This window comes from Lagenorhynchus albirostris, chromosome 7, assembly GCF_949774975.1.
Source record: "Lagenorhynchus albirostris chromosome 7, mLagAlb1.1, whole genome shotgun sequence".
Taxonomy (NCBI): Eukaryota; Metazoa; Chordata; class Mammalia; order Artiodactyla; family Delphinidae; genus Lagenorhynchus; species Lagenorhynchus albirostris.
The window spans coordinates 76,278,694-76,350,782 of record NC_083101.1 but is presented as its reverse complement, the minus strand read 5'-3'; positions in this window follow the sequence as shown (position 1 = coordinate 76,350,782).

Here is a 72,089-nt window from a genome sequence, read left to right as displayed (position 1 = left end):
ATTGACTGAGAGCATCTTGGTAAATTAAGCTGAAAAAATATTCCTTCATTCCCCTCCATAATTAATGAGTTTGGGTTAATGACTGCAGCAGCAGTATTTAACATTTATGCCACATCAGCAATAAATTAGGATCAAGCCTGAATGCAGCTCACTGCACTCCCTGACTTGAGTTGTCACAGGACGGAGAAGATTAAGACTTACGCTGCAGCTTGTATTAATCTTTCTGGTGGGTATATTATGGATGTTTGTATGCACTTTACTCAATCTTCCACTGGGCAATTTGCTTTTTCCCACACATTTTATGTGGGTTGAGAGGAGCAGAGGGTGTTTCATGGGAGTATTGATTATATTGAATTAGGTCTCATAAGTTTGGCTTTCAAATACGTTTAGACAAATTTCCTTAAAAATTTCAGTTTAAGAATTATCATGCATATGACCCAAACTCTATTTAGTGACTTCTAAAATAATCATATAAGGCTTGTTGAAATAGGATCAACTTATGCTAAAACACATTACCTGTATTCCAGAAATACTATAATGTATTCGCCCAAATTGCAGTGGTGGAAGGAACATACAAAAAAAAAATTTATCAAAAGATTCCAACGTTCTATGTACTCTTAGAAGATAGCCTGCTTCTGGAAAGGCACAGAGGATGAAACAAAGCTAGTTCCCTGCAACAAAGGGACCAGTGTCTGTCTCCACGATAACGTCTGCTGGGTTAGTGAGCAACTTTAACTTTGTCTGGGCTTTCTTCCAATAGGAAGGTATAGGTTTCCAGCATGTACCTTCCTATTACACTGACTTGATGTCACCTTCCTCTGGAACTGCTCCTGCCTCCTCTGCTTGGCACTGAGCATGTTGAATTGTTTCTCTGTATGTCTCAACTAAGTCTGTACCCTCAGTACCCAGAATATTAGCACCTTCCAAAAGGGAGTCTGGCTTTATATTTCAACTCCTCAGGGAATGACTATAAACTCTGTCTCCAGCCCACTGATTATGATTTTATATTATTATTTTTATTCTTTTAAAAATTCCACTAAGCGTTTTGTTCCTTGGAACTTGGTGTTGGTTTCATGAGTTAAAGGAGAGTCAGCACAAGATATCTTTGTGAGGTTAAAGGAGTATTTGGTTGGAGGCCTTGTATCACCAGCACACTGTTCAGTATAAAAGGAGAAAATCTTTCCTTGCATGAGGGAATACCCTTTGAAAACAGAAATCTAGGTAACAGGAAACAATACGACACACACACATGTGTACACATGAGAAGGCACATGCATGCCTATGTATCTATATATATTTTCTTTGGGGGAGAGAAAGGGTTGGAGGAAGTTTCCAGGGATAATTTCTTGATTGTGATAAATGTATCTTTTCTCCAAGTGACACAAAGCAATCCTAGATTTTATGAAACTCAATTACTTGGTAAGTAATTACTGAGCACCTATTATTTTGCATCAGCCAGTTGTGACACAATAATTTCCAGACACTCTCATTCTGATAATGGGTCTACATATGCTTGAGTGTAAGAAATTGGTGCACAGAATCTTTTACTTGTCTCCATTGTGCCTGTTTTCATCAAGAAAATGATTGGGCTGAAGAACAACTAGTGCTACCTTCAAGGAGATTGTTGGAAGAAGTTAGCAACAAGACCCAACAGTTCAATTCTGCTGGATCCCTAATCAGGCATCAGAAGGGTATCCTTAAACTGATGTCTGTCCAGACACACTGGAATTGATTCTGAAGGCTTGTGCCTTTGCTCCTATCACAAAATTGATCATTAAGAGCTGTGTCACTTGGCCCCACGATTAAAGTCATGAAATGTCTGTTTCACCAGTTGGAGAGGGTGCCAAAAACAAAAAGCAGTAGCTGAGATTTTAGAATCACCCCCTCCAAAACCAGCTGACAACAAGTTCATTTATTTTTAAATATATATCTCCTGAGTACACACACGCACGCACATGTATATATGTATGTCAAACCCCAAAAGTAGATATCAGGTCCCCTCTCGTTTTCACGTCTCCTGATATTTTTACTTACGATACGGCACAGACCCCACAGGAACTGTAAAACCTCACGGTTGATTGTTATATCTTGTTAACTAAGCAGGGTGGGATGTTGTGTGCACCAGGAGCTGCTAAAATCCTCTGTTTATATTTGGATCCTTATCCAGTGATTCTGTGTTTCAGAGTTATTGTGTGCAGTTGCTGCATAATTTCTAGATCAATGGAGGGCTCTTTAAAAGCTTGATCACTCTGACTAGTTTGTAGATACTCCTTTCTCACAGCTCATCAACTGCCCTGTCTCCTTCTATCTCCTTCATGAAGGCCTTTCCATCTTATTAGGCCCTGTTGATCTTTCTGTCCTCTGAATTCCATTATTGTTTATTGTCATCAACATTTGACACTCATATTTTTACTGCTTTAAATGTAGTATCTTTTTGTTTGTTTGTTTTGGTTTTTTTTTTTTTTTTTTTTGCGGTACGCGGGCCTCTCACTGTTGTGGCGTCTCCCGTTGCGGAGCACAGGCTCCGGACGCGCAGGCTCAGCGGCCATGGCTCACGGGCCCAGCCGCTCCGCGGCATGTGGGATCTTCCCGGACCGGGGCACGAACCCGTGTCCCCTGCATCGGCAGGCGAACTCTCAACCACTGCGCCACCAGGAAAGCCCTAAATGTGGTATCTTTAAATGTAGTAACTAGACTGTAAATTCTTCAAGGGAAAGAGCTGCAATTATATTCCTCTGTATCATCCATATTGTCAAGCACTGTGATATGCTCACGTATGCACAAAGGTAAGTTGCTAGGTGAAACAACAAATGAATATGTAAATAGGAATACGGTGGAACTGGCAAAACATTTTCTCAGATCTTATGGAAGATGAAACTATTTACAACTGGGCTAAATTATAAACAAAGACATGACTCCTGACAAACAAGAAGTTTTGAAACATTGAAATCTCTCACCAGGACAAATTATAGTTTACATAGAATCTTAGAGATATCTAGTTCATTTGATGATTGTATTAGGGTTCTCTAGAGAAACAGAACCAATAAGATATATATATATATATATATATATATATATATATATATATATATATAGACAGAGAGAGAGAGAGAGACAGATTTATTACAAGGAATTGTTTCATACAATTATGGCAGCTAAAAGTCTCAAGAGCTGGTTTCCGCAAGCTGGGAGACCAAAGCAAACCAGTGGTGTAATTCAGTCTGGGTCTGAAGGCCTGAAAGCCAGGAGTGTCAAGGGTAGGAAAAGATCTATGTCCCATCTCAAGCAATTAGGCAGAAAGGGCTGAATTCTTTCTCCAACTTTTTTTTCTATTCAGGCCCTCAACAGATATGGTGATGTCCACTTGCATCAAAGAAGGCAAACCACTTTACTAGGTCCACCAATTCAAATGCTAATTTCAGCAGAAGTACCCTCACAGACACACCTAAAAATAATGGTTAGCCAAACATCTGGGCACCTCGTGATCTAGTCAAATTGACAGACAAAAATCACTATCACAGTACTGAAGAAACTGAAAACCATGTATGTTAGTGACTTGCCTGAGGTTACTTAGCTGGCTAAGGAGAGAGTCATGACCCAGGTCCTTTCTCTGACAAAGAGTCCAAAACTTTGGAGGTTTAGCAGACAATATAGACAACTGAGTGAGTGTTGCCTGTGGGTTGCAAACAACACACTATAGACAACATTCTCTCAGATACTACTCTGCAACACCACTAAGCTTAGAGTTGAATTTTTGATCCATTAATATTCTAACGGTTAGTTCTTTGTCTACTTTTGTGAAGTGGAAGTTTTCTTTAAGTTTAGGTCTCATCACTCTTCACAGATGAGAGAAATTTCCCAGTATTCTCTGGGCGTTCCGTTTCTGCTAGAAGCTTCAGAAAAGTCATAGGATGTTCAAGATATTTTAAAAGGAGACATTGACAAATGGAAGTGCATCCAAAAGAAAGTGACCAGACTGGTGAAATGTCTGGAAACATGTCATGTGAGGAATGTGTCTGTCATTTTATGTTCAGGAAAGTGATGATGTTGAGTCGGAAAGATGCTCCATGTCCCTGCAGGGCAATGATAACTTCCTTCAATTATTCGAAGAGCTGCCATGTGGAACTAGGATTCTATATTTTCTGAATATCTAGAGGGCAAAATTTGGACCAATGTGTGACAGATACAAGGAGGCTGGTTTCCATGGCATGTAAACATTCTTATCCAATAGTTTGAGTTGTTGTTTCAGCTCCTTTTTCATACCATTGGAGCTGCACTGGGGACCCTTGTCAACAAAAGCCAGTATCCCCATATTGAATGGGAGATAGCCTGGATGGCCCGAGTTACTTACGACTTCAAGATGGGGTGATTATTTGTCACTAAGCTGTAACCAAATGATGACAACCAAACCTCATTCAGCAATTCTCGCTCACCTGACACAGGTGAAGAGCATTTTAGGAAAGATGATGCAGTTAGAAGCCACTGCTGACACCAGAGCCCCTGATTAATTGTCAGGCTGTAGATAGAACGTAGCCTGTTATCCCGAGGTGTTCGCTTCAATTCTACCTAACTCACCAGTGTGTGAAGCTTTTCCTACAATGTGAAACAATATACCTCTTTAGGAGGCTGTCTGTATTGATCTACATGAAGGAAGTAGAATGTATTTAAAATAAATCTTTGTAGATCAACAGTAGATACTGAGTGGCTTATATAAAACAAGTGTAATTTAATGAACTACAGCTTTGAAAGTGCTAGAAAATGAATCAAACTGTAAAATGTGCCAGAGGTTTTAAAATAAGGTCATGTTTCATTGTAGCTGAAATAATGTTCGCTGTGAGGCAACATGTATGATAGGAATATTCTTTCACGTCTCACCTTCATTAGAATAGAAAGTACATATTTAACAGTTATGTTGAGGTTTGAATGTGACTCAAACTACCATTCTAGTTATAGTTTGTCTTTTATCTTTTTTTTTTAAATTTCACTAAAGCAGCAGTCAAAGCACATATTTAGGTTTAATACAGATTTCATTGACCACACAAGTTCATGTTGGAACTCATTTTATTAGACCCTGCACTCAATACAAAACATCAGTTACAGAGGGTCACGCTGCATCTTTCTAGCTGTCACACCAATATCTTGCTGAGTGCCATCTGCAATGTCTCAGGTTCTTTATTTATACTGGAACTCATTTAGTTTGATCTGAGAGCTATTTCCAAAATGCCTTCAGTACACATAAAAACACTTTATCAACAGTTAGTCCATTGCTTTGGAAATAGGAATAGCAGTAAGGTTCTCTATGGTACTGGGTATCTAGATAAATGATGATGATAGGTTTAAGGAGAAACAATATTAATTCTAAGAAAAGTTGTTTTATATTAAATGAATCTACCTGTCCTAAACTTGTGTAGCTCAAAGGAGATTTGGATACTTGGCAACTCTTAGGTTTTGAAACGCAAAGCCAATATTGAAAGCTGGTTAATTCTTCTTATATAATGTATCTGTAATTTAGGAAGCTACCACCAGATAAGAGAATTATCTTGGCAGAGCTCCATAAGCTAGGTAAAAATCTTTCTTAAACTGTGCTTAAATGATCTTTATAACCTCTGATGGGCCTGCACTCTCAGTCCACACTTCATTATCTTTTCAGGTTAAAAAAGACGTAAGTCTGTATTTAGAGAAAGGAAAATAAAGTATTCCAAAAAGTGGTTAATGATGCAGTTTGGATGACAAAGAAGTTGTTTGTGGCCGTGGACTCAAGGTAGAAGATTCAACCCTGGTTTCCACTATTTTTTAGCTTAACTAAAGACTTAGGGTAGTTACAACATCTCTGTGTTTCAGTAGTCTCACTTCACAGATTTACTTTAAGCATGAAATTACTCACAGTGATGAAGATCTTTGCAGTTTGCAATGCACATCTGCATTATGCATTTGCAGAAATGAGTCTGAAAAGGTGAATTAAAGACAATTGAAGTCTTCAGGCCCAGACTAAGGAGTTAGAAATTGGCTTCATTCTCCCGCTTTATTCTGTAGAGAAAGGGAAGCCTTAGAAATGTTTTGAAAAAGGATTGATAAGTTTCTAGCTTTGATTTAGAGAATTTAATCTGGTGAAATTGGTGAAGGACTTGGTTTAGGAAAAAGGGCCAAGACCATTGTCCAGGCAGTTCACTCAGCTAAGAATCGGGTGCAGTAATAGAGGCGAGGTAGCAATATCCTTTCTTTCTTCAGGAAAGTCCATCTACCCTCTTTCAAATTTTAGATTATAGAAGAACGTCAAGGCCTGACGTAAGAGTTTGGATATTAAAAAATAAATAAATAAAATTAAACTAATGTAAGAATACTGGATGGAAAGCATGGAAGCATTTTAGGAGCAGTGAATAGAAAAGAGGCTGAAATCTAAGAAGCCAGTTAGGAAGTGGTCAAATACCTTAGTATGAACCCAGGGGTATTAAAATTCTCAGATTCTTCCTCCTAGCAATACTTTCTCCTTCAATTTTGACCCACCCCACCCCAAGTATACACTTCTATATACAATGTATTTTTCTTCTTTGCTCCTGTCTGAAATTTATCTAAACTATTGTCATTTTTAGCCCTGTACTTGGGTCTTGCACCAGGAATTTCCTGAACAATTCCACAACTACTTTCAAAAAGAATAACTTCTGAATGATTGATTTGGGAACATAATCAGAAATGAGATGCTTTATATTACGGAGGCATTTACATGCTTCTTTACAAAGAAGTTGAAGAAAGCATTTGAAGATGCAGGCAAAGAAGATGAGAGGTTGGCTCTCAGAAGTAATGAAGAAAATGAAAACTGGCCAGTTCTTGTTAAACTTCCTTTAGAAAGGGGCCATATTAATGTATTGGACAGAAGCTATGCCTTTTCTGTGTTGTTAGAAGTTTTTGATTTGGTATTGAATCTAAGTGCAACCATTATAACCTACAATGATTACAATATCAACTCTTTGGAAATTTAAGTGAACCTCACATGAAATCATAGCAGTACATAATCTATCAAACTAGTTGAGAATAATTTATTATTAGGGTTGAAATTCTGTTTTGGAAGTGCTCCTATTAAAGTTTTCCCAAAATGCAATAGTCATAATCCCCCCAAAATTCCCTTATATGGATGTATGTGTGTGTGTGTGTGTGCCTGTGTGTGTGTAGGTATATGATTCCAATAGGTAAGACATGCTTCAGTAATGGCACTCATAATGGGAGAAATGGTGATTGTAGGTATAACCAATGGTGTCTGTTTCTTTAATGGAATTTGGAGACATGCTTATGAAATATATTGCTATTTGGAAATTAGCTAAAAAGGTCAGAAATAAGCATATCCTTATTATATGGGTGCACAACTGTTAAAAATTTATTTCTTTCAATATCTAGTTATTTTTCTTCCATCCTTTCAACAGTGATAAAACTCATGCTTTCAGAAAGGTCATCATCGGTAATAAAGTAATATTTAGCAATGAAATAATCTTTTGCTAAGTTTTGGAAATAAGGACTAGAATCAGTATTCTGTAAAGTTTATAATGACTTTTCCTGTGCTCTTGCACATAGTTCTTATTTTAACATATATTCTTTTAGTAAAGCATGTAATATAAAGGTTGAGTCCTATGTTTTCTCTTGCAGTATTATTGGCTGCCTGAAATATTTTCCATTAAGGAAGATATTTAATTGATTCTTCAAAAAATATTAATTTTCACCTTATTATAAAAATAAGGTATAACATACTTAAATTTGAATCTCAGTTTTGCCACTTTTAGGCCATATAATCTTGAATTATCTGCCTCAAAAACTCAACATATTAATAGCTTATTTTTTAATGAGGATTATATGAATTAATACATGCAAAACATTAATATAGTACATGACCATTAGTAAATACCTAAAAACTATTATTATTAACATTAATGGATAAATTTATTAATTAAATGAGATATCACATTTTTATATGAAATTACATAAACACACATACTTAGCATGGTGTTGTAGGACTTAACAAATGGTAGTTAAAATCTGTAAGGTAAAAGTCATTGGAAATATAGAAAAAAGTGAGGAAGAAAGCAAGTTACCTAAAATCCTATTAGCCAGTGACAAAAAGTCACTATTTTATTTATTTTGTTATGTATTGTTAAATTCAAGGGAGTCTACACTAGGTGACATCAAGATAAACACTTATTTTCAAAGCAAGGGAAATCTTTATTCATAATTATTGGTAAATTACAAAAAAAAATAAGAGTAGAAGTATGTAAGGTTTGCTAAATGCTTATTTAGTTTTGTTGATCTCACAGTAATGGCACTTTTTTGAAAAAGGGAAATGTAAGTTTAAAACCCTTCATTAGTTATAGTTATAATATTTTTGCACATGGAAAGCACACAGACACACGCACACAATATGAATTTTGAATCATCTGGAACTATAATCTGAATTCTTGATACCCAATATGTGGTCAGTAGATCAGCACCATCAGCATAACCTAAGCCTGTGATAAATACAGACTCGTGAGCTTCCCTGGTGGCACAGTGGGTGAGAGTCTACCTGCCAATGCAGGGGACACGGGTTCGTGCCCTGGTCCGGGAGGATCCCACATGTTGCGGAGCGGCTGGGTCCGTGAGCCATGGCCGCTGAGCCTGCGCGTCTGGAGCCTGTTCTCCGCAGCGGGAGAGGCCACAACAGTGAGAGGCCCGCGTACCACAAAAAAAAGAACAGACTCGTGAGTCTTGCCCTAGACCCACCAAATCAAAAATCTGAGGTTTGATTAATGTGCATATAGATACCGTGGAACTCATATTCACTTTAAATTTGAAAAGCAATGTTTTAAAACATAATAATAATATTGATAATGATAATAGTAATAATAATACAGAAACAAAGCTTATTGGGTTTACATATTTTAGCAGAATGATTCAGATAGAAAAATACTCTGCTAGTGAAACCAATAAAATCTTTATATGTCATCGTTTTGTGTGAATAAAACCAAAGTGTATGCCCTGTAATAATATTAGTGCCTATTGTGTACAAGCTTACTTCAGTGCTGTTTGAGAGTTACTGGTTTCTCTTTTTGGCTTGTTTTTGATCAGAGCTACAGATAGGACACAAATAATTTAGCAGTCTCTAAATATTTAACCCTGGCCTGTGCATACTTATAAAATTTATGCTCAAATCCAAAATTAATAGTATATGTAATATCAGTATTCCCCACAGAATGCCACACTGAGAGAGTTACAGTTGGGAACCTTTCAGAAAATAACTAATGGATACATTTGTGGTCTTCAGTATGATTCTTGTTAAGAAAAAATATATAAATAAATCTATTTTTCATAATAGAAATTGTTTTAATATCTAAAAAGAGCAAGCATATATACATGAATGAGTATGAGGAAAATCATTTTTTCTATGGTTTTGTATTTCCTGTTTCTTTAAATGCAAGATTTCTTCCTTTTGGGAATGAATAAATATAAGGAAGAATAATTAGTTTGAATATACTTTAACAGTATTATTCATTCATCCATACATTTATTAATCAGAAATATTTAGGAGCTACTTATTAGTAGCTAGATTCCTGTTCACATGGATCCCACATCCAGTGAAGAAGAGAGATAATAGACAAATAAATTTAAATTATGATTATAGGTTGTGATGGGAATGAAGACACTTTGTGATATCAAGTGTCACTTGATACCCCAAACCCACTTTGGGGTTTATCATCAAAACTACTTTGGGGGGGCTTCCCTGGTGGCACAGTGGGTGAGAGTCTGCCTGCCGATGCAGGGGACACGGGTTCGTGCCCCACAGTGAGAGGCCTGCGTACCGCAAAAAAAAAAAAGAAACTACTTTTGGGTTTATCAAGTGGGATAAACCTCTTTGAGAAAGTGGCTTTTGAACTTGAGGCATGAAAAGGATCCAGTTGCAGAACATTCTATGCTTGATTTCCTGAAAAGTAATGTCCTTAGGTGCTGAAGACCATGGCTTATTAGTGGAAGAGTATGTGACAGCCCAATAAAAAACGAAGGAGAACTGTGTAAGGTAATATTTGAGAGGTAGGCTGTAGTCAGTTCGTGTCAGGGCTTGTAGGTAACAATAAGAAAATTGGATTTCAATCAGTGCAATAGAAAGCCAATGAAGAATTTTAAGCAGAGTAGTAAAATGATGAATAATGCTATCAAAAGTCTACCCTGGCCAGAGTATAAACAATGGATTATAGAATGGGTCAAGAGGAGGATCAGTGAGAATAGGTAGAAAGCTTTTGCTGTCCTCTAGGTAACAGATGATGGTGGCTTCAGCTGATGAAAGAAGAGAGCTGTATGGATTTAGCTGTATTTAGGGTGCATAATTATCATGGGAAAGGAATTTATTAAGGAGGATCCCCATGTTTCTGGCTTGAGTACAAAGCAGATGTCTCAATTTCCTAAGCAGTGGGGGAAGACCTAGGAAGGTACATCAGGAAAATCAAGAGTTCCAGTTTGGATTAAGTTTGGAAGGTAGTAGATACCTTGGGAATTAACAGGATAGGTTCTGGGAAAGGTTCAAATCCTACTTTATTGGTTATTAGTAGTGGTGGTTTAATAATTTACTAAAAGTGAGCCTCGGTTTTCTCATCTTTAAAAAAGAGGGAGGTTAATAATACCTACCTTATAGGGCTATTGTAAATATTAAGTTAGATATTTCCTCTAAAATGATAAGAACAGTTCCTGATACATTGTAAGCAACAAAATAATAATCACTATTATGATATGATATGACTATTATTATTGGTCACACAAGTGGCAATGTCAAAGAGGCAATCTGGTATAAAAGTATGATGTGTGAAGGAAAGCGATTGACATTAATTATTTTAAGAAAGCATTTTACCTCATTACACCTTTTTGAGTTAATAAAAACTATCCTAGAATAGTATTTACTGTTTTTTATCAACTTATCTTTCTCTCCTTTATCCTTCTCTCTTTTTGTGGATTGCAGAGGGTTGAGTAGAGTTGGGAAGTAGCATAAGAAGATTCGTTAGGACAGTGGAAAACACATTCTAATTCTAAAAAGAGTATTTTATTTCCCTTTTTCAACTTTACAGTTACTCCAAAAGTAAATTCAAACTTTGAATTCATCGAATTTAAATTTTCCTGTATAAATAATAATTATTTTTGATAATAGATTTTCAGGTTCATCCAATAATTTTTAAATACTGAAGCTACAAGGAATAACCTGTGTCTTGCATGTTGACTTCATTGTCAATTTTAACCTTTAAATGTCAGGTTTATTGGCACGGCAAAAATATTTTCTCCTTCAGATTTATTTTCTTCTTCTCTGCAAACAGCTACATTATAACAAAATACCATTTTGCCTTCCGGAGTGGAAGATTGAAAATCTTCAAATATATGAATGTATTTGAACATGAGTTTCATTCTTTCATCTGTTTAACAACAAGAAAGAAAGAATTTAATGAGTACCTAGGTGATAGATACTTTGTCATGTTCTGAGAATTCCAAGATAAAACATGACAATATACTTGCTTTCAAGATGCAAAACCCCAGACATGTGAAGAAGTTTAATCCCTATTTTGTTTCTTTTAAAGCTTTATAAATCATGCTATGTAAATTTGAATGATTATTGTTCTGGTCATTAATATATGGAAATCCTTCTAGAAGCAAATATCATTTTTCTTTTTACATTTTTTTGGCAGCAGTCAAATAGGGTTATGAGAAGAGGTTCAGAGCAGAACACTGAAAGTGGCCACCACCAGCATGAGGATACCAACAAGTCAAACTGGTAAGTGAAAAGTTGATTCATGGGTATCTCTTTTATGCGTTATTAAATCTGTTGATGCTGTTTCTCACACAAAAAATCTTCATAGCTTATAAATAAAAATGAGAATGTTTCTAAAATGTAGCCTATAAAATGTATTCTCATTACTTAGAATACCTTAGGGAGGTGGTATTAGGTGGAAAAAGTCACCAATTCTGCTATAGACAGACAGGGATTTAAAGTAGCTATGTGACTTTGTGAAAGTTGCTTAATTCTTTCATTCATACTTTCCTAATTTAAAAATGGAGATTATGGTAGTTGCCTAGTTATATTTTCCTAAGAATTAAGTAAGAAATTGCATATGAACAACCGAACATTTCCTTAGCAAAGAAAAAGCTAAAAGCTAAATGTTATGACTAATATTTATTGAATACATTCCACGTGCCAAGTACTAAATACTTTACTGCATTATTTTATTGAATACTCACAACAACCTTTAAAGATAGAAGCTATTAATATTCTCATTTTACAGATGGAGAAACAGTGCTATTAAAAGATACGTGGCCTGCCTTAAGTCACAAATTGCTCCCTGAGACAATTGTTAGAATGCAGTTCTGTCTGATGCCAGAGTTTCTGTTCTTGTATTTACTCATAAAGCCAACAAACATTTATTGGGTATCTAATAAATGCCAAGCTTCTTTTAGCTGAGCTGCCATGCTATTTCCCAAATGATTTTTACTTAGACTATAACAACCATATACTTATATGAAGTCTTATAGCTTACAAATAATTTATGAATAAGTAATTTTGTTTAGTATTCACATAATCTCTATGAAAGACAAAGTAGGGACCATTGCTCATATCTTTACAGATGGAGAAATTGAGGTCCCAACAGGTTAACTGATCTACTGGATATAGCTCAGTGCTTCTCAGACCCTGTGGTTAAGGGTCAGTTTACTGTTAATTCATTTTAATCCATTACAGACTGAATGCTTTTATAAAATTGCTAAAAGTTAATTGCTAGAGAAATGAAACGATTAAAAGGTAGACACAAAATATACAAGTCCACATATTTATTATTGTCATTATCTTACAGATATATAATCACCCTAATAAATGTCTATAAAAGTTCCTAATGCTTATTCTCCATTTCCATACTCCTCATGGTGCAGACCAATTAGCATGTGCAGACTGACACTAGCCTGTAAACCAGACAGTAAATCATAGCGTCAGTAGAGCTAATATGAGGCAAATCAATCCTAGACCTTCCATCTTCTAGCCCAGGTCTTTTTATATTGCTCCATACTGCCTCAACATACAGCCAGAAGCCTGTTTTATAATCTAAGAGACAAAAAGATCAAATTCCAAATTGTTCACATGCAACCGTTGCAAGAAAACTGACAATGATAAAACATCTTAAAAGAGCTATATGAAAGAATTGACATGAAAAAAAGTGAAAAAAAAAGTTGAAAGTTTATAGGAATGATTTATTTTAAATTTATTTATAAGAAACCAAGACTTTAGGGCTTCCCTGGTGGCGCAGTGGTTGAGAGTCCGCCTGCCGATGCAGGGGACGTGGGTTCGTGCCCTGGTCCGGGAGGATCCCACGTGCTGCGGAGCGGCTGGGCCTGTGAGCCATGGCCGCTGAGCCTGCGCGTCTGGAGCCTGTGCTTCGCGGCGGGAGGGGCCCCGGCGGTGAGAGGCCCGCGTACCGCAAAAAAAAAAAAACGAAACCAAGACTTTAAAATTTTGATGTGTGATATATTGCTGATTTTCTCATGATACGTTTTTTTCTCCCTCTTCTTTTTTCATTATGTTTATCCTTTGAAAAGAGAAGTTAAATTGTATTTAGAAGGCTGGGCTTTGTCATTTCCTGAGCAGTGTATAGACCTTGTATAATTCTAAGAGATAAAAGTGGGTCTTGACCAGCTATGAAATGAAAATGAACTCATCTCCCCACTATACTGAAAAAGCCTGAAAATAAATGTAACTCGTTTATTTCAAAAAATACCAAAGAAAATTACAGCACTTTGGGGGCAAAGTAAAATGAACACTGAGTCAGCAATGAAAAGTCACTTTGTAAGACAGTTTTGTGGCTTTCTCAGTTCTACTGAAATGGATCCAAATATTTACATGTGCTATGTTATTAATGACTATTTTGCCATCAGTGTCAAAGTCATATGGCACAGATGTTCAGGAGTGACTTTTGGTTGTGAGTAAATATTAGAGGAAGATTGAATTTTCCTCCAAATGAGGCTGGTGGGATGGTTTTTTAATCCTAGTTTACGATGTCAGAAATAGTTGTTTTCTGGAAGTTCTACCATCTTAACTGTGCTTGATGCAGCTTAAAATGACTATAAGGGCATAGAGAAAGATGAAAATTTATGACAAAATTCAAAACTGAGACTTTCAGCCAATCTATTATTAGCTTCTGGGAAGACTCCACATTGCTAAATTGAAATTCACAGTCTGGAGTAGAACAAACCCATGGCCTTAAATAATATAGAGAGACTCTGTGTTCCTCACTTACTTTCTGCCCGCTGATTCAGAGATTCAAGATTTGTATGACTCAGAAAGCTAAGCAGCCATTGGTACCTCCCTTCAATCAATGCCTTTATATCAATATCCATTTGAGGATTATCTTTCCTGCTCCCTCTGAAAAGGCTAGAAAGAAAGGAAGGTCTTAGGGAAATACATTGTAACCAAGGAGAAAGATAGTCCCTATAGGTGACGATAGTGCTGTGTGTGTGTGTGTGTGTGTGTGTGTGTGTGTGTGTGTGTGTGTGTTGTTAAACTCTATCATATCATCACAGAACCACAGAGTGTGGAGAGAAGGTGGTCCACCAACATTCTAGCAGACGTCTTTTATTTGAATGTCCAATACCAATTGGAATTTAGGCCTGAGATTGTTCACAGTTTACTCTTCAACTGTGAAGCTTAGAGTCTTTCTACTAAAAACCATGTTATCAGTAGGACCAAGGGCTAAGGGTCAGTCTTATGACTTGTCTGTTGAAAAATACCACCCTTCATTAGATTTTATCACATTCTCAAATCTAGAAGCAAACAATAGCAACAACACAATCAAAGTCAAACAGGATCTGGATAATGATTACTTTGACATGGGAAAGGAAAGTCTCAGAGGTAAATCATATGTAGGTCAATGAGTTAATACAAAACACAGAAAAATATCTTAGAAAGTTGTTTTTTAGCCTTAACACATTCATCGATTAACTCAGAAATATAAGCCATTAAGATTGAAAAAGTTGAAATGCAAAGGATCGAAAGGAAACAGAAAATGTAATAGAAGAATTAAATCTGCCTTTGAAGGCAACAGCTAATATAATCAGATTTGTGGAAAGCAGATTGAAGGCGCCTTCTCATTGTAGAATGCAGCAGGCAAGGACAATGATGAAAATTATGAGAGAAAAAAATGACCAATAGGGCAAACAAATCAAATATATAGGTAATTATTCATGAAAAAAGAGAAAAAGAATAAATAAAAAAGAAGCCCTAATCAAAGAATCACAAGGGAAAAAAGTCTTGCTCAAGAAAAAAAATGAAAAGCACTTTTTATCACTCTAGAATTTACTCGCTAAGATCTGAGATTCTTTTTTTGGACTGTGTGGGAATTTCCTACTTTTTTAAAGTTAGGAAAATTTAGTGGTAAATCAATATGAAAGATTATTTTGGCTCTGGTAGTTTTTTTTTTTTCTTTCTTTTTTTAATGCTTCATGCTTCTACACTATAGAAGCTTGGTTTACTCAGATTTTCTTATTTTCCTTAAACAATTTTGATAATTTCTATTAACAGAAAAATTATCAGTGCTAAGTAAGTGTCCATGTATGAATATACATATAGAAAAAAAGACTTGAAGTATATGCACTAGTGGAATAATTAACTGATTTTTATTTTTCTATTTTAATCTCATCTATGTTATCTGACATAATATATATATATCATATATAATATATAATTGATTCATTAAAGATTTTTGTTGAAATATGCTTAATAGTGCACAAATAATAAGTGAACAACTCAATAAATTATCGCAAAATCCACAAACATGTGTATTAACCATTCAAATTAGGAAACAGAGCATAACCAATATAATTGAAGGTGCTCTTTTTCTTCCTAAGTCACAAATCCCAACCCTCCATAAGGTAACAAGTTTCCTAAATTCAAATACTGTTAATTATTTCAACTTTTTCTGAGTTTTATATAAATGGAATAATAGAATATGTATTAATACTTGTTTTTTTTGTGTGTGGGCTCTTGTTCTCAATATTACTTATGTGAGACTTCTATGTGTAATAGTAACTTACCTTTCAATGTGATATACTATTTTATCATGGCTACTTTGTGGCTCTTACTTTCTTATACTTGTCTTTTGGGGCATGTATGTGCACATTTCTGTTGGATATGCAATTAATTATATGTTTCTTATATGCTCACTTTTAGTAGGTACTGCTACTTTCCCAAACTGGTTGTGCTAATTTACATTCCCACTGGCAGAGTGTAAGAGTTGTAGTTGCTTCACATCTTTACCAACACTTGGCAATTATCAGGGATTTTAATTTTAGCAGTCTGGTGGGTGTGTTATAGTATCTCATTATGGTTTTAATTAACATTTCCATGATGTCTGAGAAGGGTGGTATTGCTATCTCAGATCAACAATTCCCTAGGTACCCCAAAATTAAAAGGCAAGTAGAAATTTAGAGGAAGTATTAAGAAAGGTGGTAACTTTATTAAGCTACAATGAATGAACATTCAGTCTAAAGGATTCTAAAATTCCGCTTTACATTAGACAATGAAAAATTGTATACAAGCATGTCATTAAATATATGCAAGCCTGGCAATCTCATCCAAATTAAAAATTCAGCTTATCAAGAGATTGACCAAGATGGCAGAGTAGAAAGACCCTGAGCTCACTTTTTCTCATGAGCACACCAAAACCGCAACTATTTTCAGAACAACCATCAATAAAAAAAGGCCAGGTCTTCCCTGGTGGTGCAGTGGTTGAGAGTCCGCCTGCCGATGCAGGGGACATGGGTTCGTGCCCCGGTCCGGGAAGATCCCACATGCCGCGGAGCAGCTGGGCCCGTGAGTCATGGCCGCTGAGCCTGTGCGTCCGGAGCCTGTGCTCCGCAACAGGAGAGACCACAACAGTGAGAGGCCCGCGTACCACAAAAAAAAATAATAATAAAAATTAAAAAAGTTTTTAAAAATTAAAAAGGCCAGAACCTACCAGAAAAGATCTACTTTTTTTTTTTTTAACATCTTTATTGGAGTAAAATTGCTTTACAATGCTGTGTTACTTTCTGCTTTATAACAAAGTGAATCAGCTATACATATACATATATCCCTATCCTCTCTCTTGCGTCTCCCTCCCAACCTCCCTATCCCAGCCTTCTAGGTGGTCACAAAGCACCGAGCTGATCTCCCTGTGCTATGTGACTGCTTCCCACTAGCTATCTATTTTACATTTGGTAGTATTTATAAGTCCATGCCACTCTCTCACTTCGTCCCAGCTTACCCTTCCCCGTCCTCGTGTCCTCAAGTCCATTCTCTATGTCTGCGTGTTTATTCCTGTCCTGACCCTAGGTTTTTCGGAACCAATTTTTTTTTGGATTCCATATATATGGGTTAACATACAGTATTTGTTTTTCTCTTTCTGACTTATTTCACTCTGTATGACAGACTCTAGGTCCATCCACCTCACTGCAAATAACTCAATTTCGTTTCTTTTTATGGCTGAGTAGTATTCCATTGTATATATGTGCCACATTTTCTTTATCCATTCATCTGTCCATGGACATTTAGGTTGTTTCCATGTCCTGGCTATTGTAAATAGTGCTGCAATGAACATTGTGGTACATGACTCTTTTGGAATTATGGTTTTCTCAGGGTATATGCCCAGTAGTGGGATTGTTGGGTCGTATGGTAGTTCTATTTTTAGTTTTTTAAGGAACATCCATACCGTTCTCCGTACTGTTCTAGTGGCTGTATCAATTCACACTCCCACCAACAGTGCAAGAAGGTTCCCTTTTCTCCGTACCCTCTCCAGCATTTATTGGTTGTACATTTTTTGATGATGGCCATTCTGACTAGTGTGAGGTGGTACCTCATTGTAGTTTTGATTTACATTTCTCTAATGATTAGTGACGTTGAGCATCCTTTCATGTGTTTGTCGTCAATCTGTATACCTTCTTTGGAGAAATGTCTTTTAGGATTTCTGCCCATTTTTGGATTGGGTTGTTTGTTTTTTTGACATAGAGTTGCATGAGCTGCTTGTAAATTTTGGAGGTAAATCCTCTGTCAGTTTCTTCATTTGCAAATATTTTCTCCCATGCTGAGGGTTGTCTTTTCGTCTTGTTTATGGTTTCCTTTGCTGTGAAAAGCTTTGAAGTTTCATTAGGTCCCATTTGTTTATTTTTGCTTTTATTTCCCTTTCTCTAGGAGGTGGGTCAAAAAGGATCTTGCTGTGATTTATGCCATAGAGTGTTCTGCCTATGTTTTCCTCTAAGAGTTTTATAGTGTCTGGCCTTACATTTAGATCTTTAATCCATTTTGAGTTTATTTTTGTGTATGGTGTTCGGGAGTGTTCTAATTTCATTCTTTAACATGTAGCTGTCCAGTTTTCCCAGCACCACTTACTGAAGAGGCTGTCTTTTCTCCACTGTATATTTTTTCTTCATTTATCAAAAAGGGTGACCATATGTGCATGGGTTTATCTCTGTTCTTGTGCGATTACAATACTGTCTTGATTACTGTAGCTTTGTAGTATAATCTGAAGTCAGGGAGCTTGATTCCTCCAGCTCCGTTTTCTTCCTCAAGATTGCTTTGGCTATTTGGAGTCTTTTGTGTTTGCATACAAATTGTGAAATTTTTTGTTCTAGTTCTGTGAAAAATGCCATTGGTAGTGTGATAGGGATTGCACTGAATCTGTATATTGCTTTGGGTAGTAGAGTCGTTTTCACAATGTTGATTCTTCCAATCCAAGAACATGGTATATCTCTCCATCTGTTTGTATGATCTTTAATCTCTTTCATCAGTGCCTTATATTTTTTTGACTACAGGTCTATTACCTATTTGGTAGGTTTATTCCTAAGTATTTTATTCTTTTTGTTGCAATGGTAAATGGGAGTGTTTCTTTAATTTCACTTTCAGACTTTCTATCATTAGTGTATAGGAATGCAGGAGATTTCTGTGCATTAATTTTGTATCCTTTTACTTTACCAAATTCATTGATTAGCTCTAGTAGTTTTCTGGTAGCATCTTTAGGATTCTATAGTATCTTTAGGATCTATAGTATCATGTCATCTGCAAACAGTGACAGCTTTACTTCTTCTTTTCCAATTGGGATTCCTTTTATTTCTTTTTCTTCTCTGACTGCTATGGTGAAAACTTCCAAATCTCCATTGAATAAGAGTGGTGAGAGTGGACAACCTTGTATTGTTCCTGATCTTAGAGGAAATGGTTTCAGTTTTTCACCACTGAATACAATGTTGGCTATGGGTTTGTCATATATGGCCTTTATTATGTTGAGGTAAGATCTCTCTATGCCTACTTTCTGAAGGGTTTTTATCATAAATGGGTGTTGAATTTTGTCAAAAGCTTTTTCTGCATCTATTGAAATGATCATATGCTTTTTCTTCTTCAATTTTTTAATATGGTTTATCACATTGATTGATTTGCATATATTGAAGAATCCTTACAGTCCTGGGATAAACCCCACTTGATCATGGTGTATGATCCTTTTCATATGCTGTTGGATTCTGTTAGCTAGTATTTTGTTGAGGATTTTTGCATCTATGTTCATCAGTGATATTGGCCTGTAGTTTTCTTTCTTTGTGACATCTTTGTCTGGTTTTGGTGTCAGGGTGATGGTGGCCTTGTAGAATGAGTTTGGGAGTGTTTCTCCCTCTGCTGTATCTTGAAAGAATTTGAGAAGGATAGGTGTTTGCTCCTCTCTAAATGTTTGATAGAATTTGCCTGTGAAGCCAACTGGTCCTGGACTTTTGTTTGTTGGAAGGTTTTTAATTACAGTCCCAATTTCAGTGCTTGTGATTGGTCTGTTTATATTTTCTATTTCTTCATGGTTCAGTCTCGAAAGGTTGTGCTTTTCTAAGAATTTGTCCATTTCTTCCAGGTTGCCCATTTTATTGGCATAGGGTTGCTTGTAGTAATCTCTCATGATCCTTTGTATTTCTGCAGCATCAGTTGTTACTTCTCCTTTTTCATTTCTAATTCTCTTGAGTTGGGTCTTCTTTTTTTTCCTGATGAGTCTGGCTAATGGTTTATCAATTTTGTTTACCTTCTCAAAGAATTGCTTTTTGGTTTTATTGATCTTTGCTATCGTTTCCTTCATTTCTTTTTCATTTATTTCTGATCTGATCTTTATGATTTCTTTCCATCTGCTAACTTTGGGGTTTTTTTGTTCTTCTTTCTCTAATTGCTTTAGGTATAAGGTTAGGTTGTTTATTTGAGATGTTTCTTGTTTCTTGAGGTAGGATTGTATTGCTATAACCTTCCATCTTAGAACTGCTTTTGCTGCATCCCATAGGTTTTTGGTTGTCATGTTTTCATTGTCATTTATTTCTAGGTATTTTTTGATTTCCTCTTTGATTTCTTCAGTGATCTCTTGGTTATTAAGTATTGTATTGTTTAGCCTCCGTGTGTTTGTATATTTTACAGATTTTTTCCTATAATTGGTATCTAGTCTCATAGCATTGTGGTCAAAAAAGATACTTGATACAATTTCAATTTTCTTAAATTTAACAAGGCTTGATTTGTGACCCAAGATATGATCTATCCTGGAGAATGTTCCATGAGCACTTGTGAAGAAAGTGTATTCTGTTGTTTTTGGATGGAATATCCTATAAATATCAATTAAGTCCATCTTGTTTAATGTATCTTTTACAGCTGTGTTTCCTTATTTATTTTCCTTTTGTATGATCTGTCCATTGGTGAAAGTGGGGCATTAAAGTCCCCTACTATGATTGTGTTACTGTTGATTTCTCCTTTTATGGCTGTTAGCATTTGCCCTATGTATTGAGGTGCTCCTACGTTGGGTGCATAAATATTTACAATTGTTATATCTTCTTCTTGGATTGATCCCTTGATCATTATGTAGTGTCCTTCTTTGTCTTTAATAGTCTTTATTTTAATGTCTATTTTGTCTGATATGAGAATTGCTGCTCCAGCTTTCTTTTTTTTTTTTTTTTTTTTTTGTAGTATGTGGGCCTCTCACTGTTGCGGCCTCGGAGCACAGGCTCCGGACGCGCAAGCTCAGCAGCCATGGCTCAAGGGCCCAACCACTCCACGGCATGTGGGATTCTCCCAGACCGGGGCACGAACCCTTGTCCCCTGCATCCGCAGGCGGACTCCCAACCACTGCGCCACCAGGGAAGCCCCTCCAGCTTTCTTTTGATTTCCATTTTCATGGAATATCTTTTTCCATCCTCTCACTTTGAGTCAGTATGTGTTCTAGGTCTGAAGTGGGTCTCTTGTAGACAGTATATATACAGGTCCTGTTTTTGTAACCATTCAACCAGTCTGTGTCTTTTAGTGGGAGCATTTAATCCATTTACATTTAAAGTAATTATCAATATGTATGTTCCTATTCCCATTTTCTTAATTGTTTTTGGTTTGTTATTGCAGGTCTTTTCCTCCTCTTGTGTTTCCTGCCTAGAGGAGTTCCTTTAGCATTTGTTGTAAAGCTGGTTTGGTGGTGCTGATTTTTCTTAGCTTTTGCTTTTCTGTAAAGATTTTAATTTCTCAGTTGAATGTGAATGAGATCCTTCCTGGGTAGAGTAATCTTGGTTGTAGCTTCCTCCCTTTCATCACTTTAAATATGCCTTGCCACTCCCTTCTGGCTTGCACAGTTTCTGCTGAAAGATCAGCTGTTAAACTTATGGGGATTCCATTTTATGTTATTTGTTGTTTTTCCCTTGCTGCTTTTAATATTTTTTCTTTGTATTTAATTTTTGATAGTTTGATGAATATGTGTCTTGATGTGTTTCTCCTTGGATTTATCCTGTCTTGGACTCTGTGTGCTTCCTGGACTTGATTGACTATTTCCTTTCCCATATTAGGGAAGTTTTCAACTACAATCTCTTCAACTATTTTCTCAGTCCCTTTCTTTTCCTCTTCTTCATCTGGGACCCCTATAATTCAAATGTTGGTGTGTTTAATGTTGTCCCAGGTGTCTCTGAGACTGTCCTCAGTTCTCTTTATTCTTTTTTTTTTTTTTTTTTTTTGCGGTACATAGGCCTCTCACTGTTGTGGCCCTCTCCCGTTGCGGAGCACAGGCTCCAGACGCACAGGCTTCGTTTGCGGACATGCAGGCTGCGTTTGCGGACATGCAGGCTCAGCAGCCATGGCTCCCAGGCCCAGCCGCTCCGTGGCGTGTGGGATCTTCCCAGCCCAGGGCACGAACCCGTGTCCCCTGCATTGGCAGGCGGACTCTCAACCACTGCGCCACCAGGGAAGCCCTATTCATTTTCTTTTTCTGCTCTGCAGTAGTTATTTCCACTATTTTATCTTCCAGGTAACTTATCTGTTATTCTGCCTCAGTTATTCTGCTATTGATTCCTTCTAGAGAATTTTTAATTTCATTTATTATGTTGTTCATCATTGTTTTTTTGCCCTTTAGTTCTTCTGGGTCCTTGTTAAACATTTCTTGTATTTTCTCCATTTTATTTCCAAGATTTTGGATCATCTTTACTATCATTGCTCTGAATTCTTTTTCAGGTAGACTGCCTATTTCCTCTTCATTTGTTTAGTCTGGTAGGTTTTTACCTTGCTTCTTCATCTTCTGTGTATTTCTCTGTGTTCTCATTTTGCTTAACTTATTATGTTTGGGTCTCCTTTTCACAGCGTGCAGGTTTGTAGTTCCTGTTTTTTCTGGTGTCTTCCCCCAGTGTGTAAGGTTGGTTCAGTGGGTTCTGTAGGCTTCCTGGTGGAGGGTACTAGTACCTGTGTTCTGATGGAAGAGGCTGGATCTTGTCTTGTTGGTGAGCAGGACCATGTCCGGTGGTGTGTTTTGGGGTGTCTGTGAACTCATTATAATTCCAGGCAGCCTCTCTGCTAATGGGTCATGTTGTGTTTCTGTCTTGCTAGTTGTTTGGCATAGGGTGTCCAGCGCTGTAGCTTGCTGTTTGTTGAGTGGAGCTTGGTCTTAGCATTGAGATGGAAATCTCTCGGATAGCTTTTGCTGTTTGATATTATGTGGAACTGGGCTGTGTCTGGTGGACCAATGTCCTGAACTCTACTCTCTCACCTCAGAGGCACAGGTCTGACATCTGGCTGGAGCACCAAGACCCTGTCAGCCACACGGTAGTTCTATGATCTTGGACCAGGCAGTTAACATCTCTGTTCCCCAGATTTCCTTTCATGCAGCACCTTCTTGCCCCAGAGGCCCAGTCAGGTGCAAGAGAAGGGCTGTCACTCACATGCTGTGCAGGGAGGAAGCCCACAAGCTGGACAATCCAGACGTTTTAAAGCCTTGCTCTACTGAAAGGCTGAGTTTTCAGTATTGGCAATCATGTTTTAGTTGGTATTGGCTGTATGTTTCTACTAGTTCTCGGGTAGTTTTGCAGATATACCAATCTTTCACTTACCTTTAAGTGATTGATTTTTGGACCTAAGATTCTAAAAGGATTATGAAATTTAAGAACAGATATAATATCTATGTGGGTTTTGCTCTTATATTAAGCACAATTCCAACGGATTCTATTGTCTGTTTTTCTAGACTACAGAAAATTAGAAAGAGGCAGAGAGTCCATTTAAATCAGGTATACTGGCAGTGTCCAAAAGGGACAGCTGACAGAATAGCAATAGATAAAATAAAAGACACACTCAAAGGTACAGATTAGAAAACTTAGAAAAATGAAATTATTGTTATATTGAAGTAAATTCCTTAGACACAGGAAAATACGTTTATGTCCAGTTTATTATGTTTAAGAAAGATAAGAATGTGTGATAAATCTTAAAAATGAACTTTTGCAAGTCACTTGCTGGTTTCTATTGGATATATTCCTTCATGTTTAGAAGTTCTCTTATATGACTTCAGCAGTTATTTTCTTTGGTAACAACAATATGCAAACATATTTTCTTCACTGGAAATTACAAAGCACATAAAATAGTATTATGATAATAGTAAAGACACTTGTAGATCCTCTAAATAGTTCCAGATAACCCTCTTTTAAGAACGTCAGATGATAATTTTTCCTTTGGTAAGTACAGTATTTCCTGAGCATCTTCTATGGACCAGGAACATTGTCTGATACTAAGAGTGCAGCTGTGAACAAGACATGAATCCTAACCTGGAGGAACAAAAGGCTACATATGACCTGGGTCCATACTAATATTCTTACCGAATGTCCCTTTACCCACTTAAAACTATTAAATGAAATAACAAAGACGGAACTTTGTGACAACTGAGAAAGACTCAGTCAGTGTTTGTTGATATTGATTCAACTCACAGTTCCATCTATTCTTCTCAACAACCCAGTGAGGCTAAAATTACCACCATCCTTGTTGACCTTCAACTTGTTGCTAAATCTCTTGAGCTCAGATTCATTAACTGTAAGGTAGGTATACAAACACCTAACATTTGGGGTTATTGTGGAGATTCAATAAAAAATTTATATGTGAAATACACAGTACATAATTTGTATTGAGTATTCTCCTTCTTATTTTAAATGCATATTTTCAGAGCATCAGATGAAAGAGCCAGAACATCATGGTGGAATATGTTTTGTTTGCTTTTTGGATTTTAGTTATGCCATTCTCATAATTTAAGCACCATTTACTTTTTTGCAAATTAATGCAAAATAATTTTGTAGTGTCCTGTTGGGAGTGTTGGAATAGAGCGTACACTCAGTGGTGCTAGGATTTTATTTTATGGGTGATTATTAAACAAATCCATGCTATCACATTGGACTCCTGTAATGCAGAATCATAATTCACATTTGGGCTCCATGTCTTGTTAGCAGCTTGCCTCTGTATCCAAAGTCCCCTAAAATAGGCATGTACCGCTTTAGACACTTCATAGTTTCTTTTGGCTTTTGCTCTTTTCCAGTTTTTAGAGTATCTAATTTGGGGGCAGCATTCAAGATAAACAATGTGATTAGTGTGTATAGCTAAGGCAGACTTTCAAGGGCGGGTAGTTGATCAAGGAGGGTTCAAGAGTAGGACAGGGGAATCTAAAAAAATGGTACAATGAATTTATTTACAAAACAGAAATAGAGTCACAGATGTCAAAAACAGCCTTATGGTTCCCAAGGGAGAAAAGTGGGAGGGATAAATTGGGAGATTGGGATTAACATATACACACTACTATATATAAAATAGGTAACTAATGAGAACCTACTGTATAGCACAAGGAACTCTACTCAGTACTCTGTAATGACCTATATGGGTAAAGAATCTTAAAAAGAGTGGATATATGTATATGTATAACTAATTCACTTTGCTGTATACCTGAAACTAACACAACATTGTAAATCAGCTATACTCCAATAAAAATCAATTTAAAATAAAATAATCAAAAAACAATCAAAAGGCAAACCACAATCAGGAAAAGCATTTGCAATATGGAAAGGATATCCTAATATATGAAGAGATCTAGGAAAAATAGAATTGGCAATGGGCATAAGCAATTAACTGAAGAAACAATACAAATGGCAAAAAAATTTTTGAACTTTTCTATTAATCAAAGAAATAAAACAATTTCCCATTAAAAATAAAGGGTAGGATGGAGGAGAAGGTGAGGGTTTGTCTATGAAGAATTAGGTGAGCCTGGCAGTGGTCATCACACAGGTACCAGAAGCAACAGATCAGAAAGCAAGTGACAAGGACCCACTTAATGGCAAATGGATTTTGGAGAGGGAACTTCAGGTTTTAAGAGGATCAGTGGGAGTAAGATAGAGTTTTAGTTACAAAGCCTATCAAATTCTTGAAAATATTTCCAGATATGAAAAAAGATTCAGATAGGGCTTCCCTGGTGGCGCAGTGGTTGGGAGTCCGCCTGCCGTTGCAGGAGGCACGGGTTCGTGCCCCGGTCCGGGAAGATCCCACGTGCTGCGGAGCGGCTGGGCCCGTGAGCCATGGCCACTGAGCCTGCGCCTCTGGAGCCTGTGCTCCACAACGGAAGAGGCCACAGCAGTGAGAGGCCCGCGCACCGCAAAAAAAAAAAAAAAAAAAAAAAGATTCAGATGTATTAACAGTGATTCAGTTAACATAACTGAACTGCAAGGCATTACTCATGATGAATAAGATAAGAGTTTGTCACAGGAAAAATAACAAAGCTGAAATGAGAACAATAGGACATTTAGTTAATCAGCAAGTGGTTTTTGAGTTCTAAACATACGTCTCACACTGTATTAGGTCCAGAGAGGTACAAAAGTATAGTAGAACATTGACCGCACCTTCAAGAAATTTATAATAAAGTTGCAGAAGTATCATTCTTCATTATAGAGGAATAAAACATTAAAAAAAAATTCAGGGAATTATTTGTGACAAATTGTTTGCTCCTGAGGTTATGACATCTGGTGCATTATGTGAACTAAAGCTAAAAGAGCAATTTGTTGTTCATCTCTTCAAAGTAATCTTGCCAATTCATAAATTCACATCAAGTAAATTTTCCCAGTAGTTTTCTCCTTACGTACTATAAACCTGAACCTAAACGACATTGAGAGAAATTGATAATTATAGTCTCTGTCATTTACCTTGTAAAATATTCTCATTAAGATTCACTTTGTGGTACCCTGTCTGGATTGCTAATTTTTTTCAGTGAGAATGCTTGGGCTGAGTTGTTATTATTCAAAACATATGCCTCCCAGCAACTTTTTCTTTGAGGTACAAAGAAAGTAGTGATGACTCAAGAGAAAAAAAAAAAATTAATTTGAAACCTGTATGCAATGTTGCTCTTTTGTTTTTGTTTGTTTGTTTGTTTTTTCCTAGTGGGAAAGGTAGTTTTATATTCCTGGAACTAGTGTTTACATAATAATTTTCTTCATGACTTGGTGACAATATTGAGGATTTAAGATTTTGGTACATAATTTAGTCTCATTAATATATCTTAAGACTTCACTGTGTGCCTTGCCAGCATTTCAGTCCTCTTTGAAAAGGCCTTTATTTTGCTATGTGATGAGATTTGTAACTGGTCCTGGTCGAGATAAAAGTTTCTGTTTTCATGAAAGAGAACTATCATACACAGAGACCATGAGAACTTTTTTTTTTTAACCATTGTGACAGGTCAGGATTTCTTCCTCATCTCTCCAGCTTTTTGTGTTTCCATGATACACTGCTTGACTGTTTTGCATCTGGAATTAGCTCTGCAATAGATCCTGTTCACTTATGATTTTAAGTGGCTACTTAACAGCACTTCAGCAATTTCAGGGAGGTGCCCTCTCTTCATAGATTGTAGAAAATGATTCTTACTCCCATAGTTCTGGAAGCTCCCAAACTCAGGAAGTGATGAAAACGCTTTTAGAATAGAGACAGTTAAACATTATTTTAAATAAATGCCTATGAGGAATGGATACAAGATGATTCATAACATGTGTGTGTGGTAAGACTGCTGATCCTTCATAATGGAAGAAGTAGTTTGCCCCAAAAGAATCTTGTTCCAGATCACTTCTTTTATTTTTCACAGACATTCCTTGAATTAGAAGCTTTAGATTAACAAATATTACATATGTCTGTGTGTCCAGTTTGTGCCATGCATATCAGAGAAAAGAATCTTCATGGGTCTCCAGAGTGATACTTTGGGATGGAGAGAGAAAGATGACCCTGGTTCCAGTGTGTGTATCACTGGACAGTTTCTCACAGAACTTCTAAGACACTCACTTGTCTGTACTCTGGAAAGGGAGCAGTCAGAATTGAGCAAACATGTGACATCAAAGGAGACTTCAGAAAGTGCAAATTTCTCTTTTGGTGTTCTCCAGATTTTTTATTTATTTCTCTTCCTCCTCATTTTATGCATGTGGAAGAAATGTACTACCATGCCTCTGAGGTAGAAGACATAGACAGGATGGAGACTCACAGAAGAGTCTTGCAAGGCTATAAGTGAGGCCACCTACTATACATGTAACTCTTGGGTTAGGGGTAGAAGTAAATAAATAGGCTGAGGAGTGGGGCCAGCCCCTGTAGCCACACGTGTGTTGAATATTGGTCTTAGCACAAATCAGCATGTGACTTCAGTAAGTTATTTTTGTTTGCTTATCTGTAAACTGGCAATAATAATAGTACTTACTTTAATAAGTTTGAAGTAGTGATTGAAAAGCATAATGCTTGTAAAGCACTTAACATAGTACCCAGCATCAGAGAAACGCTCAAAAATTACTAACCATTGTCACATGAATGAAATGTACTAACAAATGCTCGTTATTATTTGAGAAACAAAGAATCAGAAGATAAAAATGAAAGGGAAGAAGATGCATGGGGAATATGGGATGTGGAAGTACTAATATGTTGAAGTGAGTCCTTCAGGATGAATGCGTCCATCTGGCACATAAGGATACAGGGCCGTCCAGATACAGGGGTCAGCATATGCAGAGAGAATAGCACATGGGTAGAAGATTCCAAGGTGTGGGTAGGGAACTACAAAATTGTTAGTACTGCAAGAGTGTACTGTGGAAGGCAGGGGGAGGTGGGAGATAGATCAGCACTAGGTAGAGACTGTCTCATGAATAATGTTTTATGTAAGTAGTCTCTACCTGTCCCTATGTACAGTAGAATGCCATTGATGGATTGTAATCAAGAGAGTAACATGGCTTTTTCTCCTAGGCTGTTATGAGAGCAAAAATTTAAATAATAAATAAATTATTCTTGGTGTAGTCCCTTCTTGAAATGCTTTAACTGTGCTATTATTATTATTTTTTATCCACTTTGGTATTTACACCCATCTTTTTCCCTCTTCGGCTCCTGACTTTAATTGATCTTGTACTTGTGCATTGGTTTTGATTATATGTCTTCATTGTTTGTCATTTAACAGCAAACATGTTTGGGTTGCTTATTATATGATTATAATTTTCCTGGAAGCATATTAGAGAAAGGATAGGTTTGTCTTCACACAAGCATTTAGATAGGAAACGATGCTCATGTTCAGATGACTTTGTGAATCAAATTTTTCTTATGAAAATATTAGAATTGATATTAAAAATGTATTCACTCTTTTTTTTGGCACTCAAGATTTTATTTCTATCTAAATAGAATGCACTAGAAAATCTTCAATCAGATAAGGTTTTATGAGAGTACAGCAATTATGCTGGATATAGAATCAATGTATGAAAATCAATGTATTACTTTATATCAGGAACAAATAGTAATCTAAATTTGCAAAAAATATTATTTACAAAACAAGTTAAATGAAAGCTTATCTAACAAAATCACCTTTATGGGAAAATAATATTTTATTTAAAAACCTCTAAACAAGATCTAAACAGTTGGAAAGATATGCTAATATGAAAGAAAAGACTTTTCTTCTGTCAAGATATCTATTCTCCATTAATTGAACTATGAACTAACTACAGTTTGAATAAAAATCCCAACAAGATTTTTCATGGAACTTGAAAGGTGATTCTAAAATTTTCTTGGGAGAGCAAAAGACCAAGGCTATCTAAAACAATTTTTTTTGATTGCATTGCATTCATGTTTAATCCACTGTGTTTCCATAGACTGAACTGTACACAAATCCAGGGTCAGCCATTATTAGATGTATGGCATTGTACTAATTATTGATACTTAACATCTTATGTGATATAGCCTTAGTTCCTTGCATAAAAGATATATACAGAGTGCCATGCATCATGCCTGGCATATACTAGGTACTAAGTGAAACACATGCATACATATACAATCTTTAGAATGTACATCCAATGAATAGTTTTGCATTGATTTTTTTTCAATGCTTTTGGGTGTTTATTATTTTTAACATCTTTACTGGAGTATAATTGCTTTAATGTTGTGTTATTTTCTGCTGTATAACAAAGTGAATCAGCTATACATATACATATATCCCCATATCTCCTCCTTCTTGCGTCTCCCTCCCACCCTCCCTATCCCACCGCTCTAGTGGTCACAAAGCACCGAGCTGATCTCCCTGTGCTATGCAGCTGCTTCCCACTAGCTATCTATTTTGCATTTGGTACTGTATATATGTCCATACTACTCTCTCACTTTATCCCAGCTTACCCTTCCCCATCCTCGTGTCCACAAGTCCATTCTCTAGTAGGTCTGTGTCTTTATTCCCGTCTTGCCCCTAGGTTCTTCATGACCTTTTTTTTTTTTTTTTTAGATTCCATATATATGTGTTAGCATACTGTATTTGTTTTTCTCTTTCTGACTTACTTCACTCTGTATGACAGACTCTAAGTCCATCTACCTCACTTCAAATAACTCAATTTTTTTATGACAGAGTAATATTCCATTGTAAATATGAGCCACATTTTATTTATCCATTCGTCTGTCGATGGACACTTAGGTTGTTTCCATGTCCTGGCTATTGTAAATAGAGCTACAATGAACGTTGTGGTACATGACTCTTTTTGAATTATGGTTTTCTTAGGGTATATGCCCTCTAATGGGATTGCTAGGTCATATGGTAGTTTTACTTTTAGTTTTTAAGGAACCTCCATACTGTTCTCCATAGTGGCTGTATCAATTTACATTCCCACCAACAGTGCAAGATGGTTCTCTTTTCTCCACACCCTCTCCAACGTTTACTGTTTGTAGCTTCTTTGATGATGGCCATTCTGACCGGAGTGAGGAGATACCTCATTGTAGTTTTTTTTTATCGTTGTTGTATGTGGGCCTCTCACTGTTGTGGCCTCTCCAGTTGCGGAGCACAGGCTCCGACGTGCAGACTCAGCGGCCATGGCTCACGGGCCCAGCTGCTCCGCGGCATGTGGGATCTTCCCGGACAGGGGCACGAACCCGTGTCCCCTGCATTGGTAGGCGGACTCTCAACCACTGTGCCACGAGGGGCTCCCTCCTCATTGTAGTTTTGATATGCATTTCTCTAATGATTAGTGATGTTGAGCATCCTTTCATGTGTTTGTTGTCAATTTGGAGAGATGTCTGTTTCTTCTTTGGAGAAATGTCTGTTTAGGTCTTCTGCCCATTTGGGGATTGGGTTGTTTGTTTTTTTGATATTGAGCTGCATGTGCTGCTTGTATATTTTGGAGATTAATCCTTTGTCACTTGCTTCGTTTGCAAATACTTTCTCCCATTCTCAGGGTTGTCTTTTCGTCTTACTTATGGTTTCCTTTGCTGTGCAAAAGCTTTTAAGTTTCATTACGTCCCATTTGTTTAGTTTTGTTTTTATTTCCATTTCTCTAGGAGGTGGGTCAAAAAGGATCTTGCTGTGATTTATGTCATAGAGTGTTCTTCCTATGTTTTCCTCTAAGAGTTTGATGGTGTCTGGCCTTACATTTAGGTCTTTAATCCATTTTGAGTTTATTTTTGTGTATGGTGTTAGGGAGTGTTCTAATTTCATTCCTCTGCATATAGGTCTCCAGTTTTCCCAGCACTACTTATTGAAGAGGCTGGCTTTTCTCCATGTGTATTCTTGCCTTCTTTGTCAAAGATAAGGTGACCATATGTGCATGAGTTTATCTCTGGGCTTTCTATCCTGTTCCAGTGATCTATATTTCTGTTTTTGTGCCAGTACCATACTGCCTTGATTACTGTAGCTTTGTAGTATAGTCTTAAGTCAGGGAGCCTGATTCCTCCAGCTCCATGTTCTTTCTCAAGATTGCTTTGGCTATGTGGGGTCTTTTGGGTTTCCAAACAAACTGTAAAATTCTCTGTTCTAGTTCTCTGAAAAATGCCATGGGGATTACATTGAATCAGTATATTACTTTGGATAGTATAGTCATTTTCAGAATATTTATTCTTCCAATCCAACATCATGGTAAACCTCTGCATCCATTTGTATCTTCTTTAATTTCTTTTACCAATGTCTTATAGTTTTCTGAGTACAGATCTTTTACCTCCTTAGGTAGGTTTATTCCTAGGTATTTTATTCTTTTTGTTGCAATGGTAAATAGGATGGTTTCCTTAATTTCACTTTCAGATTTTTCATCATTAGTGTATAGGAATGCAAGACATTGCATTAGTTTTGTATCCTGCTACTTTACCAGATTCATTGCTTAGCTCTAGTAGCTTTCTGGTAGCATCATTAGGATTCTCTATGTATAGTATCATATCATGTACAAACAGGAGAGTTTTAATTCTTCTTTTCCATTTGGATTCCTTTTATTTCTTTTTCTTCTCTGATTGCTGTGGCTAAAACTTACAAAGCTGTGTTGAATAATAGCAGTGAGAATGAGCAAGCTTGTCTTGTTCCTAATCTTAGTGGAAACGGTTTCAGTTTTTCACCATTGAGAACGATGTTGGCTGTTGGTTTGTCATATATGACCTTTATTAGGCTGAGGTAGGTTCCCTCAATACCCACTTTCTGGAGAGTTTTTATCATAAATGGGTGTTGAATTTTGTCATAGGCTCTTTCTGCATCTATTGAGATTATGATATGGTTTTACCCTTCAGTTTGTTAATATGCTGTATCACATTGATTGATTTGTGCATATTGAAGAATCCTAGCATTCCTGGGATAAATCCCACTTGATCATGGTGTATGATCCTTTTAAAGTGCTGTTGGATTCTGTTTGCTAGTATTTTGTTGAGGATTTTTGAATCTAAGTTCATCAATGATATTGGTCTGTAGTTTTCTTATTTTGTGACATCTTTGTCTGGTTTTGGTATCAGAGTGATGGTGGGCTTGTAGAATGAGTTTGGGTATGTTCCTCCCTCTGCAATATTTTGGAAGAGTTTGAGAAGGATAGGGGTTAGCACTTCTCTAAATGTTTGATAGAATTCACCTGTGAATCCATCTGGTCCTGGGCTTTTGTTTGTTGGAAGTTTCTTAATCACAGTTTCAATTTCAGTGCTCATTATTGGTCTGTTTATTTTTTTCTATTTCTGATGGTTCAGTGTTGGAAGGTTGTACTTTTCTAAGAATTTGTCTGTTTCTTCCAGGTTGTCCATTTTGTTGACATATAGTTGCTTGTACTAATCTCTCATGATCCTTTGTATTTCTGCAGGGTCAGTTGTTACTTCTCCTTTTTCATTTCTAATTCTGTTGATTTAATCTTCTCTCTTTTTTTCTTGATGAGTCTAGCTAATGGTTTATCAATTTTGTTTATCTTCTCAAAGAAGCAGCGTTTAGTTTTTTTGATCTTTGCTATTGTTTCCTTCATTTCTTTTTCATTTATTTCTGATCTGATCTTTATGATTTCTTTCCTTCTGCTAACTTTGGGGGGTTTTGTTCTTTCTCTAATTGCTTTAGGTGTAATATTAGGTTGTTTATTTGAGTTGTTTCTTGTTTCTTGAGATAGGATTGCATTGCTATAAACTTCCTTCTTAGAACTGCTTTTGCTGCATCCCATAGGTTTTGGGTCATCCTGTTTTCATTGTCATTTGTTTCTAGGTATTTTTTAATTTCCTCTTTGATTTCTTCAGTGACCTCTTGATTATTTAGCAGCATATTGTTTAGCCTCCATATGTTTGTATTTTTTACGGTTTTTTTCCTGTAATTGTTATCTATTCTCATAGCATTGTTGTTGGAAAAGGTACTTGGTACGATTTCAATTTTCTTAAATTTACCAAGGCTAGATTTATGACCCAAGAAATGTTCTATCCTGCAGAATGTTTCATGAGCACTAGAGAGGAAGGTGTACTCTGTTGTTTTTGGATGGAATGTCCTATAAATATCAATTAAGTCTATCTGGTCTAATATGTCTTTTAAAGCCATATTTATTTTATTTTGGATGATCTGTCCATTGGTGAAAGCGGGGTGTTAAAGTTCCCTACTATGATTGTGTTACTGTCGATTTCCCCTTTTATGGCTGTTAGCATTTGCCTTACATATTGAGGTGCTCCTATGTTGGGTGCATAAATATTTACAATTGTTATATCTTCTTCTTGGATTGATCCCTTGATCATTATGTAGTGTCCTTCTTTGTCTCTTGTAATAGTCTTTATTTTAGAGTCTATTTTGTCTGATATGAGGATTGCTACTCCAGCTTTCTTTGATTTCCAGTTGCATGGAATATCTTTTTCCATCCCTTCACTTTCAGTCTATATGTGTCCCTAGGTCTGAAGTGGGTCTCTTGTAGACTGTATATATACAGGTCTTGTTTTTGTATCCATTCAGCCAGTCTGTGTCTTTTGGTGGGAGCATTTAATCCATTTACATTTAAGGTAATTATTGATATGTATGTTCCTATTACCATTTTCTTAATTGTTTTGTGTTTGTTATTGTAGGTCTTTTGCTTCTCTTGTGTTTCCTGCCTAGAGAAGTTCCTTTAGTATTTGTTGTAAAGCTGGTTTGGTGGTGCTGAATTCTCTTAACTCTTGCTTGTGTGTAAAAGTTTTAATTTTCAGTCAAATGTGAATGATGTGATCCTTGCTGGATAGAGTAATCTTGGTTGTAGGTTTTTGCCTTTCATCACATTAAATATGTCCTGCCACTCCCTTCTGGCTTTCAGAGTTTCTGCTGACAGATCAGCTGTTAACGTATGGGGTTTCCCTTGTATGTTATTTGATGCTTTTCCCTTGCTATTTTTAATATTTTTTCCTTTGAAATTAATTTTTGATAGTTTGATTAATATTTGTCCTGGCATGTTTCTCCTTGGATTTATCCTGTATGGGACTCTCTGCACTTCCTGGGCTTGATTGACTATTTTGTTTCCCATATTAGAGAAGTTTTCATCTATAATCTGTTCAAATATTTTCTCAGTCCCTTTCTTTTTTTCTTCTTCTTCTGGGACCCTATAATTCAAATGTTGTTGTTCCAGAGGTCTCTGAGAGTGTCCTCAATTCTCTTCATTTTTTTTTTTCTTTATTCTGCTCTGTGTCAGTTATTTCCACGATTTTATCTTCCAGGTTAGTTATCCATTCTCCTGCCTCAGTTATTCTGCTATTGATTCCTTCTAGAGTATTTTTAATTTCATTTATTGTTTTGTTCATCATTGTTTGTTTGCTCTTTAGTTCTTCTAGGTCCTTGTTAAATGTTTCTTTTATTTTTTCCATTATGTTTCTGAGATTTTGGATCATCTTTACTATCATTATTCTGATTTCTTTATCAGGTAGACTGCCTATTTCTCTTCATTTGTTTGGTCTCGTGGGTTTTTACCTTGCTCTTTCATCAGCTGCATATTTCTCTATTTTCTCGTTTTGTTTAACTTATTGTGTCTGGGGTCTCCTTTCACAGGCTGCAGGTTCATCGTTCCCATTATTTTTGCTGTTTGCTCCCAGTGGGTGAGGTTGGTTCAGCGGCTTGTGTAGTCTTCCTGGTGAAGGGGATTGGTGCCTGTTGGGTGGGGCTGTATCTTATCCTTCTTGTAGGCAGGGCCACGTCCAGTGGTGTGTTTTGGAGTGTCTGTGAACTTAGTATGACTTTGGACAGCCTCTCTGCTAATGGGTGGGATTGTGTTCCTGTCTTGCTAGATGTTTGGCATGGAGCATCCAACACTGGAGCCTTCTGTCCATTGGGTGGAGCTGGGTCTTAGCATTGAGATGATGATCTCTGGGAGAGTTCTTGACGATTGATATTACATGGGGCCAAGAGGTTTCTGGTGGTCCAGTGTCCTGGACTTGGCACTCCCACCTCAAAGACTCAGGCCAACACCCGACCCGAACACCAAGACTCTGCTAGCCGCACAGATCTGAAGAAAAAGAAGAGAGAAAAAAAAATACAAAAAGAGAAAAATGAACAGACAGAACCCTAGGACAAATGGTAAAAGTAAACCTATACAGACAAAATCACACAAAGAAGCATATACATACACACTCACAAAAAGAGAAAAAGGAAAAACTATATATATATATTTTAAAAAAAAGAGAGCAAACAAACCAATAAACAAATCCACCAATGATAATAATGCACTAAATACTACACTAAGGTAAACATAAGACCAGAAACAAATTAGATGCAGAAGGCAAACCCCATGTCTACATTTGCTCCAAAAGTCTACTGCCTGAATTTTGGGAACATTTGTTGTCTATTCAGGTATTCTTCTGATGCAGTGTTTATCAAGTTGATTGTGGGGATTTAATCTGCTGCTCCTGAGGCTGCACAGAGAAATTTCCCTTTCTGTTTGTTTGCACAGCTCCTGGGGTTCAGCTATGGTTTTGGCCCTGCCTCTGAATGTAGGTCGCCCTCAGGTGTCTGTTCCCTGCCCAGACAGGAAGGGGTTAAAGTAGCTGCTGATTAGGGCTCCCTTGCTCTCTCAGTCTGGGAAGAGGGAAGGGTAAGGTAGTCATAATTGGAATGTGGGGCGAGCCTGAGGCGGCAGACGCCAGCGTGATGTTGCAACAGCCTGAGGTGCGCCGTGTGTTCTTCCGGGGAAGCTGTCCCTGGATCTCGGGATCCTGGCAGTGGCGGGCTGCACAGGCTCCTGGGGGTTGGGGTGGGGTGGGGCGGGTGTGGATCCTGCGCTTGCACACAGGATTCTTGGTGGCAGTGGCAGCAGCCTTAGTGTTTCACGCCCATCTCTGGGGTCCGAGCTGATAGCCACGGCTTGCGCCCGTCTCTGCAGCTCGTTTCAGCAGTGCTCTGCCTTCTGTGGGCACATTGGGAAGGAATCCCCTCTCCTTGTGCACCCCGAAACAAAGGTCTCTTGCCCCTCTGGCAGGTCCAGGCTTTTTCCCGGACTCCCTCCCGGCTACTTGTGGCGCACTAGCCCCCTTCAGGCTGTCTTCATGCAGCCAACCCCAGTCCTCTCCCTGGGGTCTGACCTCCAAAGCCCAAGCCTCAGCTCCCAGCCCCTGCCCACCCCGGCGCGTGAGCAGACAGGCCTCTCAGGCTGGTGAGTGCTGGTCGGCACCGATCCTCTGTGTGGGAATCTCTCTGCTTTGCCCTCTGCACCCTGTTGCTGTGCTCACCTTTGTGACTCTGAAGCTTCCCCCCTCCCGCCTCCCCTGCCCTGTCTCCGCCAGTGAAGGAGCTCCCTAGTGTGTGGAAACTTTTCCTCCTTCATGGCTCCCAGAGGTGCAGGTCCCATCACTATTCTTTTGTATTTTCTTTTTTCTTTTGTCCTACCTAGGTACATGGGGAATTTCTTGCCTTTTGGGAAGCCTGAGGTCTTCTGCCAGCGTTCAGTAGGTGTTCTGGAGGAATTGTTCCACATGTAGGTGTATGTTTGATGTATTTGTGGGAAGGAAGGTGATCTCCATGTCTTACTCCTCTGCCATCTTGAAGGTCCCCCTCAAAAAGAATGTATTCACTCTTACCTATAGTGTCGAGCAGTTAAGACAAAGATAGAACTACTTTGATAGTCCAGTACACAATAGCAGACACGCAATCCTAATACTCAGGAAAAACTGTAAACTCAGAACCACTTCAAATGTTAATGTCTTTTGTTCCTAAACCAATGTCCCCACCATAACTCTCCTATAACTCATATTATCTCCATGTGGCAAGCATGATCATTTCCTATAAGCCAAACAAAAGGAAATTTAAACTTCAGGAAATGGAAAAGCAATATAGAAAGTTAGTGAAGGGCTTGAAAAGTATACTAGGAACATCAAGGATAAGAACAAAATGATTTGGGGAAATCCTTAGTTTTTGTTCTTAATACTAATGGTTACATTCTGAAATTGAGCTAAGGAAGATGAGAGGTATTGAAAACGTTCCACATTGTGTTCTAGCAGATGGTTAAGTAGTGTTTTTTTGTTAACTCATTCATCTAAAGCTCCTTTATCTGTATTAAAATTGTCCCAAAGGGAAAAAGTAGTTTCAGAAATGTTTGTGATCCTTTATTATGGGGGAAGAATCCATTTTCTATGATTTCTGTCAAGTGCAAAAAACCTATTTAAAGGAATTAACTGTGATAATTCACTGCTTTGAATTCATTCCTTTTGCAGTATTGCTTCCCACACTTTCATTTTATGTCATTTAATTCAAGTATCTCTGTCTTGAAGTTTCATGATCAAAAATCTATACAAAGTGTGTGTGTGTGTGTGTGTGTGTGCGTGTGTGTATCTCATGTGTGCATTCTAAATAACAAAAATCTGTTTAAAATGCAACATTTGAGCACCTACTTTTGTTATAGGCTCCCTCATCTCTACTCTGCCAGCTAATGCCCATGGTTTGCCTGCTTGTTGATTGTCAAATACATTTTTCTGCAGGGATTGTATCAGTCCTTGTCAAAATTCTGAGTTCACTTTTGAAGGTGGTCTTTATGTCTGTGTTTTTTTTCCCTAGGGGGAGGGGTAACAGACACTGCTTAAAATTAAATACAAGTGCTGAAAAGCAGTTTTAGCGAAGTATCACAAAAGGAAACTGACAAATACAAGGAAAAGAAAATTGGCTTGTATTTTTATATACTGAAATTTATTATTTGTGAATTTGGGGATCTGAGAGTTAATAAAGGGAAATAATAAGACTAATGTCTTAACTGGAAATTGTGCATCCCACCATGTTTGTTTTTCTAAGTAACATCTTTAAAAGGCTGTTCTTTACTTCCAGTGACTCTCTTATTACTCAAGAATGATTTTCACATGTGTTGTCAACAGCCTAGTCCCAAGCCATTAGTCCATCTTAGTCTTTTCAGTCCTCTAATTTTATCCATCCTGCCGTGAATGCAGACAGACTGCATAATAGCTGGAGCAAAAATGGAAAAGCATGGGTCAATATTCAGTATCTACATGGTTCAGAAGAGCCATCTGAAGGATAAAACAAAATGGCACTAACAGCACTGATGCTCAACACAGAATTAGGAAGCTATTTAAATAATCTGCCATGGGCTCTGAAGGTAGTTGCCAAAGAGGAGTTCCAAAAATATCTTGAGTAACAGGAGCATCAGTAAAATAGAGGACTCAACACACATTTGAATGAGTATATTCTAGTGTTAGCAAGAAATCCAGTACGATTTTCTAGAAATGTGGATTGGACTTTTTTATTTAAAAAAAAAAAACATTCAGAGTTTCCCCCGTCATCTATATAGTGATTTAGAACTTTTTAAAAGTAAATATCTCTAAAATCAAAGAGGAAACAAAAATGAAATTTCTTTGTATTGGAATTAAAATTGCATCTGAATGTTTCATTCATTCATAATTTAATAGACTGTATTCACATTTTTACTTTCAAGCAGAACAGATAGACCAAAAATTCATACCATATTTCTCCTCTATATTTTAATAACAGATTGATATTACCACCAACATTCATATATCCATCCATTTCACACACCCAGAAAATATTAATTGAATACCTGCTATAAGTACAGAGAATTAAATGATGAAACTGTACCTCACTATTTTTTCATCCTCTTATGTGACTACCTCTCCCAATAAGTTTAATTTCTTGAGAGCAAGGACTCTTTATTATTCACTCTCATATCCTTAATGACTAAGCATACTGCTCAGAACATAGAAAATACTGAGAAAATGTTGAATAAATAAAAATGTTTTTTAACAACAATTTATAAAAGTTTATAGTACATTACATATTGCCTTTTGAGTTCTTATTCCAGTATCATCTTCCTCAAATATACTATGTATATTTTATGAGTCATTGATCTTGAATGCAAATCCCAAACTCTCCCCCGTTTTCTATATTTGGCAGATATCTGGTTTTCCGCATTTTGCACAATAAAGTACATGTCTTAATGGAGACATGTAAGGCCTATGATTGTCTTATGCCTGTTATTTTAGTTTGATCTCCTACTGCTCCCCCTCACCCCACTACATTCCATTTTGTTTCACAACTCTGGGAATTTACACATGCTCTTATATTTTGCCCAGACTCTTCTTCTCTCTCTTGGGTGTAGCAGACTTCTACTCATTTTTTAAGACCCACCCCAGTCATTTCCATGTTTATGAAAGTTTATTGATACTCAGATGTAACCACTTCACCTTGTATGTCGTCACTTTGCCTAATTTATACTTCTATTGAAATACTCCTCAAACCAAGTTCCAAGGAAACTGCTTCTGTAGGATACAATAACAAGTGTTATTGCAGGAGTAAAGGGAGCAGGGACTATCCTCTAGTCCAAAAAAAATTGAGAAATTGTATATTATATAAAATTAAACAGGTGTTTTTATTCCAGGAATCATCAGAGCCTTTTCAGTTCTCATGTTCATTGTGAATCTAAGAGTAGCCTCTATAATATACAGGGTTTCCCGTATATATTTCTCTGTGAAACCCATTTTTCACACAATACAGAGAATCCCATGGGACTCATGTATTCTACTGATTGTAGTTTGTGAAAACTTTGTTCTATTATTTTATTTTTTATAATTACTTCCTTAGAGCCTGTGGCTCCTTGAGATCAGGGTCTGTGTACTATGTGTTATGATTTACTCTTTACTTAGTTAAATGTGGATGATTGTTTGAAAATAGACTTAGTTTATAAATGAAATATCTTAAATCACATGTCAATATAAAGATAAGAATAGTAATTTTTTCATCTACCTTATTTGTTGTGATTGTGTTTGACATAGTACATATAAGCACTGGATAAATTAGTAATTAAGTGAAGCATGTAAATAAGATGAAAATACAGATAAAATAGAGGGCTCAACACACAATTGGATGATCATATTCCAGTGTTAGCAAGAAATCTGGTATGATTTTCTAGAAATGTGAATTTGACCTTTTACCCATTTGAAAAAAAATTTAGAGCTTCCCCTATAATCTATGTAGTGATTTTAAACTTTTATTTTTCTTATACTCTACCTTTTAGAAGTTAGGGTTTTTCATCTGTTGAATTTAGGCATTGCAGTATATGTTTATCATTACAAAAATTTAAAGTTAATATACACAAAAATTACATGTTTTGTAAATATATAAAGTATTTAATGTTGGTAATTACTTAATGATGTTCATTACTTTGGACATTTTCAGTTGGAATTCTACAGAAAATGGCTAAATCATTTAAGCTGTATTTAAACCTATATTTATAATATTTAAAAGGCATAGATGTCTCTAATTTGAACTCTAAAAGAAATCTCTTTATGGTATAAGATAATAACAGCAAAATATTCATACAGATGAACAGCAAAATTCTGCCCAGGTGCAAACATAGACATATACATTTATATTTAGCTCTCTTCCATCCTGAGACACCGTTCATATTGCTGATGAAGGTTTGTTCTCATATGTATTTAATGAGCATCTGGTTTAAAATGAGACTGAGACCCTTGCTACTCAAAATCAACACAGTTGGTGGCAAGATAAAGATTTTAATATTAAAAAAATCTTGAGTTTGGTGAATATTAAGTGATTTGAAGGACTTTCTTTGATGGTTTTATAGAATTCACTCTTTAATTCAATTAAAAGAAATAAAAATTTGATGAAATTGTTTGTGTAGACATTCTATCCCTCCTTTTAAACATTATTTTCCAGTAGTTAGACCATAGCCTGAGAGGACAGATAAGCATTCCATTATCATTTCTCTTCTTTATTCCCCTCTATAATATAATGGTTTTTCTTGAGTTATTACTTTAAAATACTGAGAGAAAATAATTTTGACAGCAGTGTCCTTAAGGAACATTATCAAGTGGATCATTGAAACACCATTCCAAAATAGAGTAGCTATGAAACATAGAGGAGCATTAAAGACCTGGAACTAATGATTGATCCTTATTGGTTAGGTACATGGATCTATATTTTTATTAAACAATTTGACACAATTCCACGCGTCCATTAAAAATTTGTGTCTCTTTTCACTTTGAAGTTATACTCGTCTCCTAAACTACTCTCCAGATGCCCTATTCAACACATGAAAATAGGACCATTTCTACTCAAAACAAAGGATAGGACTCAGAATTATTCATACTGTTCACCTCAATTAAGTGACAAAATCAGTGAGGAGAATGGGCCGTTCAAATACAAGTATTAATCATTCATTTTTACATGGCTTCACGTTTTTTCCAACAAAAAAGAGTATAAAATAAAAACATCCAGAATATCTTCTGGCAGAGTTAATATACATATTTAAACATTCATGAAAACATAAAAGTTGTGTTTGTTTAATAATAGCACTTCAACTGACAGTCCTCACTATGCTATCCACATAATATATGGATTTATGATAGCAGAAAAATAATGTTCTTGAAAGAAGACAATCAGATAGGCAACAGGTACATGAAAAAGTGCTCAACATCACTAATCATCACAAAACCACAATGAGATATCATCTTGCACCTGTTAGAATGGCTATTATAAAAAAGACAAGAGGTAACAAGTACTGGTGAGCATGTGGAGAAAAGGGAACCCTCATGCACTGTTGGTGGGAATGTAAATTGGGGCAGCCTCCGTAGAAAATAGTATACAGATGATGGTGTAATGCATGAGTGATGTGGAATGGTGGTCGCTGTGTATCTAGGGATTCAAAAACAGTCCCAACCCTCCCTCCTTCAACCCAGTGACCAGAGGAGTAAGGAAAAGAGATTCAGCCACAGCCAGTTTTCTAAGACAGGCAGAAACTGCTAGACATTTCAGCTGGTTATATAACTTCATTTACTTCTCTATAATCAATATCAGAATTGAGACTTCTCCCAGTCAAGATTGTAGCTCTTAAATATGTAGACTCTTCAAACATATGTACATTTATATATATGATCACCATTGCCCACAAAATAAGTTCTATCTCCTTGACATGCCATCGATGGTTTTTACTACTAGTGGAATTGCTTTTCTCTGTTCCCTTGCCACTTCCTTTGACTTGCCCTACATTTTAGTTGAACTGGATAACTCACCATTCTCAAACTCACCATATTTACTACTGTGGCCATACTTTTCTCACACTCTTTCTTCTATCTGGCATACTATTCCCTTCGTGTCTAAGCCTACCAGTCATTCAAAGTGTAGGTTAAATGTCACCTCCACCTGGGAGTCATCTATTCTTCTTAATCAGAAGGAACTAAATCTTCTTTTCAATATCAGCCTGTTTAGCTTCCCCTTCTTTTCTGATTCTCTTTTCTCATTTATGTTATGGTTATCTGCATGTGGATCCTCTCCTTTTTGAAGCTGTAAATTCCTTGGAATCAAGAACTATGTTTTTCCCCTCTTGAAGTTCACCTTAGCATCTAAGTTTGTATGTGCGGTAAGTATGCGATACATTTTTTAATGGCTGTCCTTCCTCTTCTGCATGCATTTTAACAAAAAGACTTTTAAATGTGAAACTTGAAATTTTGTAGGCAAAATGCTTTCCAACTCTGTACATGCTTATATGTCTATTAATAAATCTAACGTTGCGTTATGGTAGTTTTAAACTGATTTTTTTTATGGCTGCTATTGTTTAAATTTTACCACGAGTCACATCAGTAACCATTAAAAGCTGTAGGTTTTCTCTAATTCCAGCTTCTATTTACCCAGGCAAGTCCTTCCAACTTTGTATTTGTACAACTTTCAAACCCATGCAGCATTTTAATGCTATTTTTAATTGTTGTCCTTTAGTCTATCCTTTCAAGTTATTTTTAGATCTTAATCAATTCTGCCAATAAATAGACTAGCTATCTCCCTCCCTGCCCCCACACCCTCATCCTCAGCTCCAAGCAATATCCTCACAGGAGAAGCTTCGTTTCTCTGTCTTTGAGGAATTTATTAATAAAAATGAACAGGACAGGGACTGGAATAGAGAACTCTCTTCTGATCGGCATCAGTTGAAATCAGCACATTATGAATCCACCAGTATGACCATAATCCTCTATCTTACCCACAAAAATGTCATGAGAGACACTTCACTGTCTTACTGTAATCAACATGTATTCTTTTTATTTTTCTCAATGTGATATCACAATAAAAAGAAGTGATTTCCTAGACCAATCAAGTAACTTAAAGCATTGTGTTATAAACCAGTTTACATTTTTTGGTAATTTATATAGTTCTCCAGTGTTAGATATACGTTTATATTTTAATCAATACTAATATAGAAGGCCCTATTAATTCTTTCAAAAATAGTAAAAACTGATAGTTTTGATCTACTATGCTAGGTATATACCAAAAAGGTGACTTGCTTCTAAGTATTTATTTATTTATTTTAAATTTTTATTGGGGTATATTTGATTTACAATGTTGTGTTAATTTCAGGTGTCCAGCAAAGTGAATCAATTGTACATATACATATATCCACTTTTTTAGATTCTTTTCTCATATAGGCCATTACAAAGTATTTGTATGAGTAGAGTTTTGTATTTGTAGAGTTCCCTGTGCTATAATAGGTGCTTATAATAGGTTCTTATTACTTGTCTACTTTACATAGTGTGTATACGTCAATCCCAATCTCCCAATTTATCCCTCCACCATATCGCCTGGTAACCATAGGGTTTCTACATCTGTGACTCTACTACTGTCTTGTAACTAAGTTCATTTTTCCCCTTTTTTAGTTTCCATGTGTAAGCGACATCATGTGATATTTGTCTTTCTGTGTCTGACTTACCTCACTCAGTATGCCAATCTCTAGGTCCATCCATGTTCCTGCAAGTGGCATTATTTTGTTCTTTTTTATGGCTGAGTAATATTCCATTGTATATATGTGCCACATCTTCTTTATCCATTCCTCTGTTGATGGACATTTAGGTTGCTTCCATATTTTGGCTATTGTAAATAGTGCTGCAATGAATATTGGGGTGCATGTATCTTTTTGAATTATGGTTTTCTCTGGGTATATGCCTAGGAGTGGGATTGCTGGGTCATATGGTAGTTCTATTTTTAGTTTTTTAAAAACCTCCATACTGTTCTCCATAGTGGCTGTATCAATTTATATTCCTACCAACAGTGTAGGAGGGATCCCTTTTCTCCACACCCTCTCCAGCATATAATGTTTGTAGATATTTGATGACGGCCATTCTGACCAGTGTGAGGTGATACCTTATTATAGTTTTAATTTTCATTTCTCTAATAGTTAGTGATGTTGAACATCTTTTTATGTGCTTTTTGGCCATCTGTATGTCTTCTGTGGAGAAATGTCTATTTAGATCTTCTGTCCATTTTTTGATTGGGTTGTTTGGTTTTTCTGATATTGCGCTGCATGGGCTGTTTGTATATCTTGGAGATTAATCCCTTGTCAGTTGCTTCATTTGCAAATATTTTCTCCCATTCTGAGGATTGTTTTTTCATCTTGTTTATGGTTCCCCTTGCTGTGCAAAAGCTTTTAAGTTTAATTTGATCCCATTTGTTTATATTTGTTATTTTCATTACTCTAGAAGGTGGATCAAAAAGACTTGCTGTGATTTATGTCAGAGTATTCTGCCTATGTTTTCCTCTAAGAGTTTTATAATGTCCAGCCTTACATTTAGGTCTTTGATCCCTTTTGAGTTTTACTTTTGTGTATGGTGTTAGGGAGTGTTCTAATTTCATTCTTTTAGGGAGGGAGATGCAAGAGGGAAGAGATATGGGAACACATGTATATGTATAACTGATTCACTTTGTTATAAAGCAGAAACTAACACACCATTGTAAAGCAATTATACTCCAATAAAGATGTTAAAATTTTTTTTTCCCTTTTTTTTTAACATCTTTATTGGAGTATAATTGCTTTACAGTGTTGTGTTAGTTGCTGCTGTATAACAAAGTGAATCTGCTGTATGTATACATATATCCCCATATCCCCTCCCTCTTGTGTCTCCCTCCCAGCCTCCCTATCCCACCCTTCTAGGTGGTCACAAAGCACTGGGCTGATCTCCCTGTGCTATGTGGCTGCCTCCCACTAGCTATCTGTTTTACATTTGGTAGTGTATATATGTCACTGTCACTCTCTCAGCTTACCCTTCCCCCTTCCCCTGTCCTCAAGTCCATTCTCTACATCTGTGTCTTTATTCCTGTCCTGCCCCTAGGTTCTTCAGAACCTTTTTTTTTTTTTTTTTTAGATTCCATATATATGTGTTAGCATATGGTATTTGTTTTTCTCTTTCTGACTTATTTCACTCTGTATGACAGACTCTAAGTCCATCCAGCTCACTACAAATAACTAAATTTTGTTTCTTCTTATGACTGAGTAATATTCCATTGTGTATATGTGCCACACCTTCTTTATCCATTCATCTATCAATGGACACTTAGGTTGCTTACATGTCCTGGCTATTGTAAATAGTGCTGCAATGAACATTGTGCTACATGACTGTTTTTGAATTATGGTTTTCTCAGGATATGTGCCCAGTAGTGGGATTGCTGGGTCATATAGTAGTTCTATTTTTAGTTTTTTGAGGAACCTCCATACTGTTCTCTATAGTGGCTGTATCAATTTACATTCCCACCAACAGTGCAAGAGGGTTCCCTTTTCTCCACACTCTCTCCAGCATTTATTGTTTGTAAATTTTTTGATGACCATTCTGACTGGTGTGAGGTGATACCTCACTGTAGTTTTGATTTGCATTTCTCTAATGATTAGTGATGTTGAGCATCCTTTCATGTGTTTGTTGGCAATCTGTATATCTTCTTTGGAGAAATGTCTATTTAGGTCTTCTACCGATTTTTGGATTGGGCTATTTGACTTTTTGATATTGAGCTGCATGAGCTGCTTGTAAATTTTGGAGATTAATCCTTTGGCAGTTGCTTTGTTTGCAAATATTTTCTCCCATTCTGAGGGTTGTCGTTTGGTCTTGTTTATGGTTTCCTTTGCTGTGCAAAAGATTTTAAGTTTTATTAGGTCCCATTTGTTTATTTTTGTTTTTATTTCCATTTCTCGAGGAGGTGGGTCAAAAAGGATCTTGCTGTGATTTATGTCTTAGAGTGTTCTGCCTATGTTTTCCTCTAAGAGATTTATAGTGCCTGGCCTTACATTTAGGTCTTGAATCCATTTTGAGTTTATTTTTGTGTATGGTGTTCGGGAGTGTTCTAATTTCATTCTTTTACATGTAGCTGTTCAGTTTTCCCAGCACCACTTATTGAAGAGACTGTCTTTTCCTCATTGTATATTCTTGCCTCCTTTGTCATCGATTAGGTGACCGTAGGTGCATGGGTTTATATCTGGACTTTCTATCCTGTCCCATTGATCTATATTTCTGTTTTTGTGCCAGTACCATACTGTTTTGATGATTGTAGCTTTCTAGTATAGTCTGAACTTAGGGATTCCTCCATCTCTGTTTTTCTTTCTCAAAATTGCTTTTGTTACTCAGGGTCTTTTATGTTTCCATACAAATTGTAAAATTTTTTGTTCTAATTCTGTGAACAATGTCATCGATAATTTTACAGGGATTGCATTGAATCTGTAGACTGCTTTGGGTAGTATAGTCATTTTCACATTATTGATTCTTCCAATCCAAGAACATGGTATATCTCTCCATCTCTTTGTGTCATCTTTGATTTCTTTCATCAATATCTTATAGTTTTCTGCATACAGGTCTTTTGTCTCCTTAGGTAGGTTTATTCCTAGGTATTTTATTCTTTTTGTTGCAATGGTAAATGGGATTCTTTTCTTAATTTCTCTTTCTGACCTTTCATTGTTATTGTATGCTTCTAAGTATTTAAAGTAATTCATTTTGTCTCTTCTTCCATACTTTTAATTATTATTACCTAAAAAAGTAAAAATAAATAAATAATGTAAGTTGTACCATCACAGGAACTGACAGATATTTAAAATTCTATTAGGTAAAAGAGCAACAAATTTAGAGTGTTTACTTTGTGAAAGGCTCTATGCTCCGTGCCTTAGGCATGATATCTCATCAATCTTCATTAAAATCCTACAAAATAAACATAATTATTATTATTATTCAATTCCACAGAAGGGAACCTGAGGTTCAGAGTTCAACTCATTTATTCAACAGTTATTGAAGAACTGCCTGTTATTTCCTTTGCAGAGTCCTTTAATCCCACTGAATTTACATTTTGATGGGGTGTGGAATTTCCATTAATTCACTGGTGAAATCCTATGAAGCTGATTAGAGAACAGATCAGTTGGTTGCAATTATGACACGTGCTACAGAGAAATCAGAGCAGTATGAGGTTATAGAACAGACAAACCTGATCTAGTCTGGAATTTCAGCGAAGGTTTCTGAGTCCTGCAGAATAAGAGACAGTCAAGGAGAGGTTGGCAGTGGTTCGGGGAGGGTGAGGATAAGTTATTTGTAGGAGAGAGAGGAACGTCTGCAAAGGTACTGAGATGGGAAAGGAGCCTGGCACATTTTAGAAAAATCAAAGGCAGCTAGTGTGAGTGCAGCACAGGTAGAAGGAATAGGGAACGGAGACTGTGGACCATGCTTGGCCTTCCTGCAAACCACCTATTAATTTTAGATTTTAGCCTAAAGGAAAAGGGGAGACAGAAGGGTTATTTACTTATTTGTATTTTGTTTGTTTCTTTTAATTGGGTGTAAACTGGAATCAGATTTGCACTGTAAAAATATCACCTTGGTTGCTGCTTAGGGAATGGACTAGAAAACAACACCAGAGGGATGAAGAGGCCTCAGTTAGGAGGCTTTTGCAGGAGTGAAGGAGAAAGATCACAATGCCTTGGAGCAGGTAATGACAAAAATGACAGGGACAAGTGAATGGAGTTGGGAAGTTTAGGGAATAGAATTGGCAAGACTTAGTAGTTGAGTGAGCGAGATAATGAGAAAAAAAGAAAAAGCTGAGGCTTGTCTGGCTGGGTGGATGTTAATTAAACAGTTGCCTAAGGACAAACAGCTAATGAGTGTTAGGGATTTGGACCTTGTTCAAAATTTGTGTTTTTAACATTATGACCTCTGCAACACAGCTTACAATGGTCAAGAGTTCCATTATTTGAAATTCTACAGTATACTTTTTACAGTATAAATACTTGGATATGTGTGACAACATACTGGAGAAACAGTGCAAAAAGGACTGCAGAGCAGATTCAGTTTCTGCGGTCCAAAATTTTCTATTCTGACTCTTCAGAGTAGCTGCAAGATATGGGTTTCTTTCACTTGTGTTTCATTCTGTAACCTGGTGCTAGCAATAATAATCATAATGAGTTTATTCAAGATAAAATTAAAAGTATGCGTTCCCTAGGATCCTTGGATGAAAGAAAAACTTTTTTCCCAAATCATAAAATCATGTATTTTCCATATTACTTTATATCTTACTCTGTCTTATTGAATAATACTAAAATTTCAACATGTCTTGTCAAGTACTATGTATTTGTACAGATCACAAATACAGAATTAATCACATCTGAGATCAAGTAGAATATCTCCTTTTTTGAACGCAAATACCTTTAGAAATGTGAGGTAGTAAGTCATAACCCTTAATCATGGTCTTTCTCCTTCTGGGTTAAAAGATAATCAAGAAAAGAATTGTAGCCATAGGATTTCATCTTAAAAAATGTTACTACCAAGAGGTAACTTTGTCATTAGGCAGAAGCTGGTGCATTTTCTTCCCCTTCACATCCTTAAATTTTTGTTTGAGATTTGCCTCCAAATTGTGAATTTCAAGTTTCTTGGACAGCTCAGAATACTGTTTCCTATACAGCGTATTATATTTTTTAGATGTAATTGCATGTGCATACCACACATTTTATTGAGATGAAACTAGTGAGCAATAAAATATTTAATTATTTTAAATGTTTCTAGAGCACCACAGATGGTGACATAGTTTCGTCTCCTTCACAAGCCTACTACTGTGTACATAGTTATTTCTCCAATTGATTCCTTTTCCAGCAGAGCCAAATCCAAACTATGCCAGATTATGCTGTGTCTGTGTCTGTGTCTGTGGAGCTCAATCTCTGGCTTTAACTGCAGTCCTCAGCGTGGTCAGGATGAGGTGCAGGGACCGTGAATCTCTGTCCCTGGGGGACATTGGAAGGAACATGGTAGATATCAATTGAGAAATAGTAAGTTGTTTTGCATAAAAGAAACTTGATCATCCCTGTGGACAAGGGGCTCAGAATTGAGTGAATCAAGAACTAATGATAGTTTCTGAAAGTAGAGGCTAAGAAGCAACATTTTTAGAACATAGATTATTATTGATAACATTATCACAGTGGGGTGGTTTAGAGCACAGGCTCTGGATCCTGACTGCCAGGGCCATCACTTACTACCTCTGTAACCTTGGCTAAGTTACTTAACTTCAATGAAGTAATCGCGGGGTCGTTGGGAGGCTTAATGACATGACTCCTAAAGTTCTCAGTACAGTGCCTGGTACATGCTTAGCACTGGAGAAATGTTAGCTGTTATTATTATTATTGTTACTGTAATTCACTTACCCAGCCAGACCCTTTAATAAGCAGTGATAGAGGCTTGGTAGGAGAAACAGGGCTATAGGTATAGGAGCATACCTTCTTGTTTTGTCTCTTCTCTTTTGACATTTTGTCTCTTCTCTTTCATATGCACATCCAATGTCTATTTGACTTATTAACATGCTCTTCTTTCCTACATGTGCACATGCCATGATCCATCTAAAGTTATCACTGGGATAGTTCTTACTTTAAAACTTATCAGTACATACATGTTGGGATCACCTCTTTAGAAATCCTCAGCTTGTTAAAAACAAGATTGTTCAGGCTCCTAATCAAGTACATTGAAAATATATACCATGTAATGAAGCTTCGCCAAAGGAAACAAATTCTCTACCACAAGATTCATGTGCCTTTAAAACCATGGGATTGTGATCTCAACTAATGAAAGACTGTGAATTGTAATGAGAATATATATCACCGACAGAAGAATGTACATAAGAGTGACAGTGATCAGACTCTAAAGAACTGTAGACAAGCCTCATTACTCAGCAGAGGACCCTGGCTCCCTGAACAAAATCTCTTGGTTGCCTTTTTGAGAAGAGTCTATGTTTAAAAAAAAGGAAAGAATGTAAATGCATCTAACTGAAACATTTGCTCCTTTGGCTCTAAAAACAGGGAGCTGGCAAGGATATGGAGAAAGGGGGGCCCTGGTGCACTGTTGGTAGGAATGTAAATTGGTGTAGCCGCTATGACAAACAGTGTGGATGGAGGTTCCTCAAAAACTTAAAATTAGAACTACCTTATGATCTAGCAATCCCGCTTCTGGCATATATCCAAAAGAAATGAAATAACTATCTGGAGGAGGTAGCTACACTTCTGTGTTCATTGCAGCATTACTCACAATTGCCAAGACACACAACCTATGTGTCCATCAGTAGATAAAGAGGTGATGAAAATGTGAGAGGTTTGTGTGTGTGTGTGTGTGTGTGTGTGATGAAATATTATTCAGTCATATAAAAGGAAGAAATCCTGCCATTTGTATAGCATAGATGGACTTTGAGGTAGCATTATGCTAAGTGAAATGTCAGACAGAGAAAGACAAACCTTGTATGATCTCACTTACATGTGGAATCTAAAAACATCAGACTCATAGAAACAGAGAATAGGTTGCCAGAGGCTGGGGGTGGGGCTGGGAGAAATGGGGACATGTTGGTCAGTGGGGACAAATGTACAGTTATAAGAAGAATAAGGTCCAGGGATCTAATGTAGACTATAGCATGATGACTAGAGCTAACAATACTGTATTGTATACTTGAAAGGTTCTGTGAGAGTTGATTTTAACTATCCTCACCGTAACGATAACATCAAAACATAAGGTAATTATTTGAGGAGAAGGATGTATTAACTAACCTCGTTGTGGTAAACATTTTGTAATCTATACACGTATCAAATCATCACAGATGTCCACCTTAAACTTATGCAGTGTTATAGGTCAGTTATATCTCAATAAGCCTGGAAACACCAACAACAACAAAAGAGGGAGGATAACACAGAGGAATAGGTGGTAAGCATTGAAGGAGGAAACAGGTAAAAAGGAAAAAAGCAGGTTACAGAGCAGATGTAGAACATTGATCTGTTGGTTTTTGTTATTTTTCTTCTAGTTTTATTGAGATATAACTGGCATACAACACTGTATAAGTAAGTTTAAGGTGTACAGCATAATGATCTGACTTGCATACATAATGAAATGCTTATCACAATAAATTTAGTGAACATCCATCCATCATCTCATATAGATACAACATAAAAGAAATAGAAAAATGTTGTTTTTCCTTGTGATGAGAACTCTTAGGATTTACTCTCTTACCTTTCATATATAGCATACAGTAGTGTTAATTATACTTATCACGCTTTTTTATTTTAAAAAATTATATGTACACAGGATAAACATTCTAAAAGTATATAATAGAGGCCAAAATTTAACAGTGGTTATATCTTTGTGGAAGGATTTGGGGGTGGTCATTCATTTATTCATTTTTTTGCTATTTTTCAATTTCTATACTGTGTATTTCTTATGTTTTTAAAGAAGAAACAAACAGAAATGCAAAGGAAGCTGACCAAATGGCAATAAGTAAGGTCCATTTATTTTTATAATCTGTAAAACTGAACAATGTTTTTATTATGTTCAGGAAATGTCTCAGAGGTTCCCAGGGAAAATAAGAGAGCTCATAGAATCCAAGTCAAATAGAAAGAGATACACTTACAAAGGCATTGCCAGTGGCAGGAAAGTTTTTATAAAACATTAACAAAATGGTCTAATCAGTGTAAAGTTTGAAGATTATTCTCAGTAGGAAACAATGGATGAAGTTAGGGGTGTCTGAGTTCAAAGAAGTCAGAGACAACACAATCTTAAATACAGTAAGTTATAACAGTCTAATTTTCACAATCACAGAATTTCTAAGGAGTTATTTGCTTGCCAGAAATGTCAAATAATATGTGACTTGAATAATAAATGTTTACTCATCTAATAAAAAAATGAATAGTTTACTCTTCATCAAGGAAAATAAATCAATAGGATATGTTCTTCTTTGTTGTTAGAGAAGAGGATTTTATAGGAAGCATGTTCACTAAAAATGCATGATGAAAATGGACAAAATCAATGTCCAGTACCTTTGTAAGGGCTCTGTCTTGGGTATGTTTCTCAATGGGTAATGAGTAGACTTGCATTAGAAGTAACCTGAGAAGTTTGACCTCTGACCACCAAATCAAGCTCTTTGGAGTCACGGAGGAGGCTGCATTTTCAGTAAGCGCCCAAGGTAAATTTGATGTTCACTGAAATTTGAGAACACTGAATGTAAACTGTGGGCTAAAATCCATCAAAGATTAGCAAAGATTTCACTCTTCTTTAAAAGCAAAGGGCTTCTTTATTTAGCTGAAAATTGTTTTAATGGTAAACTTTCTGATGAGAATGGGCTAATATAGCACAAAAAGATCAATGAGTTTATAATGCTGTGCATGTACACAGACTTTTTGAGATATAGCTCTAGATCATTTTCATTTAAATTGTTTCATATATTCTGAATTAATATGTGAACTGGGAAAACCTTAAAATGCCTTGTTCTCATTTGCATAACTGATAGAAATAAAATATTCTTGTTAATCACTGAGGCATATGTAGTATGTTTCAGCTGACTAATTTTGTTTTAATGTGATCCGTGTTTTTTTCTCCACTCCATAGAACAGTCATGGTTGAAACAGAAAATCATTCTCTGAGATATTTATGTCCCGTTAGTTATTATATTCAGAGCTAAATTACTTTTATTTTCAGAGTTTTTTGTTTTCTTGTTTCCCTCCTATGGTATTTCTGAAAGACTTAACTTCAACTTAAAAAAGCCCTAGAAGGTTTAAGAAGCAAACAAACAAACAAACAAAAAAACAAAGAACATAGGAAGAACTCATGAGACCAATAATATAGGAATATCAGAGGTAACCTTCCAACCTCATAATTTAGGGATTTGATTTTCCAGAGCGGGAATATTTCCAAATTCCTCTGAGGAACTATAAGACATTTTTCTAGAAACACACTTTTAGAAATGTCCTTGTGTGTTCTGCTGATAGCATGCCTGTTACTTTATGTAATGACACTATTCACACCATTTTTTGTATCTTTGACTTGTGAAATATAAAATAATCACTTAAGTGTGAATGTTTAATATTCCAGAAATTTCTTGAGCCTTCCACATCCCAGATATATCAGTTCACAAAATGCACATGCTCCTGAGTATATTTTTGGTCTTTAAAAACAAAATAGTAAAAATCAGGGTTTGGAGGAAATCAAGGTGTCATTGTGTAGAAACAAGATATTAGTGGTGTAAATTAGTCCCCTGAGGATTGGTATTAGTTCGTATGGGCTATGTAATGCCATGGTAACAAATAACACCAAATTTCAGAGTCTTGGAAACAATTGAGATGTATTGCTTGCTGATGGCATATTTGCATCAAGTTATACTCAGTTCAGGATCCTGGCTATCAGAGAAGTCACTATCTGGAACATTGCTTAGCACCGTGACGGGGAGAAGGAGATAACAATATGAATCATGCATTGGATTTTAAAGTTTCCTCCCATAATTGACACACATTGTTGGACAAAGCAAACCTAACCATAACCTAACCACAATGGGCAAGGAAATACAATGACACCACATGTCTAGGAGAGCCACAAATATTTGATGAATAGCACTATGACTATCCCAAAGATCCTGGCTTACTGGGCATTGACTACCTCAAGGATCATGGCTTCCTGGGCATTTGTTTGATAGTTTTCTTTCTTCTTTCCCAGACATCAAAATTATCTTCCATACTTGGCTTTCTGAAATGTAAGGGAAAGGTATTGGGCTTTGATAAACTTCAAGGCATTAGTGAAGGTTTATAAGCTTAAATCATCATCACAATTCACTGATAGCTGGTTTGGGAGAGAAAAAGACTAGATAGGCGATCTCATTTCTCAATAGCTCTAGAGGTTAATATGACGAGAGAGAGGACCATCTTGAAAGCCCTAGGCTTTGGTGAACAAGGAAAGGAGAAAACTAGATTAATGGAACCAAAGCCAATATTTCCAACTTTATAATGTTGCCCATATCCCTAAATTAATTCTCATAATTCTTTTATGAAAAAAACCCTTTTTTATTGTATTAAATATATTTGAGAGAGGGGGAAATAGCTCTACAGTGTTAGCAATGAAAATTTAAACTGTTAAAAATGAATTTACAGTGCCTGCCAGAGTCTACTATGCTGCCTTAACAAATTATGAAAGGATCTTCTGTGCCAAATATGTTATGTTTGTCCTCTAGAACCCCTCTTTATTCTTCCCTACCTTTCTATAAACCCTAGAAGGCTGACATGTGTGGTTCCCTTTCCCTTTGGCTTTCTAAGTTTAGACAATGAAGAAACCATCAAGATATGAAAAGGGAGGAGAAGAGTGAGGTTGGGATATTTAATCCCCAGTTCACTTTCTGCCAGTTCTCCACAGGGGGGATTTATCTCTTTACTAAAGGCTACAGCTCCTATCAAGTGGCCCTGTTCATAGAGGCACCTATGCTTTCAACGTCTCAATAACCATTTCTTAACCTTTTCCTTTGGGAAAAGTCTTGTGTAGTAAGGAATTCCTGCTCTTGCTAGCCCTCAAGTGCTGCACTATCCCTTGTTTGTTCCTCACACCTCGTCACACATGTATAAATATTTTTTCTTATTTATTTCTCCCATCAGACCATCATGCCTGTTTCCTGCCAGGGGCCTGACTAATCCACTCACTATCCAGGTGCTATGACAAATGTTTAGATCCAAAGCTAATAATCAAAACTACTAGGTTACAAAGGTCTTGGCAGAAATGAATCTCCGTTAAAATTTCATATTCTTAGGCTCCCAAAAGTTCCTGTAGAGATCAAGATGATGAGAGAGGGGGGTCATCATGAATAGGGACCATCACTATTACTTGAAGACTGAATTTAAGTCCTGACTTTACAAAGTTAAAAAAGAAATATTTGAAGTCCTTGCAATTGCAGGTTGTTTATATGGATAATTCATTCAAAGATACCATGAGATACCATAAAGTGGGCTATTTATTGTTAAGAACAGAAAGAGGAACTAAGCATTAATAAAACTCCAAGTTGAGAAACTTGGGAGCTGCTCTCTATGGTGGATCACTGCTGACAGACACAGACAGAATCCTTAAGGATAAAATAAGTGGCAAGAATGTTAAACAACCTGTCAGTCAGACACTAAGTATTTACTCCTCTAAAACCTCACATGCTCCCAGTCCACTACTTCTATTGATTTATCCAGAACTTTTCCAAGTTTTGTTCCTTCTATTACCTTTTATATTGATTTTTATTGCTCTCTATTGACCCTATTGCACATAATAGCTGCAATATTACTGGTCTTTTGTTGTATTTTCTCCTTAGTCATTGCTCCATTCTCCAAGGAGTGAGCCATTCCATGCACAAAAGATCATTAGTCTTCTGCAGAAATCTTGAAGTGAGATGGAATGACAACTGGACATAAAACTTCATGACTGAGCTCATCATAACATTTGTGGGCAACTCGTGTTTTATCCATTGTCTCATTTAGCATTTTGTTAGACTTGGAAGATGAGGCATCACAACTTTTGCTAATTTAGGGATTTTCTTGGCTAGCAAAGCACAATAGCCCTTCTTCTTATGTATAATGGTATCCCTGTCGTAGATGTGATAGATATGATTCTTAGGTTATATAGTTCTAAAAGTTCAAGATCACCAAATTATGACATGGTTAAAGTAATTTATGATAAACAATAGTTGAGTTATTTTACAATAAAAGTAAAAGTTTTTCCTTTAATTAATAGCTTTTAGTGCTTATACTCTGTAGAATTTGGTCTCTAGTGCCTAACTCTTTTCCTTAGTGACTTTGTTTTAATATTTATGTATTGAATGCTCACTCTGTGTTTTTTACTGTAAAAAAATCTCCATGTGATATACTTCTTTTTGCCAAAAGTTAAATCTGCCAAAGGGAAAAAAAAGTGGGCATTTATAAAGGGAAATATTTTTTTAAGTGAGTGGAAGTATGAGAAAAGAAAAATGTAGAGGTCATACTGGCTCAGGAGAGAGCGTGGGGTAGGTCTAAGCTATCCACAGGATAGTAAAATATATTCTTGGTAGGTTAGCTCAATGATTTTCCCCCCTTATTTTTCTTTTGTTTCTTTCATGTAAATGTTCTATTCTTTATAGAACATTTGCATACAAAAAAAGGCCATTAAATGTTTCAAAAAGGAAAGAGAAGAATGGATATCAAAGCTATGAATGAAAGTAGAGAATAAAATAGAGATGGGTTCAAATGATGGATTAGAGAAGGAAGAGAAGAGAAACGTTCATATCTGTTTATTTTAGTTTTCTCATTTGAAGAAATTATGATGATAATTTTGGACCAAAGAGCAGAAGAGAATAAGACATTTATGGAGAATGTTGAAATCGAAGACCTCCAACTTGAAGAAGCCCAATGCAGGAAGGAAAAAATGGCATTTCTCAGGTCTCTATTTGAGATTTTCCTATCCCCTTTAGAAATATGTCTCAAATCTCTTCCCTCCTTTTCATCAGCATGATTCTAGGCTTAATGAGATCTGTCTACTCATACTGGGCCATAAGACCTTAGGTAAAAGGGCCATTTTTATTCATCTGCTTTTCTGACATATAGAAACTTTGCAAATGATATCTGTGGAATGATTAAAAAAGGAAGTGACTTTAGAGACTAGTCTGTATCCTGTGGTCTGGATCTTCCCACTTATATCGGTGTGGAGGATGGTAGCTGGGAGGGGAGGAGAGCGATTCCTAGCTTGGATTTTTTTAATTGAGGAAGTCTGTCTTCTAGATCATATATTATATACTTTCCCAACTCTAAATTGTATGTAGGGATGTCTTTTCACCACACCATCCCTCCTCTTACTTATTCCACCTTTTTTATAATCCACCTCTTTTCAGAGAGATGATAGCCATTTTGAATGCTAAAAAGTTATGTCTAAGAATGGTAAATTCTGTCTAGTCTTTCTGACACCAGATTATTTCAAGAAAACCCAGGATTGGAATTTTTAAAAATGCATATTTTAATTGGGTTATATAATGTCATTTCACACTCATTCCAATTCTCCCTAGAAATTAAAATAAGACTTCGTACAACATTTGTTTTCTATGGATGGAATTGTGTTTAATTTTCAGTATATTTGGTTGATAATAAATTGAAAATATAGTTAAGCTGAAGTTAACATTTTTTTAACTACAATGTTCTATTATGGAAATTAATCAGAATTAAATACAAACGTCAGAATCTTTTATCCTAAAAGTGCAATTGATACAGTCAAAGTGTATCATATAACAACATTTTTTCTATTCTAAGTTCATGATTAATGTGACCATAAATGCAAAGAAAATGGAAACAGAATTCAGGTCTGAAAGCATTCAAACTGACCTTTATTAGTTCTCAAGCTGGAATCAAATTAACTCATGTGAATAAATGTATTGTTTGTACATTTTAATTGCCACAAAATCAATCACAATTAAGCTGAACTAGAAACTATTGAATATTACAGTTGCCTCTCTGAGCAGTGACAGGGAAAGTTTTGCTTTGTGATTCTTCCATTACTGCTTCCTTTTCTTTTTCTTGAAATTGCAATTGAAATGCTCCTAATTTATTTTGTTATTTTAAAAATTAAATTGATGCTCATTAGGACAGAATAATTTTTTGAAATCCTATACAACTTCAGGTCAAATGATGTCTTTTAATGTCAAAGTGGGCTGTTAGTAAAATTAAATAAATAAGTTTCAAGAATTCTGACCCGTAAGTAAATTATCTTCCTCCTATGACTTGTTTCTTTTAAGAAATATGGCAAACCATTGCATACTTTCTATCTCATCATTAAAAGTCTATATCATGTCTCATCTGTTACCTTCTGACCTCTTCCAGACAGAGCTGATCACTCCTTTCCTATGATCCTACAGTATTTTGAATATTACATTCACATTATAGTATACTCACATTATATAATGGTTATTTCACACTGTATTATGGTTATTTGATTGCATGCCAAACTGTATGTACATACACTGGTTTCTGAGAGCAGGAACCAGATTTTGATCAGTTGTGTTTTCACCTACATGTTTAAGGAGAGAGTGAAGGAGGGAGGGAGGGATGGGCTGAGAGCTATATTTCAAAGGGAAAAAATATCATATCAAGTATTTTAAAGCAAGAGACTTGGCACTTCTCCATTTTACATTTGAGGAGAAATCAGCCTAAATTAGGGTTTGCTTTGGATACAGCATTTAAGAGAGCCCATTTAAGATAATTGAACTTCTGTTTATTACATAAAACTGCATGTCAGTGTTGCAGCTATAGGGCCTTTTGGTCACAAAATATACCACAAGGAGCCTCCATGAACTAGGAGAATGAATAAAATTGGTCTTTATGTTTCTAACTTCAGAAATTCTTTTCCAGACCTATATAACAGTGTTAAGCTACAAATTCTTTTTTTGTTAAATGTCGTAATCAAAGACCACATTGCTAGAAATTCCATGTAATTTCAGTCTTGGCTAAGATATTAAAATTGTGTTTATTTTTTTCCAAACAGTAGTTTTATAGATTGGTCATTTCCAGTTGTTTAAGGGATTTAATTTATAATTTGACTTCGATGGCTCTTACCTTTTCTTTCTCCTCCCTCTCTTCTTCCTTTCTTCAGTGTTTACTATGCCAGATACTAGGCAGATGATAGGGAAACACAGAGCAATTAATTGTGGTTTCAACCCAGTTAGGGAAGATACTGAATGTGATAGGCTGACTGTTAGATGATTTGCAGTGATTCCTGACTCAATATTCATGCCCTTGTGGTATCTCTTCCCCATAAGTATGGGCTGAACTTACTGACTTGCTTCTAGTAAATAGAATCTGACAGATATGATGAGATGTCACTTCTGAGACTGGGTTATTAAAAAGACTGTGGCTTCTGCCTTGGGGTTTCTCTCTTTCTCTTGCATCACTTGTACTGAGGTAATCAAGTTGCCAGTTGTAAGAAGCCCAATGGAGAGGCTCACTGCTATGGTGGAGAACCAGGGTCCTCAGTCCAATGACCTTCAAGAAACTGAGGCCTGACAACAACCATATGAGTGTGCTTGGGAGTGGAACTTTCAGCTCCCATCAAGTCTGGCAATGACTGCTGTCCCAGTTGACAACTTGACCACAACGTGATGAGTCACCTTGAACGAGAACGATCAACTGAGCCAGTCCTAGGTTCCTGACATAAAGAACATTTGTTGTTTTAAACTATTTAGGGCAATGTGTTGCCCAGAAATAGATCACTAATATGATATTGAATGTAAACAAGCCCCTTTATTATACCAGTTTGCTGAAGTCCTCTATGGGATAGTATGGGGAAACAAAAGAAGTCAGATCTATTTAGGATGTAGTGATGTCAGAAGTCCTTTGAGTTCAAACTTGAAAGATAAAGAGATTTTCTCTAGGAGAAAGATCTTAGAATGAAAGGTAAATTATTCCAGGAAAAGGGAGTTGTGTGAATAGAGGCTTCAAGATGTGAAACAGTACGGCACATAAACTGCAAGTACTTCATCGTTCTTGTGTGCTATGCCGGAACATATGATGCAATATGGAATGCATCTTTTATGGCATACTAGTAAGCTTGAATTTTATCCTGTGGGCCCTGGGATGATACACTGAAAACACAGTTCGTGCTTTTCACCCACCTTGTTTATATGGCTGACCCTCTGACCAGGGCCCTCTTCTGTCAATCCTACAAACAACCTCAGGGGCTTATTTTACCCTGTGCTCCAGGCAGCTGTTATCAATCGACCAGCACTGGAATAAAACACATGCATACGAGTCTTTGAGAATTGCAACAAACTACCTAAAATCTCTCTCTCACACACACACACAGGCACTGGAGGAAACCACCTTCCCTCCTCTCCCACCTTGGAGACAATTGACTCAAGGTCCTTTCTGGTGGTTTTTGGAAATCAGGCATATATATCTAACTCAGTGTGAACAATTTGAAGATATATTTACCTCATCTTTGTAGGTACCTCAGGGGGTTGAAAAAGCAGGGATTCGATACATATTTGTTGAACTGCAAATCTTGTTCAGCCCCATCTAGGCTAGCCTCGGTTTTTTGCTTCTCTCCCTCTTTATTTCACTTCTCAACTTAAAAGCATGAACTCAGGGACAGCTGAACACCATAAGCAGCATCTTTGGTAAGCTTAAGAAGCCACCAAAGAATAGAGAGAGGAATGAAAAAGCGCAAGGCCTTTAGTGATGGTGGGAATAGTCATTACCAAGTTTTGTGTAAGAACTTGAAGACTATTTTTACCATCAATTTCTACTCTAAAGCTAAAGGATTCCTTGGGTTATTGCAATTTTCTAGCATTTCCAAGCTCCTAATTGAAAAAGGTAGGGAACATTGGCCTACAGAGGCATCTCCAAATAATGTTATCTGTTACGCAGTGCTCCATAGTATTAGTTTGCCACTGCATATTACAGAACGGTTAAGGGGAGGTGTATCTCATCCACCCAAGTGAGAATGTTGTTTCTCGATGCAACTTTTTCATCTGATTCATAACTCAAGGTCATATCTTTGGAACTAATACATTGCCCTCAGGCCATAGTGGGAAGAAACGGCTTTATTATTACTCTATCACAGTTTTGGTCTAACATTTAAATCTTCTGTAAGGTTTTGGGAAGAAAAAATCCAGGGTACACAATAGATTCTTAATTCACAGTGCCTTTGCAGTACGTTCTGCAAGCTTGCAGAGGCAGGATAATAGCAGAGTACTCACTATTTCTACCTCATTTTTCTTTAAACAGATAAAAGTGCTAACCCAACATTAAAAACTTACTGAGCTGTTAAGATGATTTATTAGAATAGTACTGTTTCCATTTTCCACTGCTGTGATACAATTGTCAGTAAAGTATGTAAGTAAACAGTGTGCTTTATTTCAACCAAAGTTATTTAACGAGTTAGACAGAAAGTTACGGGAAGATAAAGAGTCATGTTCTCTCCAGCTACCTGTTCATATTGCCTTTATATCGTAAGGATAATAGAGCAGAACTAGGATGTACTAATAGTTTACTACTTAATACTACTTTACGTTCTCCCTATATGCAGTAGATATTAATTTCATTACTATGCAGATGAGGGAACACATCCTTGAAAAATTCAAGTAAGTTGTCAAAAGTCATTCATAGGGCTTCCCTGGTGGCGCAGTGGTTGAGAGTCCGCCTGCCGATGCAGGGGACAAGGGTTCGTGCCCTGGTCCGGGAAGATCCCACATGCCGCGGAGCGGTTGGGCCCGTGAGCCATGGCCGCTGAGCCTGCGCGTCTGGAGCCTGTGCTCCGCAACGGGAGAGGACACAACAGTGAGAGGTCCGCGTACCGCAAAAAAAAAAAAAAAAAAGTCATTCATAGACGACAGAGGTGGTTTCAAATCCACATCTGATTCCAAAGATTGTGTTCCTTCTACTATAACCAATGGCAACTACATTTGAGTCCATTGTGACCCCGATGAAAAGCAGAGTCAAGCTTTGTAATAGCCTCACTGCTCTGATTAAAGCTGAATAAATCACCCATTTTTGAGTCAATTGAGGTTGATAACTGAAAACCCTTCTGCACTGCCAAGTAGTTGGTGAGGTCCAGTCATTTTGATCAGATGACTTTCTCAGCAGCAATTAACCATTCGGATGAAACAGAGAATTGATTAGACACCTACTTTTGGAAAATGAAAACACCAAAACAACCTCATAGTTTCCTGCTTCTACAGAGAAGCAGAAGTTCTGCTTTATCAACCAGAGGGTGAAGGCAGGCAAGATCCCATTCCTCCCTCGGTTATTATTCACATTGTGATTTTCTTAAACACTTTTCTCAAAGATTAGCCAAAGAATCCTCTCAAATGTCAGAAACCCTTGTTCCTGATCCAGAGATGAAATATAAAAACAAAATGGATGGCTGTTTTGTTTATTGTTCTGTGAAATTACATTATTAGGAGAGGCATCATTTTAAATTAGGAAGTGATGCATGGCTATAACTGGTTTCAACCCGTTACCTTTTTATGATTAAGGAATATTTTGCCATGTTAAAAAATCTTGGGGAAACGATAGTATATGTTTCTTGCTGCTCCTGTCCTGGGTGTACCTGATTATATTATACACACACAGTCAGTGCAAAGGAAGCACAGATGTAACATTGTTTGGGGGAATGTAGAATAAGGTCTAGAATGTATTATTATGATACTTACCTTGGACTGACTTTGCATTCACGTAAAAAAAAAATCTGTGGAATAGGATCATGATATGCTTGGCAAGAAAGCAACTTTAGGGTAGAAACTCATAGCGGAGGCTTTAAGAATGAAACAAACCTTTGCAAAATCAATCTCTGTCACTTATTAGTTGTATGAATTTAAGCAAATGACTTCATAAATAAGCAGTCTCAGTTTCCTAATATGCAAAATGAAGATTATTACCTCCTAGGGTTATGGTGAGGATTAAGAAGAGAGTCTGTATCAAGTGCAAAGTACATAATGGATGTTCCATGAATACTAGTAGCTCTGTGCCTGAGTGGTGAAGAGATATTCACTCACATCAGCCTACATATCTCCTAAGAAGGAACATGTATGATAGCAGCTGGGCTACCTGACTTGCAAGAAACCCACCCAAGGTTCCTGCTATTCACCAATAGCAGAGCCCTGAGAAGAAGGGAGCTCTTAGTGAGTTTGTCTTCTCCTCTGGACTACATACGTCTTTTGGTATCTTTGTGTCCCTTGAGTATCTAGCATAGTGTCTGGCATATAGGAAGGATTCTTTTGTAGATTTTTAAATGAAAGAGAAATAAATACCGAAGTGAAAGAAGTTTCCTTTGAAACCCAGAGCATCTGAGAGATAAGGAATCACAGAGCAGTTTTTCTAAAGTGCCTCTTGTGTGCCGTGTCCCAGTCTGGTTACTTATTGCAATATGTGAGAGCTCCAAAGACTGCTGATAGGCTACTCTGGACCCCACTCCCCTGCAGACAGAGCATACTTTGATGTGTCACTGAGAGTCTTTACTAGTTAACATTGTTGGGCTGGATGATGGCAAGAGGCAGACTCTAAACTCACTTGCTGATATTCTTTGTCTCCAACTCCTAGGATCACGTGAACTGATGCCCCATTTTGTAGATCCGTCAACCATGCAGCATTGTCCTCAGAGTTTTCCTCAGTCTTTATTCAGCATTTACTGAGGTCCTACTACACAAAACATTCTGTGTTAAAATAATAGGCATGACATTCACTCAGCACTTCAGTCATGGTGATTTTTTTTTCCTATTTTCTGATTATGCTGTACCTCACCAACAAGCCTTTAAACACATTTTTCCCCCCCATTCATCCTATAAACCTCACATGAAGTATCCCTTCTTCCAAGAAACCTTTCTTGAGCCCTCTAATTTCATATTAAGGGTTCTCCCTTATATGACCTCTTAGCACTTTACTCTTCATAGCATATGTAAGGTAATACAGTAATCATATATGTACTAGTCAGTGTTCCCAACTAGATACAATGGCTCTTTATAGTAGAAGTTGTGCTTTTTTTAATTTTTGTATCATTAGTCACTGGTATATTATCTGGTTTATAGTAGGTGCTCAACAAATATCTGTTGAATAAATGGATGAATCAATGAGGTGAAAATCTGATGACCTTTCCCTTTGAAAGGATACTAATATTGAAGAGAGAGTGAGAGTGAAAGAGCAAGAGCTAGGATACCTTTTAAAAGATAATTATAGCAAGACATAATAAGAGTTCCAATAAAAATCTGGACCTCATGCTCTTAGGTCATAGAGGAGAGAGGGGACAAAGTAACACTGAACTGGATCTTGATTGTTAAAGAGGAATTTGGCAGGTCAGTGATGGTCTGTGTGCTTCTTGTTGCAATTAACAGAAACAGTCCAGGAATGAAAGCAAGGAAAAAATGCTTGGTACCTTTTCCCTTCATTCAAACACCTTCAGACTTCATCTTTGAGCCTCATCCTTTTGGATGGACCTGAAACCTCCATTTAAGCCCCATGCCTCTCAGGAGCAGCTTCTCTGCTCTCATCTTTTATGAATATGTCAAAGGATATACAAACATCATTACAATATACTATATATTTTAAAACTTCTATTGATAGCACTCCTTCAAAACTAACACACAACAAAAACAAAGCTAAATATTATCTGGAATTATTTTTCTAGCAATGGTGGAAGAATTGTGCTATTCCATACAAAATATTTGCCATCTTTTCCACTTTCCAAATTAATGTGGTTGTAAATGCAACCTTTGATTCACTGAACTTACTATTTTATTTAAAAACATCAATTAAAAAGTTACTTATTTTTCAGGTATATGAGATCAGTCCTGGTATTATAAACCCCATGTATATTTCAAATGATGGTTTTTTTCTTTTAATAAACTAGGCAGTTACTTATCCACCAGAAATATAGAGTAAATAGACTTTATTCTTAGATTTCAAAACTGTCACTTATCTGATTTTTAATAGCCCTCACACATCACTGTATTTGACCATCTGAATTTAAGAACAACTGTGGTTGCAAAGTTCAGTTTTAAAAATTAGGAGGAGGTGCTTTGAATCCCTGAGTAGGGCCAGCTTTTCAGGTATATTTTCTATCTAGCTAGCTAGTTACCTATCCACTATTTTATAATAAATATTCACATGTATCACATGTTTTAAGATGCATTATGTGTTCATATATAGTCATATAAGTGTAGACACTTTGGGGGGGATGTTTTATTTAGTTTTTAAAATGTTTACTGATAGGATAAATTTTTATTATTGTATTACAGTGTTTGTGTATTAGTCTTCCGTTTGACCTTAATAATGGCAAAAAGAAGAATTTTGTTTTAAGTAGTTGATTCAGTGATACAGTTCAAGGTACCTTAAATGTGTTCAACTTCAAAACAAATGATTTTATCTCCTCTAAAGTAAAGCAAATTATACTTATAGATGAATTTAATCTTGAAATGAAAATACAGCTAAAGTGTATCTCAAAAAAAACCAGGCTGAATAGTCATTTCAAAAAGAAAGTAATTTATCTGCATTTAACAATAACAAAAAAACATAGTCAGACTCTAAAGAAATTGCTCTTTGAAGGAGTTCCTGTTTTGGCGTCTCTGTCCAGCCCTCATGTTGTGAAAATACATTTGATTAACACAGGTTGTAGATAGCTGGTACACTGGGTATTAAGACATCACTACTACCACCCCCATTCCAAAAAATAAAAAAACAAATAAAAAGGCTATAATGTTGTATTACACCCATATCAATATGATCACATGATGGGAATGTTCCAGATCATGATAAAAGGAAAAAGACCTGCAGTCCCACACAGTATTGAGAGCATCTACAATAGTTTCTTCCACATAGTGGGCTATATGAGGGTTTTTTTTTTTTCATTATAAAGATACAGAATATAAAGACATTTAACAAAAAAAAGCTATGGGAATTAAAGGGGTTGGAATAATATATTAATTAGACATTAATCAAAAAACATCAAGGTCACTTCAGTGTGCTAGAAAATTTTAAAATAAATATCCATTAAATACCTACTACTCGTGAAACATTAAATATGCTATTTTCTTCTCACTACAGCTTTATAAGGTAAATGTTATTATCCTTATTTTATAAGAAAAAATGGAGAAATTTATTTATTCATCTAAAATCAAAGAATCAGTATGTGGTGGGAAGGGCTCAGAAGAAAGTGCTAGGACCTGAACACTTAACTACTGTATTATGCTGCCTCTTGTGTAACCCCAGTCTTTACATGTGGAACACATTAACATGGGTATAGGTATATTTAGTGCCTGATTTTACAAAGCATGTAAAAGAGAAATCTAGCCTGGTTGTAATAACTGGGATACTAGTTGAAATTATCGTACAAAAATATAGTAATTAGTTTGGTAGCACACAGATGTGCTAAAATGACGTGGAGTTCAGGGTCAGTTGTTTATTGTTCCATAAAATAGTACTCCACAATGTTGTGGCTTAAAATCAGCTACCATTATTGTAGTTCACTATTCTTCTGAATAGTTCTGTCGATCTTGGCTGGGCTCTGCTGATCTTAGTGGGATTGATCATATGTGTACAGTCAGTTTGTATGTTAAATGGGGGCTTACTAGTCTCAGATGATTATCATTCTCATGTATGACAGTTGGCTGGCTGATGGCTGGGGGACCTTGGTTCTCTTACACTTGGTCTCTTTTCCAGCAGTCTAACCTGGGCTTATTCACCAGGTGGCAGCAATCCAGGAAAGGGCTGTTGAGGTCTAAGGTCAGGATTCGTACAACTTCAGTTCCTTCACCTTCTTTTAGATAAAGTAAGTTACAAAGGCAGCCCAGTTTCATTGGTGAGGCAAGACATGCCTCTTCTTGATGAGAGGAGCTGTATAAAATATTGTTGTTCTTTTTGCCATCTAACCACGGCTTATATGGAGGTGATAGTACAAAGTGGCTTAATTTCCTTAGAAGTTAGCATGGTAGACAATGTGGAAAAGAGGAAAGCAATCGATGAAAATTAGTGGCATGAGTCCATGGTACCAACCTTAACACTACTGCCAGAGATCTAGAAAAGAGAGTCCCCCTCTGACCAAGGTTTTCTATATTTCCATTGAAACCTAACCTGGGAAATAGAGCAGTTGATAAACCTGCTTTTGAAATTAAAACTTGGAAGACACGAGGAGAAAAAGAGTACATTATGCTATTTCTTTGAATTATATCCTGAAAAGGAACAAATAAGTAACTATTCTACACCTTATTTGCCCAACCCAAGAAGAACAACTATTAAGCACTTAAATTTTAGTCGTGAGATTAGTCCTCTAAAACAGATACCCTATGTTTGTAAAAAACAATAGAAAAAAATGAAATATTGCCTAATTCAGCTTTCTTCACATGTGACTTTTTTACGAGTATGCATTATTAAAACAAGATTTATCTCCTCTCATAATTATCTCCGGGAATTTTAAACCATGCCACTAGTCATCCTAGAAATTTTATTCTAAACAGTGTGTCAATTAATTTAGTGACAGAGAGCATCATTAATTGATTTAATTGTCAAAATGCATATGGAATTATTTAAACATAGCTGAAAAACAACAAAAAAAGTATTCACTGATAGTTCAGTTTCATGAAATTTTTTTCCTTTAAAAAATTTTTTAGATTGTCAATGATTAACTTAATATTTTATTTCTTTTCCATTGTCTCAGGACAATTTGGAAAATATGGAATCTGTTCTGACATTCAGAATCTTAGGATATTTTATTAATATTGCAGGATATACTTTATTTCAAGCTGTACTCAGAAAGGTAAGCTTTTACAAAGATTTTATAGGATGCTAATCATCTCCAAATTTTCTCAAAATTCTGCACTTTTCTATATCCATAATTACCTTTACTCCATAGTGATCAGGAAAATTGGAACAGAAGAAAAGACATTTGACATTTGCCCTGAGAAGTCTTAAATTTTAATTTGTTGAGGTATACTACCACCAACTGTATCATCTTCAACCATTATAGAACATTTGAGACATGCTTAGTGTTTTTAGTCTTTTTCTAGCATTCATATCACAGCATCTTGTGATGCAGTTCACAGCATCACAAGAATGATAAACCATCTGAGGGTGAGGATGTGGATTTGTTTTTTTTTTTTTGATTTTTTATAGTAGGTCCTTTTTGGTTATCTATATTAAATATAGCAGTATTTTTAAGAAGGTCTTGAAGTTGACATTTGAGTAGGGTTTTTGGAGATCAGTTAGAGTTCACCATGAAGAATGAAATAGCTTAGCAATTTTTTCAGGGAACTATAAACCATTGGTTACATAATTAAGAGAATTTTTTCTTACCTTACAGAATATCATCCCTTAATAATCTTGTAATATATACATTTCTACATTATGAGATCATTTTTCAGGCCAATACCACATTACAGATATAATTAATTATCACTGATCGAAAACACAAATAAAATGCATTAAAGTGACCTGCTTTTATTTTATTCATTGTGACATTTAAATATAGCACCACATTTAAAATAAAACATGTTCTACAATATTAAATATAAATAACTAGATCACTAATATGTCTTCAGTTGCCATTGAATATAATTATTGAATTTAAGATTTGTAAGGGATATAGAAAGATGTCATTGATTTCCTTGATTATGGGTAGATAACAAGTTGCTAAAAGTCATTCAATCAAGAAATAAGCAGAGGAACTTGAACTCAAATCCTTTTGTTCCCTTTTATCTCTTCTTTTTCTTTGGCAATACCTAACCCTAGCTCTTATATTTAATAAAATTTAGGATTATAATATACAGGAATATTATAAAAACATAATCCAAGAGGAAAATAATGGAGAATGCTTTTAAAATATGTAATTAATGCTTCAGCACTTTATCATTTTATATGTAATATACATGTAATTACTGCTTCAGCACTTTATCATTTTATGTTAAAGAGAGAAGATTTAGCAAGCTGCAAGTGCAATAGACACAAGTCTGTAATAGTAGAGATGACTTTCCCCTTACAAATGTTTGCCACTAAACTGGTATACTTAGAAAAGCTAAGTGAGGGAAGAGAGCAGTGTTTAAGTGTGATCTGTGGACCATTACATCAGAATCACCTGAGCTGATGCCTGTCCTACCCAAGGTCCACTTAATAATTTCTGAGAATGGAACCTGAGGATTTTAATGTCTATAACACCATTGGGATGGATCTTTCCTTTGAAATCTTCATTTACTTTGTGTCAACTGTATGTAAATGTGTCCACTTTCTGGGTATGTACTGTGTCACTTGGTGATGTCTCCATAAGCTCAACTGGAAGTTACTCCGAGCCATGCAGGTGGACCTTGGCAAAACCATCTCTATCTTTTCAAGTATATTCATTCTTTTTTCAAGTACCTTACTCTTCTCTTTATATGAAATTCCCTATTGTACATTTCCATTTGAAGGCATTGAGCCATTTACTATACATAATAAATAGTCATTAAAAGGATGGTGATGAGGACTATGGTTCTCTAGAGCCTTCCATTTCATTTCTTTTCGTCTTGTCCACAAATGAACTGGTCCACTATCAAATCATTACTCGTGCTTTCTTCCATGTAGAACTTAAATGAAGTATTCGTTTCTTTTTCAGTTTCTCTTGTGGCTAATCTTCAAGTTAATCTCATTATTTACTCTCTTCCATTTATTTGGATCTCTTTTTATCAATTTACCCCCTCTTCTACTTGGGAAGGAAAAAAGAGGGTGGAGAGGGGAAGGACAATACATGAAAAATATGAATGCCAGAAATCTCTGCATATTGGTGATTTAGCTACTTCTTAGATCAGTCTGGGAGTTTTACATCTGAAATCTGTATTATACAGTCAAAGCCTTAGGATACCAGCTATATTTTATTTATTATCTTATATGGTACCAAACTCCAAAATAGCTGAGTCGAGTGTTGGCTCACTGGCATTTGTAAACCACCACCAAGTCTTGAAGATGTCAGTGAGGATGCTGTGACATCTCTGTGAGCTCCATGACAATGAGAGTTAGCTATTTTAAAAATTATATATTTCTTTACTAATGGCAAAATCCAAAGAAGAGGAAAGATATGAGAGTATCATATCAGAAATTTTATTTTTTCCTCTATCATTCTTGGAATCACTGAAAAGGGATTGCATCCCAGTCCTTGGCAGTCCTCCCTCTCTAACTTTCTTTCTTGCTTGGGATGAATACTGAGAAAGTGGAAGTGTTTCTTCACCAAGTGTGTAATTGTATGGATACCTCTTTGCTATCACCTCAACTAATACTGTTTGCCCCTTTAAAGACCTTGCATAAATGACTTTATGCATAGCAACCCTATGGGAACATTTTAACTCTTTTCTCCCTCCATTGCTGATAACTTACTTCTTATTTCTAAGTTTATACCTGAAATTCATCTTTCCAGACTAATTCCAGATTCCAATTCACTACCTCGTTATGTGGTACCCTGAACTATAATTATCTTTTTATATTTACGTCTCTTCCTGTGAGACTGGAAACTCCTGCAGACCAGAGTTGGAGACTTATTTGTCTCTATAGACCAAAGCCTAGGACTATGTGACGTTCGTGGTTTGTCTTTTAAAGGAGTGGGGTCAAACTCCACTGAGCTACAGCCATTCCTAATAGAGCTTAGTTTAACCTACCCCACTGACCTGAAATTTCCTTCCCTAACCATTCCATGCCCTAGAAAATCAAGGACAATTTGGCCTTGTCAGAGTCTTTCACAGACTGATCATTTTCCCAACTGCCTCTTTTCTATAAATCTTACATCAGTACATAATTGAAACACTCTGTTTATCTGAACCTTTTACTATATAGCAAAAGAAAATTTCTTTCAGCAATGATTACTTTCCCTGCTAGGTCAGAGTTACAGTTGCAACCTACCCACTTATACACTTGATACTTGTAATGAATTGTGTGATCATAAAGGGCTATTGGGGTATATAAATACATATGTGTATGTCCATGTATTTCTTTTATCAGTACAACTGATTGAGTACGTGCATATAATCCCAATCTCTGAAGGGACAGTAGGAAAATGTGTGCGTTAAATTTAAAATACAAAGAACTTTATGGTATACTACCTGCCTTTATCTTAACATTCACAGCTTAAATATACTCTAATAAAAGCAACTTCATAGACTATACAGGTCTCTGAGCAAAACCACTTCACTGTTCATTGCTTTTCAGACAGGTTCTGACCTTTTCTAAGATACTTACAGTAAAGAGATAACATGTCAATTTTTTTTTCTTGATACACATGTTGAGGGTCTCTCATATGGGATATGGAGCTGCATATGCTGGGATAGGAAGCATCCGCTCATTATAATTCATCTGGAACACTTTGTAATCTTGAGTTTCCCTATCTCTCTTTAAAAATAATTAATACTTCACAAAAGGTAATATCTCTTGAAGCAGATTTAATTTAAAAATCTGTTTTAAGTGATAGTGAGGTGATAACACACTTTAGTAAATGGTGGATGTTCAAAATGTTCTGAGAAACAGGGTGTGTGTGTGTGTGTGTGTGTGAATGCTTTAAATTCAAGAACAACCACAAAGGAAAGAAACCATAGCAACTCTGTTCTTTTTCAGGAATGCTGTTGATTATAATGAAAACTCCTGTCCAAGCTTATTAATCTAGAATCTTTAATTAAAGTGGATAATGATGAAGTATATTTATTTAACAGGAAATGTTTAATATTACGAAAAAGAATATAATTTTATGGCTTTACTTTTGCAAACACAGAAGCCAGATTTTTTAATATATTTGCTGTAGTTCCTGAGAGCATTGTGATAAGCATTATGCCTATGATTTTGATAAACTCATTGAACAACATGAAAAATCCTCAATATTTAAAATCACTTTTTTGGATAAAGTAAAAGCTATACAGATAAAAGGAGCTAATTTTGTTTAAGCCTTTGATTTAATAGGGTGTACTGTATTCTACAAAAATTAAAACCTCAACAGTGTCTTAAACTATTGTTGATCTTTCTGATTGTAATAGAAGTCACAACCATAGTTCATATGACTATACCAAAAATGATAAGATTTTTCTTCATGAATTCATGTAACAGTT